This window comes from Heptranchias perlo, chromosome 4 (genome assembly GCF_035084215.1).
Source record: "Heptranchias perlo isolate sHepPer1 chromosome 4, sHepPer1.hap1, whole genome shotgun sequence".
Taxonomy (NCBI): Eukaryota; Metazoa; Chordata; class Chondrichthyes; order Hexanchiformes; family Hexanchidae; genus Heptranchias; species Heptranchias perlo.
The window spans coordinates 38,779,240-38,851,328 of NC_090328.1; positions in this window are offsets into that span (position 1 = coordinate 38,779,240).

The following is a 72,089-nucleotide window of genomic DNA, read 5'->3' on the forward strand; positions in this document are numbered from 1 at the left end:
AGGTGTGGGCCACCACCCTATGTAAATGACGCCATTCCCAAAATTGGGATAGGTCTAATGGCAGAGCAAAGTGTTAGGCAGAAGTTCTGACCAGCTGCACTTCTGTTCCCATAACTAGGGTCCACAGAACTTCAGGACCAGATTAAGCAAAGAAGATAGGACAAGAGGACTTACATTTAAGTGAGTAAAAAGTAAATTTAAAACAGGTAATAGGAAGAACTTCCATACTAAAAGGAATGAGAAATGTTCAGAATAATCTGCCAGGCAGAGTAGTTGTCATGTTTCAGGATCGCTGACTATGCAACTATGGGGGGTGGGGGCTTGGTGTAACATATGTTAATAATTCACTGGAAAGCAGGGCTGGGAGATATGAATTAAGATTCAGACAGAATGTCTGAACCAGTGTGTTTGAACCAATAAAAGTTAGTTTGGGCATCTCATGATCATTCACATCTATTTTGATTGAGCTGACTTGATTCATTTGAACTCATCAGTGATAGTTGCCAGGGTAGTCTGGTGAAGTTCCACTTCCTGGGGTCAGAATTAAAATAAAGGAGAGAAAAACCCATGGTCAGGGTCAGCCTGTGAGAAGGCAGGTTTTGGCCTAATCTTGGAACTAAGTTAGAGCAGATTGGTTTTCCCAGCTACAAGCTGACTCAAAAGGGGAAAAAAATGAAAAAGTGTAATCGTCCATCTGCTATTTGGGATAGCGTAGTGTGCTTTAGTTGTTTTGAGTTATTATGGGAAGTGGTGTAGGAGAGATTTTAAAAGTCTGGAATTGTTACTTTCGTTCAGCCATGTGTATTCTGCAAAATAAACCAGATTCATCAACCTCATCTTACCAGACTGTCCATCAGTTCTACTTATCAAAAGATTGGAGAAGTACACATGGGAGCTGTGCAAGTTTACTGTATCCAGTTTGTATGTTAAGGGGACGCACTGTTACAACCCGAGTTATACTATTGTATAAGTAGATATTGGGTAGTGGGGTTTGTTAACTCTGGTGCAAGAAATGATGGATCCACTGACACCTCTAAACCCAAGAAGATATCTATAGCAGAGCCCAAATTTGTAACTGTAGCAGAGACAAAAAATGTGAATTGTTCAAAATCCAGTTGGATGCTGAAATGGGAAAGTTAGAGAACTGGAAGGATGAGCAATGATGGGCTAAATAGCCTTTTATTGACTTTGACTTTTCTTGTATTCTTATGTTCTCTGTAAGTCTGTCTTCATAACGTAAACCCCTAAGTCCCAACATCATCATGTTGCTCTTCTCTAAACTTTTTCCAACATATCAATATACATTTGAGGGTAGGGTGTCCAAAACAAATTGGGAAAGAATTGCTCTGGTTGCTGTGTCGTGAGGTTATGAAGATGTTCTTTTTCATTGCATTTATAATACTGTTACACATAACAACTAGAGCAGATCTTATGCTAATATTCCAAATATGGCTTTACCAATAATCTGCGTAGTACCAGGACAACTTGTTTTAATCAAAAATAGATACATCCCAACACATAATTTCAATTGTTGATGTGCATCTATCTTTCTGCAGGGGCTCCTTGGAAAAATCAGCCAATGTTCCTGTTCAAGCTTTGCAGTGAAAGGAAATCCCTTAATAATGGCCATTAGTCACATCTGAATCCTCTTTCTCTTCTCCCTTTGCAAATAGACACCCTTTCATCATTTTTCCTGTTTCACTGTGGATAACATTAAAATCTACCTGCTATTTCTTAGCCCATTTCTTAGCCCATGGTTCAAATTCCTTTGAATGTTCTGAAAACACACTTATACTTGTTATTTAACTTAGTGTCATCAGCAAATATTCGAATTTTATTGGAAGTACCCTCCTCCAGACAATTTTTCTTTTAAAATTTTCTCTCTTTTTCCTGCTAATTCTTGGCCCTTTTCTCCTCTGCTTTTTAAGGCACTAGTTCCTTGTTTCCTCAGATGCTAGGCGACTCTGCTACCTCATTCAAATGGCCATTCATCATGTGTGAGACTTGAAAGTGATTGTAGGGGACATTACAATTGAGCTTGTAGGAAATTTTGGGTCTTTTCCAGAGATTCGTAGACCTGGATAATAGTTCAGACAAAGAAAGCCACCCTAATGTGGTAGTTTCATGAATCAAAGTGATTCTTTATTTAATGAGTCAAAAAGAGCACATAGCAAGCATGAAGCAATTCAATCTATACATGGACTACTTTATTCAATAATACAATTGGTGGATTGCAACGTACTTAACTAATGATTTAAAAAGGAGTACATAAGCAGGCATGAAGTAAAGCGAGCGGGTGGCATATACAACCTTATGCATCAAAGCAGCCGTCTAGGTCTAGAAGTAGGGTGTTGATATCTGTGGTAACAGGTGATGTGTTGAATAATATGTCGGGTGGTATGTCGAGGTTCTTTGTCTCATCAGAGTTCCAGTTCAGTAGAAGAGTTTTGAAGTTCTGTGTCTTCTCATCAAGGTTTGTCATGTTGTCAAAATGCAGAAGTAAAGGGCCCGATGTTAGCAGGCCTGCGGGTTCCCGGTGGGGGGGCTATCGGGCGTGTGGGTAACGCGCCTGGTGAAATGAGTGCGTCCCCCACGTGATCACAGGATAATTGAAGTCATTTACCTGTGGTTACGGGTTTTCCGCGGCTCAGCTGCGCGCTGGTGGCCTGCGCATGCGCAGTGACGTCTGAGTGATGGTGGAGCTCTATTTAAAGGGGCAGTCCACCAATACTCCTCCTGCTGCAAACAAGAAGTAGCACACCATGGAGCACCCCAGGGGTAAGGCTGCCCCACGATTTTCTGACGACTCACTCCAGCTGCTGCTGGACGGGGTAAGGAGGAGGAGGGAGACGTTGTTCCCCAGCGATGGAAGGAAGTGCCCTGCCTCCACCACCAGGAAGGCATGGGCGGAGGTGGCCGCGGAGGTTAGCAGCAGGGGCAACACCACAAGAACATGGATCCAGTGTCGCAAGAGATTCAATGATCTCACTAGGCCCGGCAAAGTGAGTACACTAACGCATTCTCCCACACTCCGTCTTCCACACCACCTCAAACAGCTCACAACCCCTTCTGCACTGCCACCACAGCGCTCCCGCATCAATCCTCACAGCCACTCAACTATCATCCTCACCGTGCCTGCACGTACCCACCGTCCCTGTCCCCATTCGAACACTACCACACACCCCAATCCCCATACAATGGGATGGGCATGTGGCACACGCATCCTCCCATCCATCTCCCACATGCTCAACCCACCCACACCAATGCTTGAAGCGTCTCACAATGCAATCATCACTCAATCACGCATCTGTGTTTTGCCTTGATAGGAGAAGAGATGCAAGAACGCCCGGGAAAGGGCATGCACCGGAGGGGGCCCGCCACACGAGGTGGTTCTAACGCACGCGGAGCTGGACGCCTTGGAGATCAGCCACATGCTGCATTGCCTGTCCGTGGCGGATGGCGAGGCTGGGGCTGCAGAAACGTCCGGTATCGGAAAGCTGACACTCAGCACTCATGATCGCGAATGATCTTAGCATCACTTGGCATCTGCCGCACCTCAACATTTGTCCACATACCTGATATTGTCCTTTGTTCTCTTGCAGGGCCGTCTGTGAGCGCCGTGTCTGTGGAGGGCGATTCCTCAGAGGACATGCCGGTCTCTGAGGGTCCATCGTCACATATGAGCCAAGCATCCACCAGCGCAGATACACACACCTCGGTGGGTCCCCCTCCTCAATTAGTTGAGATTGCACATGGTGAGTCACCGCGCACATGTGAGCATGAGCAGACCCTGGTGGCAGGGGCAGCCACGGAGTGTCCGCGTCGGTGGGAGCACTCTTCTCCAGGCTCTGCTCAGCCGGACCCAGATGCTGAACCCAGGGGGCCACCAGTCAAAAGGAGAGTCGTCGAGGGGCACCAGCACATTGCCGAGCTACTGGGAGAGGTGCCACGCGCACTCTCCACAATCGCGCAGGTGATGGAGGAGTCCAACTCCTGCATGAGGGCAATGGTGGCACAAGTACAGGAGGGTATCCGCGAGATAGTGCTGCGGGTAGGTGCGGGAACATCTGCGGTGGAGGAAAGGCTCGCCTCCCTCGAGCGTCACGCACAGCTCAACATTGAGTCCATCCAGGCCCTGACAACGGCTGTTCGGATTCAGGGTGAGCAACATTCTGCCGCCATAAACAGGCTGACAGATACATTAGAGGTGGCCTTGCAAGGTCTCACACAGGTCATCCAAACTGCTGTCCAGCAGGGTGGAAGGAGTGATGTGGGCCTAGGTCATGAGAGGGAAGATGGTGAACGGGGACATGGAAGTGGGGACGCTACTCAAAGTGCCCCCACATCTCACCCGTTGCCCCCCTCTCAACCAGTACCCGCAATGGTGCCTCCTCTCCAGGTGGCCGAGTCTGCCCCTGCACAGGTGCAGGAGGAGCAGTCTGTGGAGGTGCCCTCACGGGCACCAAAACCCAGGGGGCGTTGGCCCAAAGAATCTACCAGGTCAGGGCACGAACAAGAGCAACCTGCCACTACCTCTACTGGAGCCACAGGGGTAGCACCACGTAGGGGTTCCCGCAAACGTAAGGCTAGGGTGTTATGAACACAAAGGGAATGCACCAGGGTGTATGACAATTTGTTATGTTTTTATTTATAGTCGTTTACTGCACATACACAATAAACACAATTGTTCTCACCACTACTGCCACCTCTTCTCCATTCTTGAGCGGCTTGTGCAATAGGTCCCTTTCGTGGGGCTCATCATGATGATGAACACCTGGTCCCACCCATTGGGTCACACTACAGCGGGTGCAGGAGTACTGGCACCACTCTTCTGTGGAGGGGGCTGGTATGGCCGCTCCTCTGTGCACGTAATGAGATCTGGACGCCTCAGACAGTCTGATGTTAGGAGAACCGTTGACATATGAGTGCCTCCCTGGCCTGACGAGCATCCAGGTGAGCCGGTGTTCGGCCCATGGGTCCTTCCTCCTCCTCTTGCTCCTCCTCCTCTTCCTCCTCCTCATCGTCGTCCTCAATATCTGGCCTCCTCCAGCGGCACCCCTCTCTGTTGTGCCATGTTGTGCAGGGCACAGCAGACAACTATAATTCGTCCCACTCTGAGTGGCGCATATTGGAGCACTCCCCCAGAACGATCAAGGCACCTGAAGCACATCTTGAGCACCCCTATAGCCTGCTCAATTCTAGACCTGGTAGCAATGTGGCTGTCATTATATCAACGCTGCGGCTCGGTGATGGGGTTCCTCAGAGGTGTCATAAGCCACGTGTGCAGGGGATATCCCTTGTCGCCGAGGAGCCAGCCGTTGCCGGTGTTGGGTGAGTGGAAGAGGGGCGGGATGGTGGACTCCCTGAGGACGAAGGCATCGTGGCAGCTGCCAGGGTATCTGGCGCACACGTGTAGGAATCTCTGGCGGTGGTCACAGATGAGCTGGGCGTTCATGGAGTGATGCCCCTTCCTGTTGATGAACAGCCCTGGCTCATGTGGAGGTGCCCGTATTGCTATGTGGGTGCAATCGATTACACCCTGCACCCGTGGGAAGCCAGCCACAGCATGGAATCCAACCGCCCTCTCCATCTGGCTGCGGTCATCCATGGCGAAGTTGATGTAGTGCGAGGCCCTGTGGAACAACCCATCGGTAACCTGCCTTATGCACTTGTGTGCAGACGACTGACAGACCCCGGTGATGTCCCCGGTGGCACCCTGGAAGGATCCGGAGGCGAAGAATTTGAGGGCGGTGGTGACTTTGACGGCGACGACTTTGACGGCGACGGGTAAGAAGATGCTGCTTGGTCCATCCGGGAGCAGCTCGTCATTAAGGAGGCTGCAGATGTCGGCGACTACCTGGCGACTGATTCTGAGCCTCCGTATGCACTGCTCCTCAGAGAGGTCCAGGAAGCTGAGCCTCGGTCTGTAGACCATGTGCCGAGGATAGTGCCTCCTGCGACGCATCTCTCTCTGCGGTTGCCCTCCCTCCTGCTGTGCAGGTGGGTGTGCCACAGCACGGTGTTGTGGGGCTCCACGTGTCTGAGGCGGACGGCATGGCCTGCGAGGCTGCTGAGGCTGGTGATGCTGTTCGTCCTCCGAGGAGGTCAAGGCGGCCCCCATCTGGAAGGTGTAGGTCTGAGGGGTTCTGCAAGGTAGGTAAGTGTGTCCTCGCACTGGGGTTGCGGTTCCACGTTGGTGAATCTTCTTGCTAGGAGGAGGGTGGTGGAGGGCAAGCGTTGCCCTTTGTGACGGAGTGGCCTCCTGCGTTGGTGAAGGGTCTCCCCCCCCACCTGTGGAATGAACCTTGGTAGCTGCCACAGGCTGCTGGCTGCAACATGTCCGTTTGAAGTGAGAGTGTTTCCCCCAGTATGGGAAACAGTCTCAATTCAAGGTAAAATCCCACCCTTCCTAATAAAACAGCTCAATCAGGCCTGTTAACGACCTGAACAAGCAAGATAAATACTTACAAGTGGCATCCCGCTGGCTTTAATTGCCTGCGGGATTCCCACCTGCGGGGTCTGCGCGCGCATGCCGGCGCGTCCGTGGGGAACCCGGAAGTGGGCGGGTTCGAGACGGGATCCGGTCCCGCTCCGGGATTCCCCGATTTTCGGGGCCCCCCCGCCGAGAATGCACCCGATAGCGGGTGGTAAAATCAAGCCCTTTATGTCAGTTGTTGATTAATAGTCTGATCCTGGCTTAAAATGTAATAATTCCTTGCATGGACAATGATCAATTCAAAGTTTTGACAATAGTCAATCTTCCATATCCATTTTGGCAAATATAAATGCTTAACGAGACGTTTGAGTGGTTCGGAAGAATAGTTACTAACCAAATTTGGCTTTTATAATGGCTTTGTTGGAGAACAAGTTCTTAAAGTGGTTCTCTGGCAACAGCTTCCAGGCCTGCTACTGTAGAAACATAAGGAAAGTACTTATTTATTTTGGCAGTGAGACTAACTTTCAAAACAACTGTGATTATCGAGGCTTGCATGTGTGTAGTTGTTCTAAAGTCATATGTTTACTTCAATGTTGGTACTTTCCTTAGTGATTGGGAAAGGGAATGGCAGCAGTATCACTTTGTTACTTGTACGGACATGGGCAGAAGTGCTTCAGCTGCTCACCCCACCAGTGGCCGTGTTTTTTAGGTTTCTCTGCCTTTGATGACATATCAGTCTGCCATTTATGCCACAGGCTAAATTAGTGATACCTTCAAAGGCATTTTCTGCAAGTTGTCTCTAATGGTTGGAACATTACTTTGCTTATATTAGGAGTTTTCCATCTACAGCAGCCTTCCTTTGACAGCAAACTAATCTACAATCTTACAATTATAAAGAATTACAAAGAATGTACAGCACAGAAACAGGCCATTTGGCCCAATAGGACCATGCCAGCATTTATGCTCCACGTGAGCCTCCTCCCACCCTTCTTCATCTAACCCTATCAACATATCCTTCTATTCCCTTCTCCCTCATGTGTTTATCTAGCATCCCCTTAAATGCATCTATGCTAGTCGCCTTAACCACTCTTTGTGGAGTGAGTTCCACATTCTTAGCACTCTCTGGGTGAAGAAATTTCTCCCAAATTCCTTATTGGATTTGTTAGTGACTATCTTATATTTATGGCCTCTAGTTCTGGTTTCCTCCGCAAGTGTACATCTTCTCCATATCTACCCTATCAAACCCTTTTATAATCTTAAAGACCTCTATCAGGTCACACCTCAGTCTTCTCTTGTCTAGAGAAAAGAGCCCCAGCCTCTTTCCTGATAGGTATAACCTCTCAGTTCTGGTATCATTCTAGAAGTAAAGGGAATTAGGGGTTACGGGGAGCGGGCAGGAATTTGGACATGAATTTAAATTTGAGGTTAGGATCAGATCAGCCATGATCTTATTAAATGGCGGAGCAGGCTCGAGGGGCCGATTGGACTACTCCTGCTCCTATTTCTTATGTTCTTATGTTATCATCCTAGTAAATCTTTTTTGCACCTTCTCCTGTGCCTTGATATCCTTTTTATAGTGTGGAGAGCAGAACTGTTCGCAGTACTCCAATGGTGATGAGAGAGTGGTTTATGGGTTTTCACCTGCCAGCTACCTCCACTCGATTCATAATACATAACTGAATTTTCATCTCCACAATGGGTTGTATCCCTTTAACATTTAGTTGATATATTATTGGTAATTACTATTAATTTTGGTTTGATTATTAAATGTGAAATTAATTTTAAAAGAAAGGCTTAGTTTACATTGAGAATCAAAGTTAAATAAATAAACTTAAAGAACTGGTTTAACCCTAAACTATTCTGAGCCATGAGGTGTAAAGCAGATTAAATTAATTATAATAAGGGAGGAAGCACTCTTATTACATCAAGCTCATTTATTAAACTCAACATCTCTTTCAAGTAGGGATTATTACACTGATTATAATTAATGTACTCCTCCTACACTTCTCCATGCCTAATTAAAAAGTACTTAAATAGTCTATATCCATTTCCACCCACTTAACACATTTTTTTTCCCAAAATCCAATGATTACTCACTCACGCATGCCAAAAGAAGATATATATTTTTCTTTAGCGCATCATTATTTTTAAAATGCTGTCACAGCTCAGTAGCTTTGTTTTACAGTGCCATGTTTGATTAGGATCACAGTACTACAGTGTTAAAATGGGGAAATTATCTTAGCCAATATTTGGCAAATTAGGTGTTTCTTGTTTTGTATATTTGTCTTAAGAGGTGTACACAGCTAATATTTTTTCAAGTTGGCGGCGTAATAGAATTATACTTTTGAAGTATGCGGAGCAGTTTTTTTCTAAAAGTTCCAAGGCCTTAAATATCTATGTGATGCTGTATCTCCACTCAATTGGTAGATAGTTTAACAAGACTAGGGAATAGGGTTTTCAGCAAAACCTCTTTGTTTTTATTTTAGGGCACAGGCCTGTCACCTAGCACTGGTATCCAACAATTAGGAAAGGTGGAAAAGTGGGGAAGTTCTGCAGGTGTGCATAAATTCTCTGTCTGATTACTGCCAGGCAGAAAATTGGATTTTGATTGTAAAACAGCACTGAACTGTAAGTTCAGATCTCCCACTCTATGTTTATTTGGGTAGAAATTTTTCATAGGCAGTGTTGAAAAGTGCCAATCTAGCCAATTATTCAGGGGCAGATCCAGTGGAAACTGCGATGTGGAACACTGAGGGCAAGCGTGCCTCAACCAGAGTCCCATTCCCCGGCTCCAAGGTGAGTTGATGATTTGTACCACTAATCTCCAAGTTCACCCCTCCCATGGCCCCTACCCATCTAAAATTTTAGGAATTCAGCATGAACATCATCCACACCTGCCACCTTACCATGAGCTAGGTACAGAGTATGGACAATAAACCCTTGTAAGCAGCAACATTTATATCATTATATAAATTAGTGTAGTGTCACATTTAAAAAAGTGGCACTGGTTATGTAACTGTGAAACATTAATCTTGTGCTATATAAATAACACTGTGAAAGGCAGAATTCAATAACATTATTCCAGAATTTCTTTACATTCAGATTTCACACTTAACAGAGCTCTGGAATAAATACTCAGCAGAGCAGTGATTTCTTCCAGAGAAAGTAGCACATCAGCCAAAGTGTTGCTTTCCTGCAATTGCTCTTAAAATGACCTTCAGCCAACTCTATGCAGGTATGAATGGTAAGATCCCAGTGTGGTACAGAGGATGATCTCTGAATTCACACGTCTTGCAACAAATCAACTCAAAAGATTACCAATTGTGACAACCATGTGCTGAAGTATTGCAAGACCCATATGATTGTGATTGCTTCCAGAGTGCACAGCTTCTGCAAATTTATCCAGTTTCTGATATATGAGGCTCCCACCATGTATGCTGTGGGATTATGATGGGCAGATGAAGAAACACCACCGGCACACTCTATTTGATAGGACCCCTTATCTGTGCTGACCCTGTGGATGGTTTAATTTGCTCTGTTTGTTAGAGATCGTGCATACACTAATTGTGCACTAATAGGGTTAGTGATTTTATGAGTAGGCATCAACTGAACAATTGCTTATGGAGGTCCATTGGTTAGAGAAATAGCCTAGCAGCCCAGGGTTCAGGAGTGCAAATCCTAACATAGCATTGTTGTATAACATCAGGAAAAATTACCATAAAAGATGTTGGATTGTCATAAAAACCCAACTGTCCTTCAAAGACTGGTCTGGCCTATACTTGACTCCAGTTCCACAGTATGTGGTTGACTTTTAATGCCCTCTGAGGTAGTTCATTAAGCCATTCAATTGTAAGCCATCACTATGAAGTTCAGTAATAAGAAACAAAAATCACATGGACATATCTCAGCCCAGTCAACCCTGCAAAGTCCTGCTAACTTTTGGAGACTGGTGCCTAACTTGAGAGAACTGCATAAGGATAGTTAGTGAACAATTTTTCATAGTCAGTTTTCTAGTCTGTGGAAGTGTTTCTAAAATATCTTCATTATCTCACTTTTGTGCTCCACTTCCAGCAAGATACCAGCAGGATTTGGATTAACAATAGTCTTCTGTGAAACTATTTTGGAGAAGGTGGCTGATGCTTGTAACCTCCTTCGACTTTTCTACCAATTCACAATACAGTCTCCACCGCATGTAGCGAGCATGTCCGTGCTAACGCGATTTGCTGACAGTTTTACCGTCCACTGCATACAATCTGAATAAAGCTGTCTGAAGTCTCCACTTTCCTACTGCCTCCTGTAGTTGTTAACAGTGCGAATAGCTGATTAAAGCTGCCTGCAGTCTCCATGAGCTGTTCGCATTGTTAACTGTTAATATCACGGGAAGTAGTCGGAAAGTGGAGACTTCAGACAGCTTCAATCAGCTGTTCGCACTGCGTTTATTGAGAGACGTTCCTTGCCAGTTCTAGCCATTATAATTGCAGTTACTTAAATGAAGGAAGTTCCTTTGCGTTCCCGTTTTAAATGATTTTCAGCTAGAGGCAGGAGGCAGTCGGAAAGTGGAGACTTCAGGCTGCTTCAGTCAGGTCAGTACTGAACTGCATGGAACGGTCAGCCTGCTGACCATACGTTTTAAGCGGCGCCTTTGTAATTGCCTCGTATGATGATGACATGGTTAGCGCCATTTGTCCGATGTAGGAGACTGTCCGGGATAAGGGCGGATGGTGTAATTGGCGGGGCCTGTAATTGGTATTCATAGCCATGTATCGCAATGTAATTACCACCGCATCCATATATAGTAGAGACAATTGACAGTAATCCTCATTACTAACCTTTCTTTAATTTGGACACCTTCCACAAACATTTTCCAATGGGATGTGGAGACCACATTAGCCCTGTTTGTTTTCTCCAATGCCTGCTGGACCCAATGCCTAGCTGTTTTCCCTTCTGACCCATAGAGAGCATTTCTCCATTCTATGACACTGTCCAGAATAATCTGAAGGGCCGTATCAGTGAACTGCGTCTTTCTATGTGATTTAGACAAGTTGGGTGAGTGGGCAAGAACATGGCAGATGCAGTAAAACGTGGATAAATGTGAGGTTATCCACTTAGGTTGTAAAATCAGAAAGACATTATTATCTGAATGGTGATAGATTGGGAAAAGGGGAGGTGCAACAAGACCTGGGTGTCCTTGTACACCAGTTGCTGAAAGCGAGCATTCAGGTGCAGCAAGCAGTTAGGAAGGCGAATGGTATGTTGGCGTTCATTGCACGAGGATTTGAGTACAGGAACAGGGATGTCTTACTGCAGTTGTACAGGGCCTTGGTGAGACCACATCTGGAGTATTGTGTGCAGGTCTCCTTATCTGAGGAAGGATGTCCTTGCCATGGAGGGAGTGCAACGAAGGTTTACCAGACTGATTCCTGGGATGGCAGGACTGACGAATGTGGAGAGATTGGGTCGACTAGGCCTATATTCACTAGAGTTTAGAAGAATGAGAGGTGATCTCATTGAAACATGTAAAATTCTAACAGGACTAGACAGACTAGATGCAGGGAGAATGTTCCCGATGGATGGGGAATCCAGGACCAGGAGTCACAGTCTCAGGATACGGGGTATGCTATTTAGAACCAAGATGTGGAGAAATTTCTTCTCTCGGAGGGTGGTGAACCTGTGGAATTCTCTACCACAGAAGGCAGTGGAGGCCAAGTCATTAAATATATTCAAGACGGAGATAGATATATTTCTTAATGCTAAAGGGATCAAGGGATATGGGGGAAAAGCAGGAACAGGGTACTGAGTTAGACGATCAGCCATGATCATTTTGAATGGTGGAGCAGGGCCGAATGGCCTATTTTCTTAAAAAAGAGGAAAAAAAATTTATTTAATACACAACCAGTGCACTAACAGTACATTAAACTTATAAGAATTGTCCCTCTTTTGTATTCATTCATGGGATGTGGGCTTTGCTGGCAAGGCCAGCATTTATTGCCCATCCCTAACTGCTCTTGAGAAGGTGAGTCACCGCCTTAAACTGCTGCAGTCCGTGTGATGAAGGTACTGGAGGTCTTTTACTCCTCAGTGACTGTGATTTTGATCATGAAGATATGGATGTGGCAGAATCATCTGTAGAAATGTGAGGCTAGATTTTACTTAATTTATATTGAACTATAATAACATTTTGCCAAACTTATTCACTTCAAACATGACTGGGTTGAACTCATGATTATGAAACAAGAACATTTGTACTATTGCAATGCATATTATACAATGTGTAACGATAATAGTAGAGATGTTGGAAGTAATAGAATATGGGGATAAACTTTTGTCTTTACTGCTCCGGCACAAAGTTTCGAGTGCTAAAGTTGAAAATTTGCTCCATGGTTTTATAAATCAATGTAACATTCAGCAGAATAAATAAAGTCACGGGGTAGCAGGTCCCTTCTTGAATATTAAACTGATCCCCATCAATCTGTTTTTGGCCAAATGGTATCGGAATTTTAAAAAAAATTATAAGCTGTTTTTTGCCTAGGCATAGTTATTTTCACTTCTGTCTGCAGAATGTAGGTGTGAGGGTATCCTCTGCTCCTTCCAAAAAAAGCAGAGACACTAGAGAATTCCAATTGTAGTACAGTGGCAGTTGGAAAGAGGGGGAAGGTTACCTGATAGCAAATGCCACAAAGCCAGATGAATACCTAAGTGGCAAGAGAGGAAATATCAGAAGAGAATGTAAAACAAAAAAGGTTCAGATATGATTTTAAAATGTGAGAAACAATCTTCTTATTGGGCTCTTCAAACTGACCCACATTCAACTCCGTGCCTAGCAACACTGGACATTCAATATTCATAGGCGTCAACAGGATTGAGGACCTGCATACATGAACATCGGGAAATTACATACAGGACATTCCCACCCTTATTTAAGTATTTTTATGATGCTCCTTCCTGCATCAGGGGCTACTTCCTGCCCCCACAAATCTGGGAAAAACACAGTGAGCACAGATCCGATCGGATTTACACCAGCAAATTAGCTAAACCCAATAGGAAAATCTCTCCCCCACCCCCCCCCCCCCGCCCCCCGACTTCCCTTTGTTTCGTGGTGGATCAGACACATATGGCGACATCAAGGAGATGTGGGAATTCTGACATGTCTTGTCTCGGTGCCATTTTCTACCGCATACTACCTGTGCAGAGTGGGGAAAACAGCCAGTTGCACAGAAAAAAAAGGCTTTTTTTGGTAGTTAAGGTAGCAAATTGGAATGAATACATCTGAATGCTGATCGGATAGTTCTCTGCCAGAAGGTTTTTTTTTACTATTGTGGTGGATGATACCACTGGAAAATGTTGGCCTATTTTGTTCCTCCAAAAGTAACGAATGTTGTCTTTTATATTACATCACTGCCATTGGTGACATCCCTGCTTTCAACTAGAAATAGTTCTGCAATATATACTGGCCACGAAAAATACCCCAAGTTTCTTTTCTGCCTGCCATCTCGAGAACAGACTTTGAAGTCTTTAGACGTACTTTAATCTGATTTATTTGTAACCTATTAAGTAAATGCAATCCATTTATAATATATTAGTTATGCATAGTAAAAATATACATTTCTAAAATACTGATAATCCTGCAAAGTCTAAAATGCTTATAGCTCTTGAATATTGAAAATGAGGAGGTTGAATAATTTCAAAATTATACCCCAATTAAGCTTAGAAAATGAGGCAATTGTCCTAATTTCCTGATTTATTCCAAATCTGCCTATCAAATGCATAACCTTCCACTTCTTATAATTCATGAGCTAGAAGCTGCATTTGAACTTTGATTTACTTACAGAATAAACCCTAACCATGTAACTAACTGAGCAATTCATGATCAACCTTCATGAGATGAGATGATATTTAACAGCTCATCTTATTTTGTTCACTGTTTTCATATCTACTTCTCTATTAACGTGTGCTTCCAGAACACTGGATGAGTGCAAATTAACTGCACCTTTGGAGTTTCTCTTCTGTTTGAGTGTGGGGTTTGTTACTAGCCCTAATTCACTGATCTAGGACATAATTAGCTGCAGGTAGTAACCTCTGGCTGAGGTTTTCACTTTGCATTCATATCCTTTCATTAGCATTCCTCTATAAAGCATCTGATGAGAAGCAGGGTTTCAGGTTAGTTTGGATGAGGGGGTAGTTACTGTCTTTGAAAGCTTGTGACAAAAAAAGCATTCCCTTTAATGAAACAACAACAAAAAGTGCTGGTACTGCACAGATAGTTGGTCAGTAACTGAAAGAGAAAGATAGATTAATATTTCAGGTGGGACGCGTCATCGGAGTTCTGATGATGGAGCCCACCTAAAACTTTAACCCATCTTTCTCGTTCAGATGCCGATTGGGCTACCATGCAATTCCTGTTTTATTTAAGATTCCCAAAATTTGTGTGTTTGCTTTTTACTGTGTTTCTTTTTATTGATTCTTTCATCTGTTTGATAATAGATTTTAAAAAAAATTTCAATGTTTTTCCTTTAAATCTTAAGAATGACTTAGTTTTGCTCTTTTATTCCAATGTTAACTGAAACTATTATCTCACTTCTTACCTTGGTGATATTACTGCTTATATACAGCTAATGTTAACGTTTCTGCTGTGGAACAGGATACTTTTTGGTGAAATTCAACTAGTTCAGAGTCTAGATTGTGATGCAAATTGGTATTGATTTCTCTTTTTTTTGAAAGGAGAGATGGTTTCATGCACTATCCACAAGTATTGAGTGTATGCTAGTATTTAGTCATTACTTATTGATTACTGTAAGCCAAACAAGCTATGTGCTCAAGGCATAATTGTTCAGTCTTCAACCCTGTGCCTCTTGCTAAGCAGACAAGCTGTGATCAATTGGGAAATTATATTACCAGTGGCACTTTCCTTTTATCATGCAGCTAAATGGAAAAGCTCTAAGAAAATAGCAGAGATAAACCCTTATCTGCTTAAAGCATGTGGAAACCATTACTTTAATATTTCACTTGAGGTGTTTTAGAGATTTTGTTTATGTCAACAGCATTTTTAAATGCACCCAATGACAAGAAGACTATGCAGTTAAAAGGGTTTTCACATATATAAGGCTAAAAAGCAAGCTTTAATATAATACTCACAGTGGTATACTTTTCTTGTATCTGAGGTAAATTTCTGTGCAGTGGCCTGGTAATGCATTTCTAGTAGATAATGTGCTAAGAAACCTGGTTAGTCAATACTGCTCTAAATGGACTTGCCAGTCCTCATTTTAGCTATGTGTTATAAACTCGTGTATACATAATTTGAAATACGTTAAGTATGGCTAAAAGATGAAAGCTTTTTTTTAAAAAGGCTCTCACTGTAGTTATAATCTTCCATCTGAGAGCAGGTTCAGCAGAGTGTTGCTCTTTTCCACAGATCTAGATTGGGGTTATATGTAGATATATGTAAACTGAAACAGCAGTCAGATTGCTAGGTTCTCCCCACTGGGATGTCCTGTTATGCAACATAATTAGAAAGAAAATGTAGCCTATTTAACAGAAGGCAGGTTAGAACTCAAAGGCAGTTCATATACTTTCAGATAAAGAGCATATGTTTTTGCACTGAATTTATCTACACTTTTCATCGTTGTGCTACATTCTTGCAAAGCAGGGTACATACTGTGTCACAAATTATATTTTACAATTAACCTTACAAGTAGATGACCTAGACCTAGCTTTTTTTCATCAAAAGACTAATTTGAGCAAAGTAACTTCCATATCTGAAAAATTAAGTCTTAAATTACATTCAAAATATTAAATATAATCTTTCATAAGAGCAAGAGCATAAGCATAAGAGCATAAGAGATAGGAGCAGGCCATCCGGCCCCTCAAGCCTGCTCCGCCATTTAATGAAATCATGGCTGATCTGATTTTTACCTCAGCTCCACTTTCCTGCCTTTTCCCCATATCCTTTGCCTCCCTTGCTGATCAAGAATTTGTCCAACTCAGCCTTGAATGTATTCATGATGTGGAGATGCCGGTGATGGACTGGGGTTGACAATTGTAAACAATTTTACAACACCAAGTTATATTGTGAATTTAAAATAAAATTGCTGGACTATAACTTGGTGTTGTAAAATTGTTTACAATTGAATGTATTCAGTGACTCAGCCTCCACAACTTTTTGGGGTAAAGAATTCCAAAGATTCACGATCCTCTGGGAGAAGAAATTCCTCCTCATTTCCATCTTAAACAGGCGACCCCTTATTCTGAGACTATGCCCCCTAGTTTTAGATTCCCCCATGAGGGGTAACATCCTCTCAGCATCTACCCTATCGAGTCTCCTCAGAATCTTGTATGTTTCAATAAGATATCCTCTCATTCTTCTAAACTCCAACGAGTATAGACCCAACCTGTTCAATCTTTCCTCATAAGACAACCCTTCCATACCCGGAATCAACCTAGTGAACCTTCTCTGAACTGCCTCCAATGCAAGTATGTCCTTCCTTAAATAAGGGCACCAGAACTGTACGCAGTACTCCAGGTGTGGTCTCACCAGCACCCTGTACAGTTGTAGCATGACTTCCCTGCTTTTATACTCCATCCCCCTAGAAATAAAGGCCAATATTCCGTTTGCCTTCCGGATTACCTGCTGCACCTGTATGTTGACTTTTTGTGTCTCATGTACAAGGACACCCAGATCCCTCTGTACCGCAGCATTTTGTAGTATTTCTCCATTCAAATAATATTTTGCTTTTTTATTTTTCCTCCCAAAGTGGATGACTTCACATTTTCCCACATTATATTCCATCTGCCAAATTTTTGCCCATTCGCTTAACGTATCAATATCCCTTTGCAGACATTTTGTGTCCTCCTTGCAACTTGCTTTTCCACCTATCTTACTATCATCAGCAAATTTGGCCACAAGACACTCTGTTCCTTCATCCAAGTAATTGATATATATTGTAAATATTGAGTTGAGGCCCCAGCATTGATCCCTGCAGCACCCCTCTAGTTACAGATTGCCATTTATAAATGACCCTTTTATCCTGACTCTTTGTTTTCTGTTAGGTGGCCAATTCCGTATCCATGCCCGTTTTTTTCCCTCAACACCATGAGCTCTTATCTTGTGCAGTAATCTTTTATGTGGCACCTTATCAATTACCTTTTGGAAATCCAAATATACTGCATCCATTGGTTTCCCTTTATCCTCCCTGCCCATTACTTCCTCAAAGAACTCTAATAAATTTGTCAGACATGATTTCCCCTTCATAAAACCACCTTGATTTTATTATGAGTCTCCAAATGTCCTGCTACTACTTCCTTAATAATGGATTCTAGCATTTTCCCAATGTCAGATATTTGGCTAACTGGTCTATAGTTACCTGCTTTCTGTCTCACTCCCTTCTTGAATAGGGGTGTTACGTTTGCAGTTTTCCAATCCGCTGGGACCTTTCCAGAATCTAGTGAATTCTGGAAGATTACAACCAATGCATCCACTATCTCTGTAGCCACTTCCTTTAAGACCCTCGGATGCAAGCCATCAGGTCCAGGGGACTTGTAGTCTTTAGACCCATTACTTTACCTAGTACTTTTCCTCTAGTGATAGTGATTGTTTTTAGTTCCTCCCTCCCCTTTGCCCCTTGATTTTCTACTATTATTGGTATGTTATTAGTGTCTTCTACGAAGACAGATACAAAATATCTGATCAATTCCTCTGCCATTTCCTTGTTTTCCATTATTATTTCCCCAGTCTCATCCTCTAAGGGACCAATGTTTACATTAGCTACCCTCTTCCTTTTTATATACTTCTAGAACCATTTACTGTCAGTTTTTATATTTCTTGCTAGTTTACTCTCATAATTTATTTTCTCCCTCTTTATTATTCATTTAGTCATCCTTTGCTGGTTTTTAAAGTTTTCCCAATCTTCAGGCTTACCAGTAATCTTTGCCATGTTGTATGCTTTTTCTTTTAACCTGATACTTTCCTTGAGTTCCTTAGTTAGCCATGGTTGGATCACCCCTTTTGTGGAGTCTTTCCTTCTCACAGGGATATATTTTTGTTGCGAGTCTTAAAATATCTTTTTAATGTATGCCACTGAGCCCAGGAATGAATGGAAGGATGCAAAGCACTGCACACTCTTTTTCTCCTTTACAGTGCCAAGGACAGGATAGGCCTATAACCATCCCAAAGCTTTCTTTCTTTCACAATATTCGACTATTAATACCTTAATATATGTATCATAGTTGTAAAGTCTCCTACTGCTCTCTCTTTAAGAGAATGGGGTAGAAGTTGGATCTCATTGCGGCTGTTTGACAGGTGTTAAATGGGTGCAATAAGGCCCAATTTTAGGGACCAATGTCCTGCGCCCCAAGGACGCCTGAAAATAGTCCAAACTGAAATTGGGCCTCTGGCAGCCACCTAAAACAATTATTAGATCCCTTATATATGCAAAGAAGAGGCCTGACACCTGTTTTAGGCGCCCACACCAAAATTGGTCTGTGATGAGTGGGGGAGCAGTCAAACCTGCTCCCATTCAGGAATCTTCAGCTGCTGCAACAGTAGTTGCCAATGAAAGGTGAGGTTTTTTTTAAAAAAAATTATAAATCATTCTTTTGCAGCAGGAGGAACAGGAGCTCTACTCCCGGTTTCACAGCCCTTCTGAGGGCTGTTGACGGCCCCCTTTCTCGTTCTTCTTTTCCCGCCCCCGGCACTTACCTGAGGGCCACTGCCGGCGAGGCAGGTGGCCCGAAATTTGAACTAGCAGAAGGCTGAGTTGCCTGTGGAGGTTGGGCAGGCGTTGGCAGCTCACTCACCTTATTTAGATAAGGCCAAAATCGGGTGCCAACAACTTTCCACCCCATGAGTACTGGATAGATGAACATTGCTATGAAGTCATGTACACCTCCATAAGTGTCTTCTGGGAATCCCATAGGCATAACATTAGCATAAGACTACATTACTAGATTTAAGATCAACATATAGCCACAATAATGCCATATACACTTTTACCCAATAAACTTTGGAACTAAAATCAAAAAATAATTTTAAGCCACGTACCTTTGTCACATTATTTCCAACCCCTAACACCTAACACAATGGCAATGAAACGGAATAGTGGTAGAAATTGGTGCCACAATGGTGTCACAGTGCATAATATGGTGTTGTTCCTTCAAATGCAAAGGTGACGACCCATGTTGGAAACAGGATCCATGCTGATGAGCGTATAGGTAATAATTAAGGACAATAAGAGTAAAGCTGGTTCTTCCACGTGTTTCACAGATTTAAACCACCCATCTGAGGTCAACAGGCTGCTGCTGTTCACATTCCTGCTCAATGTGCTGATCTTCATCATGCATCGCTGCTTGTCAACTCGTGCGATTAGCGATGAGATTTTCCCAGCTGTGAAAATTGATATTACATAGCTTGAGGTTATGCTAGAGCCTGGCCTTAAGTTCTTTTTGTTGCCCGTCCTACTTCTGCTGGGTCTATTTCAACTCGCTGTACAGGATACTGTTAGACATGTTGTCGTCTTCCATATGGACAATATGGAAGACTGCAACATATTGGAAGATTGCAACTCCCCCCATAGGGGTAGTTTTAACCCCCAAGAATGGGTGGGTTGGTGTTAGGTGGGGGGTGAAAATTCCAGTTTTTGCAATCGCGACTGCAACCCGGCTCTAACGCGCTCGCTTCCGGGTTTAACTTTGGCACGTTTGGATGCGTGCGTGCAGCTGATTCTCAGTGGTCACGTCCCCAATTACTGCCGGCGGGCAGATCGTTAGAAGGGCAATTTACGTGGTTGAGATACTTGAGGTAGATTTTTTTTTTAATTGACTCTGAAACTGATTCCAATTTAATGTCCCCAGCACTGGTTTCCTGGGGCTTCTGAATCTCATTAGTGAAACGGATTCCAGATTCAGCCGAAGTTAATTTGGGTTTTTAAACCTGATTGACCCATCTCAACAAAAGCTCAGGTATTGCAACTGGTCTCAATTCTCTCAGGCAAACATTTGGCTGAGAGTTCTTGTGTTGAGACATCGTTAGCAAATCTTTGGAACCTCAAACTGACAAGATCACGATGGGGGGGTGTAATGGATATATTCGAGAGGACATCCTGAGGAGGAGGAAAATGACCATCCATGTCAGCCACATTGTGCTCTGTTGGGATCTACGGGTGCACAAGAGAGAGAGGTGCCCAACAAAAATCTGGAAAACAGCAGAGAGGGGAGCAACAGAGGGGCCAACGTCACAGGAGGCACAACTCACATGACATGGTATAGAGGCAGAGGCTGAGCTTCCTGGAACTCTCTGAGGAGCTGTGCCTACGTACAGGCTCAGATTAAGCAGTAGGTGGTCGCAGACATCTTCAGCCTCCTTGAGGAAAAGCTGCTTCCTGCTAGACCTGGTGGCCACGCGTTGCCTGTCGCAGTAAAAGTTACCACTGCCTTCAATTTCTTTGCCTCTGGATCTTTCCAGGGCGCCACCGGTGACATCTCCAGGGTGTGCCAGTCGTCTGTACATAGAATCATAGAATGGTTACAGCACAGAAGGAGGCCATTCGGCCCATTGAACCCATGCCGGATATACTCATACTCTCTCTTTGTCCCATATTTCCTTTTACACTTCTCCTCTGTACTTTCTATATTCATCCTAGTTCTCACTTGTATTATCAACCTGACATCTGCCAATGCCCCCTTTTTCTGCTTCATCTTTCTATCTCTTTCGTCATCCAGGGAGCTCTGGCTTTGGTTACCCTACTTTTCCCCCTCATGGGAATGTACCGAGACTGCACCCGAACCATCTCCTCTTTAAAGGCCGCCCATTGTTCGATTACAGTTTTGCCTGCCAATCTTTGATTCCAATTTACCCGGGCCAGATCCGTTCTCGACCCAATGAAATTGGCCGCCCTCCAATTAAGTATTTTTACGTTCAATTACTTTTCCATAACTAATCTAAACCTTATGATACTATGATCATTGTTCCCTAAATGTTCTCCCATTGATACTTTCTCTACTCGACTGAAGTGTATAAGGCAGCTGACAGATGAGTTGTTTGCAAGGGTGACCGCTTATGTGAACTTCCCCTGCAAAGGCAATAACCAGAATGAGCGGGCAGTGTGTTTCGCCTCTCTGGCTGGCTTCCCACGGCTGCAGGGTGCAATCGATTTGCACACACATGGCAATCCGAGGAGCACCACATGCGCCAGAAGTCTTTATAAACTGAAAGGGCTATCACTCCATCAACACACAGCTGGTGTGCAACCGCAAGAAACAATTTCTGCAGGTGTGCGCCAAATTCTCTGACAGTTGTCATGATGCGTTCATTCTGCGCCAGTCCAACATTACAAACCTCTTCCAAACAGGAGACAGACTTAAGGGCTGGCTCGTTGGAGTCGAGGGATTCCCCCTGCAAACATGGCTCATAACACCTTTGAGGAACTCCACCAACCAGGCACAAGAGTGATACAACCAGAGCAACATGACCACCAGGTGTGTCGTTGAACAAGCCATATGCTTGTAAAGATGCGGTTCAGATATCTGGATAGCTCTGGAGGAGCCCTTCAGTACTCGTCAGCGAGTCTCCAGAATAATCATGGTGTGCTGCATCCTGCATAACATAGCGCAGCAAAGAGGTTTAGAGGTGGAGGATGAAGGCACTCGTCAATCATCCTTTGTTGGCAAGAACATTGAAGAAGATGAGGAAGTGGAATATGAAGATGGGGCACCCATCACCATACCAGCCACGCACATTGATGAGGGGGATGCCCTCATCTCTCACAGGCCCTCTTAATAACCTTGAGATACTCAGGCTGGCTGGCACAATCACCCCCACCCCACTCCACCCTTGGCACGAAACAATCCCTCAACCACACATACACTCTTTTCACTTTCCGGCCAATGGGTATCGTCCTGTATTAGCATTCATCATGAAAGAAATGAAAGGGCGACTTAACGCTCATGATGCAATAATGGGCAAGACATGGAAGTGGTGCTAATCAATACATTTAATGTGCCAGTGTTAAAAAAAAAGGAAACTTAACAACATAACATTTCTTTAAACACCTTTGTGCATACCATTGCATACAATTGCTTGAACTCACGCTTCCTATTGCTTCTACGTGGTGCATCACCTGTGGCTTCAGCAGAGGTAGAGGCAGGTTGCTCAGATCTCTGCCTGACTCCTGAGATGCTTCTGGCCCACGACCTCTGGGTTTTGGAGCCTATGTGGGCCCCATCAAAGACTGCTCCACCTGCACCTGTGCAGAGACAAACTCAGCCATCGGGAGCAGAGGCAGCATGTCGGGTTCTGGTTGAGGGGGGGGGGGGGGGGTAACGGGTGAGACATGGAAGTGCTTTGAGTGGAGTTCCCACTTCCATGTCCCCTTTTGCCGTCATCCCTCTCCCGGGCCAGCGCAACATCATTCCCACCACTCTGCTGAACAGCAGCTTGGTGAACATATGTGCCACATTGTAAGGCCATGGATAAGGTCTGTCATCCTGTTGAAGGCGGCAGACAGCTCCTGCACGGCCGTGGCCGTGGCATGCATAGGCTCATTGGAGAGCCGTGCTTGAACCTTGGAGGTGACTACTCTCTCCATGGCAGACATTCTCGCAATTACCTGCGACATCAATCCACTAATGCTGGAGCTGGCAATTGCAAGAAATCGCTCCAGACAAGTGCCAGGCAATGATCATCTCCAACAAGAGAGAGTCTAACCACATCCCCTTGACATTCAATGGCATTACCATCGCCAAATCCCCCACCATCAACACCTTGGGGGTTACCATTGACCAGAAACTAAACTGGACCAGCCACATAAATACTGTGGCTACAAGAGCAGGTCAGAGGCTGGGTATTCTGTGGCGAGTGACTCACCTCCTGGCTCCCCAAAGCCTTTCCACCATCAACAAGGCACAAGTCAGGAGTGTGATGGAATACTCTCCACTTGCCTGGATGAGTGCAGCTCCAACAACACTCAAGAAGCTTGACACCATCCAGAACAAAGCAGCCCACTTGATTGGCACCCCATCCACCACCCTAAACATTTACTCCCTTCACCACCGGCGTACCGTGGCTGCAGTGTGTACCATCCACAAGGTGCACTGCAGCAACTCGCCAAGGTTTCTTTGACAGCACCTCCCAAACCCACGACCTCTACCACCTAGAAGGACAAGGGCAGCAGGCACATGGGAACACCACCACCTGCACGATCGTCTCCAAGTCACACACCATCCCAACTTGGAAATATATCGCCGTTCCTTCATCGGTGCTGGGTCAAAATCCTGGAACTCCCTACCTAACAGCATTGTGGGAGAACCTTCACCACACGGACTGATGGGTTCAAGAAGGCGGCTCACCACCACCTTCTCGAGGGCAATTAGATTTGGGCAATAAATGCCGGCCTTGTCAGCAATGCCCACATCCCATGAAAGAATTTTTTAGAAAAAGGACTTCTCCACTCTCCGCTATTGTGGAGAGTGTGCGTGGCATGTCTGCCAGTACCTCGTAACATTGCTGCTGCACCTCTATCATTCTCATTCTCAACAATAGCCCCCCAGGGTTCAGCATCTGTGTCCAGCTGAGCAGATCTTGGAGAGGAGTCTGTCCTCTGACACGGACTCTCTACAGCTGCTCCTGCCACCAGTGTCTGCTTGTGCTCACTTGTGAATTGTGAATCACCAGGTGACAACCCAACTAACTGGCTAACAGGATCCACTGAAGTGCCAGTATCTGCGCTGGTGCATGGCTGTATGTCCTGTGACAGTGCACCCTAGAAAATGATGTCTTCCCTCTCGCCATATTCTTCTTCCACGCGTGAAGGCCCTGGAAGACAACAGAAAGCGAAATGAATTAGTCCTGGCAAAGAACAATCTTGCCAATCACCATATTCAGGTTTCTCATAGTTCAGTCATTGATGATATAAAATCATCATGTGTGAAAGATGTTTAAGTTCTTTCCCCAGGCATCTGCGAGTTCCCAGTCTCTCCATCTCTAATTGAGAGGGATGCTGTTGTCCTACTTATCTCCATGGCCACCTCCTCTGCATCCATGAGCTACACTATCTTTGGCGGGCCACCTCCAGTCCTCTCCCTCTCCCTCGTGTTTTGTACTTTCTTTCCCTTCAAGAGGCGAAAGAACAGACCTGTGAGTGACTGAAGGTGCTGTATTCACCCGATGGATGCAGTGCATTGGGTGAAGCTGTCTATCAGACAGATGCAGCACATTGCATCAGGATTGGGGTGAGTGGCTGTGGTGGGTGAATAAATGGAGAGGTGAGGAAGTGCATAGAAAGTGAAGAAAGGTTTCAGCAGTAACCAAAGTGGGTGTGAGGAGTGATGTGATGGAGTTGGCTTGCCAAGACAGAGTGAGAAGGGGGTGCCATACACAGGATGTGGGTGAATCAGCAACTGTACTCACTTTTCCTGATCTGGATAGGTCATTAAAGTACTTCCTGCAATGTAATCAAGACCTGGGCACTGCGGTCCTGCTGCTCACCTCTTCTGTCACCTCCAGCCACGCCTTCTTGGTGGCAGAACCAAGTTTCTTCTTCCCATCACTTGGGTAAATTAGCTCCCTCCTGGTTCTCACTGCACCCAGCAGTACTTCAAGCGATGCATCCGTGAACCTGGGTGCTGCCCTTGCTCTCTTTGAATCCATAGCTTTATTTCCTCCTTTCTCCTCCTCCTCAAATCCATTTTTGCGTTGGCCCCTTAAATGGTGGACTTCAGATTGCATCATGCGGGTGCGCAGTACACCCACTGCGCAGCTTGGAGACGTGAAACCCGGAAGCAAAAATAATTACTTTCAATTGAGTTGCGATCGCAGATTCTGATGCACTCACTTCACTTCTGGGGTTTCCCGCATGGAAATCTAACCCACCCTCTTCCGCCCCCCCCCCCCCCCGCCCCGCCACCCCCCAATCCCCCTCTCTTCCCAGCTCCAGGTAAAAATCATGCCGAATGTATCTGCAGTTACTGCAGCAGGAAACAACTGTAGCCTTATCATAAGCCTGAAGAAAACACAGTTCATGGCTTACAATTTTGATCGCACCTGATAACAGGCACACGGGGCAGAGCGGGGTTTGTACTGCACCCCAGACAGCATGTTAAATTTAGTATAATGAGTCAGGCATGGAGCCAGTGCTGCCTGCGCTATTCATTGGCTGCATGCCTGTTTGGGATGGTCCAGAAATCTGGTGTCTGACGCGATTTAAAGGCAGTCAACATCTCTTAAGGAATCTTACAACACCAGGTTATAGTCCAACAAATTTATTTTAAAATCACAAGCTTTCGGAGATTATCCCCTTCGTCAGGTGAATGAGTGAAAAGGTTCTCAAATCACATATCTTATACTAGGCTGGGACAGCATCACACCAATCAAAAGGTGTTGTTGTTGTTCAAACAGGCCAGTCACGGAGAACAGCACGTCCCAGTACACTGGATATACATTGTGTCAATTACACAGACAGACAGAAAGAAACCCAAATGGCAGAGAGAGAGAGAGAGAGAGAGAGAATATTAAAAACATAACTTTTTTTCCCTTTTTGCTGGTGGGGTTACGTGTAGCGTGACATGAACCCAAGATCCCGGTTGAGGCCGTCCTCATGGGTGCGGAACTTGGCTATCGACTTCTGCTCGACGATTTTGCGTTGTCGTGTGTCTCGAAGGCCGCCTTGGAGAACGCTTACCCGAAGATCGGTGGCTGAATGTCCTTGACTGCTAAAGTGTTCCCCGACTGGGAGGGAACCCTCCTGTCTGGCGATTGTTGCGCGGTGTCCGTTCATCCGTTGTCGCAGTGTCTGCATGGTCTCGCCAATGTACCATGCTCCGGGGCATCCTTTCCTGCAACGTATGAGGTAGACTTTGATTGGTGTGATGCTGTCCCAGCCTAGTATAAGATATGCGATTTGAGAACCTTTTCACTCATTCACCTGACGAAGGGGATAATCTCCGAAAGCTTGTGATTTTAAAATAAATTTGTTGGACTATAACCTGGTGTTGTAAGATTCCTTACATTTGTCCACCCCAGTCCATCGCTGGCATCTTCACATCATAACATCTCTTAAAGGGGAGGTGCACTCTGGCTGCAGACAGGAAGGTACACTTCTGAAGAAAGAAGGGGCTGGAACAAGCATTGAGAGGGTACCCAGATTCTCCAATACTGCTTTGAAGGCCCTGGTCTAGGTGGTGGAGAGGAGGGATATCCTCTTTCTGCCCCCATGGGCTGAAAACCCTCCAGGCAACAACTCTGCTGCCATTGGGAAGACATCGCAGAGGAAGTAAATGCCAGGAGCTTAGCACCCAAGACTTGGCTGCAATGCCAAAAGAAGTTCAATGACCTCACAAGGGTTTTCAAGGTAACAATAATGCTCTCATTTTAACTGCCCATGTGCCCGGTTTCCGCCTATATCTTCCTTATGCTTTAGTTGTTTTATCTGCCAAATATATATCCAGTTCACTCTTGAATTTGCCAACATGCCACAGGCAGATTGCTCTGCAGGCAGTTTACTCCATATAGTCACAAACCCTCTGTGTATATTAGTTAAATCTAAACTGGCTGTGCATTTTTCCTCTTCTTTGCTTGAATTATTTACAAAGCTCCTCAGCTGAACAAGACAAGGAAGCCATTATTTTCAATTTGGCCATGCAGCCAGTTTCCTGAGTTTTTTTACTCCATGCTGTTTCCCTTGATAGAATTCTAAAGCATCAATATTATAGGAACAGGAATAGGCCATTCAGCCCCTCGAGCCTGTTCTGCCATTCAATGAGATCATGGCCGATCTGTATCCTAAACCATCCACCCTCCTTGGCTCCATATACCTTAATACCCCTGGTTGGAAAAAAAAAATCTATCGATCTCAGATTTTAAATTATTAATTGAGCTAGCATCTACTGCTTTTTGTGGGAGAGATTTCCACACTTCTACCACCTATTGTGTGAGGAAGTGTTTCCAAACTTCTCTCCTGAATGGCCTGGCTCTGATTTTAAGGTTATGTTCCCTTGTCCTAGACTCCCCCACCAGCGGGAAAAGTTTCTCTCTATCTACCATATCAATTCTTTCAAAATCTTTAAAACCTCAATCAAATTACCCTTTAATCTTTTATATTCCAGGGAATACAAACCTAGTTTATGTACCTCTCATAATTTAAACCTTGGAGCCTGGTAAAATGCTGGTGAATCTACGCTGCACTCCTTCCAAGGCCAATATATCCTTTCTAAGGTGCAGTTCCCAGAAGTGTACACAGTACTCCAGATGTGATAAGAACATAACAAATAGGAGCAGGGGGAGGCCATATGGCCCCTCGAGTCTGCTCCACTATTCAATAAGATGATGACTGATCTTCAACCTCAACTCCACTTTCTTGCCCGATCCCCATATTCCTTGATTCCACTAGAGTCCAACAATCTATCCATCTCTGCCTTGAATATATTCAACGACTCAGCATCCATAGTCCTCTGGAGTAGAGAATTCCAAAGATTCACAACCCTCTGTGTGAAGAAATTCCTCCTATTCTCAGTCTTAAATGGCTGACCTCTTATCCTGAGACTATGCCCCCTAGTTCTAGACGCTTCAGCCAGGGGAAACAACCTCTCAGCATCTACCCTGTCAAGCCCCCTTAGAATCTTGTGTTTCAATGAGATCACCTCTCATTCTTCTAAACTCCAGAAAGTATAGGCCCATTCTACTTAATCTTTCCTCATAGGACAACCCTCTCATCCCAGGAATTAATCTAGTAAACCATTGTTGCACAGTCTCTAAGGCAAATATATCCTTCCTTAGATAAGGAGACCAAAACTGTACACAGTACTCCAGGTGAGGTCTCACCAATGCCCTGGAGAATTGTAGTAAGACTTCCTTACTCTTGTACTCCAACCCCCTTGCAATAAAGCCAACATGCCATTTGCCTTCCTAATTGCTTGCTGTACCTGCATACTAACTTTTTGTGTTTCTTGTATGAGGACACTCACATCTCTCTGAACACCAACATTTAATAGTTTCTCACCATTTAAAAAATATTCTGCTTTTCTATTCTTCCTACCAAAGTGAATAACCTCACATTTCCCCACATTATACTCCATCTGCCACCTTCTTGCCCACTCACCTAACCTGTCTATATTCCTTTGCAGACTCTTTTGTGTCCCCCTCACAGCTTACTTCCCCTCCTAACCTTGTATTGTCAGCAAACTTGGATACATTACACGTGGTCCCTTTATCTAAGTCATTAATATAGATTGTAAACAGCTGAGGCCCAAGCACTGATTCTTGCGGCACTTGCGGCAAGGTTAGCCTGCCAACCTGAAAATTATCCGTTTATCCTAAACAGTTTATTCCGAACAGTAGCCACACTGTAGGACAGGCTATACAGGAAGAAATAATGGGGGCTTGTGAGAAAGGAACAGCGATAATCATGGGTGATTTTAATCTACATGTAGATGTGAAGAATCTGATTGGCAAAGGTAGCCTGGAAGATGAGTTCATAGAGTGCTTTCAGGACAGTTTCTTAGAGCAACACGTTCTAGAGCCAACCAGAGAGCAGGCTATTCTTGATCTGGTAATGTGTAATGAGACAGGATTAATTAATGATCTCATTGTAAAGGAGCCTCTAGGTAGCAATGATCATAATATGATTGAATTTCGCATTCAGTTTGAGGGAGAGAAGAGTAAGTCTAAGACTAGTGTTTTAAACTTAAATAAGGGCAATTATGAGGGCATGAAGACAGAGCTGGCTAAAGTGAACTGGGAAATTAGGTTAAGGGATAGGTCAGTAGAGATGTAGAGACAGATATTTAATGAGATATTTCATAACACTCAGGAAAGATACATTCCAGTGAGAAAGAAAGACTCTAGGGGAAGGATGTACCATCCATGGCTAACTAAGGAAGTTAAAGATAGCTTCAAATTGAAAGAAAAAGCATACAATTCCGCAAAGATTAGTGGCAGTTCAGAAGATTGGACAGAATATAAAAAACAGCAAAAAATGACTAAAAGAATATTAAGGAGGGAGAAATTAAGAGTTTCTACAGGTATTTAAAAAGGAAAAGAGTAAGTAAAGTGAGCGTTGGTCCTCTAGAGAGTAAATCTGGGGAATTACTAATGGAGAATAAGGAAATGGCAGATGAATTGAACAGATATTTTGTGTCCGTCTTCACTGTAGAGGATACAAATAACATGCCAGAAATAATTGTGAATCAAGAGGTGAAAGGAAGGGAGGAACTTAAAATATTTACAATCACCAGGGAAAGGGTTCTGAAAAAAAATATTAGAACTAAAAGCTGACAAGTCCCCAGGTCCTGACGGACTTCATCCTAGGGTCTTAAAAGAAGTGGCTGCAGAGATAATAGATGCATTGGTATTAATTTTCCAAAATTCCCTAGATTCTGGAAGGGTCCCATCAGATTGGAAAATAGCAAATGTAACTCCTCTATTCAAGAAAGGAGGAAGACAGAAAGCAGGAAACTCCAGGCCAGTTAGCTTAACAACTGTCATAGGGAAAATGTTGTAATCTATTATTAAGGAGGTTAGAGCAGGGCACTTAGAAAATCTCAATGCAATCAGACAGAGTCAACACGGCTTTGTGAAAGGGAAATCGTGCTTGACTAATTTATTAGAATTCTTTGAGGAAGTAACAAGCAACGTGGATAAAGGGGATCCTGTGGATGTGGTGTACTTGAATTTCCAGAATGCTTTTGACAAGGTGCCACATCAAAGGCTATTACACACAATAAAAGCTCATGGCGTAGGGGGTCACATATTAGCATGGATAAAGGATTGGTTAGCTAACAGGAAACAGAGAGTAGGCATAAATGGGTCATTTTCAGGTTGGCAAGATGTAACAAGTGGAGTGCCACAGGGATCAATGCTTGGGCCTCAACTATTTACAATCTATATTGTAATGAAGGAATGGAATGTATGGTTGCTAAATTTGCTGATGACACAAAGGTAGGTAGGAAAGTAAGTTGTGAAGAGGACATAAGGAGTCTGCAAAGGGGTATAGTTAGGTTAAGTGAATGGGCAAAAATTTGGCAGATGGAGTATAATGTGGGAAAATGTGAACTTGTCCACTTTGGCAGGAGGAATTGAAAAGCAGTATATTATTTAAATGGAGAGAGACTGCAGAACTCTCTGGTACAGAGGGATCTGGGTATCCTAGTACATGAATCAAAAAAAGTTAGTATATAGGTATAGCAAGTGATTAGGAAGGCAAATGGAATGTTACATAGGAACATAGGAACAGGAGTAGGCCATTCAGCCCCTTGTGCCTGCTTCAGCATTTGATAAGATCATGGCTGATCTGTGATCTAACTCCATATGCCTGCCTTTGGCCCATATCCCTTAATACCTTAGGTTGCCAAAAAGCTATCTATCTCGGATTTAAATTTAGCAATTGAGCTAGTATCAATTGCCATTTGCGGAAGAGAGTTCCAAACTTCTACAACCCTTTGTGTGTAGAAATGTTTTCTAATCTTGCTCCTGAAAGGTCTGGCTCTAATTTTCAGACTGTGTCCCCAACTCCTAAAATCCCCAACCAGCGGAAATAGTTTCTCTCCATCCACCCTATCCGTTCCCCTTAATATCTTATAAACTTTGATCAGATCACCCCTTAACCTTCGAAACTCTAGAGAATACAACCCCAATTTGTGTAATCTCTCCTCGTAACTTAACCCTTGAAGTCCGGGTATCATTCTAGTAAACCTACGTTGCACTCCCTCCAAGGCCAATATGTCCTTCCGAAGGTGCGGTGCCCAGAACTGCTTACAGTACTCCAGGTGCGGTCCAACCAGGGTTTTGTATAGCTGCAGCATAACTTCTGCACCCTTGTACTCTAGTCCTCTAGATATAAAGGCCAACATTCCATTTGTCTTCTTGATTATTTTCTGCACCTGTTCATGACACTTCAATGATCTATGTACCTGAACCCCTAAGTCCCTTTGGACATCCACTGTTTTTAACTTTTTACCATTTAGAAAGTACCCAGTTCTATCCTTTTTTGATCCAAAGTGGATGACCTCACATTTGTCTACATTGAATTCCATTTGCCACAGTTTTGCCCATTCACCTAATCAATGATCTATGTACCTGAACCCCTAAGTCCCTTTGGACATCCACTGTTTTTAACTTTTTACCATTTAGAAAGTACCCTGTTCTATCCTTTTTTGATCCAAAGTGGATGACCTCACATTTGTCTACATTGAATTCCATTTGCCACAGTTTTGCCCATTCACCTAATCTATCAATATGGCTTTGTAACTTTATGTTTTCATCTACACTGCTTACAATGCCACCAATCTTTGTGTCATCGGCAAACTGAGATATGAGACTTTCTATGCCTTCATCTAAGTCGTTAATAAATATTGTGAATAATCGAGGCCCCAAGACAGATCCCTGCGGGACTCCAATAGTCACATCCTGCCAATGTGAGTACCTACCCATTATCCCTACTCTCTGTCGCCTTTCGCTCAGCCAACTTCCTAACCAAGTCCATACTTTTCCCTCGATTCCATAGGCTTCTATCTTAGCTAACAGTCTCTGATGTGGGACCTTATCAAATGCCTTCTGGAAGTCCATATAAATAACATCCATTGACATTCCCCTGTCCACTACTTTTGTCACCTCTTCAAAAAATTCAATCAGGTTTGTCAGGCACGACCTACCTTTCACAAATCCATGCTGGCTCTCTCTGATTAACTGAAAATTCTCGAGGTGTTCAGTCACGCTATCCTTAATTATCGACTCCAGCATTTTCCCCACAACAGATGTTAGACTAACTGGTCTATAATTCCCCGGTTTCCCTCTCTCTCCTTTCTTAAAAAGCGGAGTGATATGTGCAATTTTCCAATCTAGAGGGACAGTTCCTGAATCTAGAGAACTTTGAAAGATTATAGTTAGGGCATGTTATCATTTATTGCAAGGGATATAGAATATAAAAGTAGAGATGTTTTGCTACAGTTGTACAGGGCATTGGTGAGATCACATCTAGAATACTGGTCTCCTTATTTAAGAATGAACATAATTGCTTTAGCGACGTTCAGAGAAGGTTCACTCGACTGATTCCTGGGATGACGGGGTTATCTTATGAGGACAGATTGGACAAGTTGGGCCTGCATATACTGGAGTTTAGAAAAGAGAGGTGATCTGATTGAAAGATATAAGATCCTGAGGGGACTAGAAGGGGTAGATGCTTAGAGGATGTTTCCTCTTGTGGGAGAGGCTAGAACTAGGGGCCATAGTTTAAAAATAAAGGGTCTCCCATTTAAGACAGAGATGAAGAGAATTTTTTTCTCAGAGGGTCATGATTCTGTGGAACTCCCTTCCCCATGGAGCAGTGGAGGCAGGGTCATTGAATATTTTTAAGGCTGAGTTAGATAGACTCCTGATTAACAAGGGAGTCAAAGGTTATAGTAGGTAGACAGGAAAGTAGGGTTGAGGTCACAATCAGATCAGCCATGATCTTATCAAATGGGAGAGCAGGCTTGGGGTGCCTAATGGCCTACTCCTGCTCTTAATTCGGATGTTCGTATCCCTACGCTCTGTTTTCTATCTGTTAACCAATCCTCTATCAATGCTTATATATTACCCCCAACCCTATGAGCCCTTATTTTGCGTAACAATCTTTTATGTGGCACCTTATCGAATGCCTTTTGAAAATCCAAATATAATACATCCACTGATTCCCCTTTACCTACCCTGCTAGTTAAATCCTTAAAAAACTCTAATAAATTTGTCAAGCATGATTTCCCTTTCATAAAACTGTGTTGACTCTGCTTAATCATATTATGATTTTCTAAGTGCCCTGTTACCACTTCCTTAATGACTGATTCCAGCATTTACCCAATGACTGATATCAGGCTACCTGGTCTGTAGTTCTCTGTTTTCTCCCTCCCTCCTTTCTTTTTTAAAATTCGTTCATGGGATGTGGGCGTCGCTGGCGAGGCCAGCATTTATTGCCCATCCCTAATTGCCCTCGAGAAGGTGGTGGTGAGCCGCCTTCTTGAACCGCTGCAGTCCGTGTGGTGACGGTTCTCCCACAGTGCTGTTAGGAAGGGAGTTCCAGGATTTTGACCCAGCGACAATGAAGGAACGGCGATATATTTCCAAGTTGGGATGGTGTGTGACTTGGAGGGGAACGTGCAGGTGGTGTTGTTCCCATGTGCCTGCTGCTCTTGTCCTTCTAGGTGGTAGAGGTCGCGGGTTTGGGAGGTGCTGTCGAAGAAGCCTTGGCGAGTTGCTGCTGTGCATCCTGTGGATGGTACACACTGCAGCCACAGTGCGCCGGTGGTGAAGGGAGTGAATGTTTAGGGTGGTGGATGGGGTGCCAATCAAGCGGGCTGCTTTATCTTGGATGGTGTCGAGCTTCTTGAGTGTTGTTGGAGCTGCACTCATCCAGGCAAGTGGAGAGTATTCCATCACACTCTTGACTTGTGCCTTGTAGATGGTGGAAAGGCTTTGGGGAGTCAGGAGGTGAGTCACTTGCCGCAGAATACCCAGCCTCTGACCTGCTCTCGTAGCCACAGTATTTATATGGCTGGTCCAGTTAAGTTTCTGGTCAATGGTAACCCCCAGGATGTTGATGGTGGGGGATTCGGCGATGGTAATGCTGTTGAATGTCAAGGGGAGATGGTTAGACTCTCTCTTGTTGGAGATTGTCATTTCCTGGCACTTATCTGGCGCGAATGTTACTTGCCACTTATAAGCCCAATTCTGGATGTTGTCCAGGTCTTGCTGCATGCGGGCTCGGACTGCTTCATTATTTGAGGGGTTGCGAATGGAACTGAATACTGTGCAGTCATCAGCAAACATCCCCATTTCTGACCTTATGATGGAGGGAAGGTCATTGATGAAGCAGCTGAAGATGGTTGTGCCTAGGACACTGCCCTGAGGAACTCCTGCAGCAATGTCCTGGGGCTGAGATGATTGGCTCCAACAACCACTACCATCTTCCTTTGTGCTAGGTATGACTCCAGCCACTGGAGAGTTTTTCCCCTGATTCCCATTGACTTCAATTTTATTAGGGCTACTTGGTGCCACACTCGGTCAAATGCTGCCTTGATGTCAAGGGCAGTCACTCTCATCTCACCTCTGGAATTCAGCTCTTTTGTGCATGTCTGGACCAAGGCTGTAATGAGGTCTGGAGCCGAGTGGTCCTGGCGGAACCCAAACTGAGCATCGCTGACTAGGTTATTGGTGAGTAAGTGCCGCTTGATAGCACTGTCGACGACACCTTCCATCACTTTGCTGATGATTGAGAGTAGACTGATGGGGCGGTAATTGGCCGGATTGGATTTGTCCTGCTTTTTGTGGACAGGACATACCTGGGCAATTTTCCACATTGTCGGGTAGATGCCAATGTGGTAGCTGTACTGGAACAGCTTGGCTAGAGGCGCAGCTCGTTCTGGAGCACAAGTCTTCAGCACTACAGCTGGGATGTTGTCGGGGCCCATAGCCTTTGCTGTATCCAGTGCACTCAGCCGTTTCTTGATATCACGTGGAGTGAATCGAATTGGCCGAAGACTGGCTTCCGTCATGGTGGGAATATCAGGAGGAGGCAGAGATGGATCATCCACTCGGCACTTCTGGCTGAAGATGGTTGCAAACGCTTCAGCCTTGTCTTTTGCACTCACATGCTGGACTCCGCCATCATTGAGGATGGGGATGTTTGCAGAGCCTCCTCCTCCCGTTAGTTGTTTAATTGTCCACCACCATTCACGACTTGATGTGGCAGGACTGCAGAGCTTTGATCTGGATCCGTTGGTTGTGGAATCGCTTTGCTCTGTCTATAGCATGTTGCTTTCTCTGTTTAGCATGCATGTAGTCCTGAGTTGTAGCTTCACCAGGTTGGTACCTCATTTTTAGGTACGCCTGGTGCTGCTCCTGGCATGCTCTTCTACACTCCTCATTGAACCAGGGTTGATCCCCTGGCTTGTTGGTAATGGTAGAGTGAGGAATATGCCGGGCCATTAGGTTACAGATTATGCTGGAATACAATTCTGCTGCTGCTGACCCACAGCGCCTCATGGATGCCCAGTTTTGAGCTGCTAGATCTGTTCTGAATCTATCCCATTTAGCACGATGGTAGTGCCACACAACACGTTGGATGGTGTCCTCAGTGCAAAGACTGTGCGGTGGTCACTCCTACCAATACTGTCGTGGACAGATGCATTTGCGACAGGTAGATTGGTGAGGACGAGGTCAAGTAAGTTTTTCCCCTCGTGTTGGTTCGCTCACCACCTGCCGCAGCCCCAGTCTAGCAGCTATGTCCTTCAGGACTCGGCCAGCAGTGGTGCTACCGAGCCACTCTTGGTGATGGACATTGAAGTCCCCCACCCAGCGTACATTTTGTGCCATTGCTACCCTCAGTGCTTCCTCCAAGTGGTGCTCAACATGGAGGAGGACTGTCGGTGGTAATCAGCAGGAGGTTTCCTTGCCCATGTTTGACCTGATGCCATGCGATTTCATGGGGTCCAGAGTCAATGTTGAGGACTCCCAGGGCCACTCCCTCCTGACTGTATATCACTGCACTGTACTGCCACCTCTGGTGGGTCTGTTCTGCTGGTGGGTCAGAACATACCCAGGGATGGTGACGGAAGAGTCTGGGACGTCGGCTGAAAGGTATGATTCTGTGAGTATGGCTATGTCAGGCTGTTGCTTGACTAGTCTGTGGGACAGCTCTCCCAATTTTGGCTCAAGTCCCCAGATGTTTGTAAGGAGGACCTTGCAGGGTCGACTGGGCTTGGTTTGCCGTTGCCGTGTCCAGTGCCTAGTGGTCCGTCCGGTTTTATTCTTATTATGACTTTTCGTAACGAGATTTTACAACTGAGTGGCTTGCTAGGCCATTTCAGAGGGCAATTAAGAATCAACCACATTGCTGTGGGTCTGGAATCACATATCGGCCAGACCAGGTAAGGACGGCAGGTTTCCTTCCCTCAAGGGCATTAGTGAACCAGATGGGTTTTTACGACAATCCGGTAGTTTCATGGCCATCGTTACTGATACTAGTATTTTAATTCCAGATTTTTATTTAATTAATTTATGACTCTTGAACTCATGATTCTGGATTTTAGTCTAGGCCTCTGGATTACTAGTCCAGTAACATAACCACTATGCTACCGTACCCTTGAACAGTGGTGTTACATTTACTACCTTCCAATCTACTGGGACCGTTTTAGAATCTCGGGAATTTTGGAAGATCATAACCAATGCATCCACTATCTCTGCAGCCACCTCTTTTATCGGCTTTTAGTCCCATTAGTTTCTCCAGTATTTTTTCTCTACTGATATTAATTGTTTTTAGTTCCTCACTCTTATTAGCTCCTTGGTTTCTCCATTATTTCTGGTATGCTTTTTGTGTCTTCTACTGTGAAGACAGATACAAAATATTTGTTTAACATCTCTGCCATTTCCTTATTTCCCATTATAATTTCTCCTGTCTGAGCCTCTAAGGGATCAATGTTTACTTTTGCTAGTCTCTTCCTTTTTACATACTTGTAAAAGCTCTTACAATACGTTTTTATATTTCTTGCAAGCTTACTTTCATATTCTATTTTCTCCCTTTTTTGATTTCTAAAACTCTCCCAATCCTCAGGCTCACGCCTCTTCTTTCAATCTAATACTCTCCTTAACTTCTTTAGTTAGCCACGGATGAACCACTTTTCCCGTGTTGTTTTTATTTCTCAGTGGAATGTATATTCGTTAAGAATATTGAACTATTTCTATAAATGTTTGCCATTGCTTAATAACTGTCATACCTTTTAATCTAATTTCCCAATCTACCTGAGCCAACTTGCCCCTCATACCGATGTAATTGGGGTATGGTAGCATAGATGGGGTATGGTAGCATAGTGGTTATGTTACTGGACTAGTCATCTAGAGGCCCCGGACTAATATCCAGAGTCATGTGTTCATAATCCCATGATTGCAGCTGGGAGTTTAAATTCAATTAATTAAATAAAATCTGGTATAAAAAGCTAGTATCAGTAATTGTGGCCCTGAAACTACTGGATTGTTGTAAAAACCCATCTGGTTCACTAATGCCCTTTAGGGAAGGAAACCTGCATCCTTACCTGGTCTGTGACCCTATATGTGACTCCAGACCCACAGCAATGTGGTTGATTCTTAATCGCCCACTGAAATGGCCTAGCAAGCCACTCAGTTGTACAATATTGCTATGCACGGACTGCAGCAGTTCAAGAAGGTGGCTCACCATCACCTTCTCAAGGGCAATTAGGGATGGGCAATAAATGCTGGCCTTGCCAGTGACACCCACATCCCATGAATGAATTTTTAAAAAATTGGCTTTATTTAAGTTTAAGACTCTAGTTCCGGTCTTAAGTATGTCACTTTCAAACTCAATGTGAAATTCGATTATATTGTGATCGCTCTTCCCTAGAGGATTTTTTACTATGAGATTACTAATTAACCCTGTCTCTTTACACAATAAAGGGCCATTGCACCAATGTATTAGAAAGAGTGATGGTAATTTTGACTTTGGATGATTGTGTGAAATGGGCGATATTGATTCAGCCGCCAGTTACACATCTCTTCCAATTTTCATTTCCATAAGTCAAAATTGCCCCCAATATTAGAATATTCTACATTTTGAGTTTTTGCAGCCAGGATAGGATCACATTTGTTCTTATCCAGCACTATCCTTCTCTGAATATACTGCCTTTAGGGGTGGGAATATATTAGTCGCAATAGCAATCCTACTTTTGAGTATGGCCAAGCATGGAGGAGCCTTATTTGAACTGTAGGATTTTATGCACTCAATTGTAATGGAGATGGGTGACAGCAGTAAATACATTGCAGTACTTTTGTGGATTAATATTTGACTTGTATTTGCGGACAGTGATAGTCATCTTTATCTCTTATCCAGCTTTCACCTAAGACCACATCTTTTGAGGTCTCGTGATAGCCAACAGACTCATCTCTCTCCTGTCCAGTCTATAATTTTAGTTGTTTTCAATTCATAGTTTTTGTGACAAAATCAATCTGTTGCTGTATCTTCTGGTCCCACAGACACAATGGACATGATTTTAGCTAGGAACCAGGAACCCAGCCTGTCTTTAGATATTCGCGTGGAGAACCCGGAAACCAAATGAGTTGCAACCACAGATTGCGACACACTCAGTTGAAGGTAAGTATTTGTGCTTCTGGTTTCCCACATGCCAGGCAGACAGATAAACAGGCTGGCTTCTTGTCAGGAGGGAAAGGAACTTCGAGTCGGAGAGGGGGGAGGGAGGGAGAGATCGATCATGGGCCCTGGAAGAAATCGGAGGGGTGGGGGGATGTGGACGAGATCGGGGAAGGGTCCAGCATCAGCGGGTTAGGGGAGGGATCGGCTGATCGCGGGGTCATGTTGCCCCAGGTGAGCTTGTTGGGCCTGGATGAAGCATTCCTGCTTCTCCTAGCCCACAAGCAATGCAGTAAAGGCACTCACCTCACGGATCCGGCCCTTCCCACCTGCTTTTACCTGGTCAGAAGCAATGGGAAACCCGAACAGGTAAGGTTAAATTTGTTTTACTTTTGTAATACGCAAAATATGAAATACCTCAACTATTGCAATGAGGTACATTGGCACATTAAGTATCGGCCTGCTGGCTTTACGTTGGTGTGGGACTTCTGGGTGTCTGTTGCACGTGCGCATCCAAATGTGTTTGGGTCAAACCCGGAAGTGGGCATGTTGGAGCTGGGATGCAGTCCCACTTCAAAAATCAGCTATTTTTACTGCCAACCCACCCCCAACCCACCTGTTCTTGGGGGATAAAATGACCCCCAACCTATGTGTTGCCATTTGTTGATTAAACCCAGAGTAGTGTAACTGCCTTGGCTAAATTCGTTCAACCAGATTTATTTCCATATTTATTTGTTGTCTGATGTCCTTATTCCATCATCGTTGAAATCTATTTGAGAATCTTCTTCTTATTTTCCAAGTTTAATGTCCATGCCAACTGCCATAAAAAATAACTGGGATTTTGAGATAGTAATAAAGTTTGACTTTCATTGCCTGATGTTATCACATTTGATTTCCAGATGGTACCCAGCTTTTTCAAATGCCCTGACACAATTGAAAATTCTCCACTTGATATCTTCCAATTATCCACCAGGCTCAGTTGTTATTTGGCGTTGGAATGGAAACAAATCTCTCATCAAGATTTTCTTCTCTTTCCAGCACTTGTGGCACTTAGCGATAGGGCTCAAGTGAAAATTATTTTCCCTAATGATATTGAGGCTTATAACAATGATATTTATCTCATCATCAGTGGCCTGTGATGGTTCAGCTGCACAAACATTTGCCCTCATCTCTTCATCTTTTTCTTAGATGGATAGAAACCAACTCCCAACCCCTCGCTTTCCATACCATCCTTCTTGATAGTTCCGCTAAAATTAAGGGGTTAAGGATTTACTATTTGTAACAACTATAAGCAAAACTGAAATAAAGCACAGGTCAGAATGCAAAGTCTTCAACAAGTCAGGAGATTGATTTGATAGCAGTTTCAACAAGTCAGGAGATGGACTCTGTAGCAGTTTTTACACAGTTTTAAAACTTTACCAGGGGGGGGACACAAATGAATGGCTGGTGTTCCTGAAAGCATATCTCATTTTTTATACCCTCTAGAAAAAACAAACTGTACTTTATCTAGTTACTTAGACCAATGATGAGAGATACTTCTGCCTTTGAAGATGGTGCAATGAATGGGACAACTATTGATTATGATACATGTAAAAACGTTATGATTCTGTTATGTCCCCTTGGTCAGCATAGAAAGCGTGTAAACCATCAATCTGTTGGGCAGGCACGCAGGACAACAAGTTATGGTTGGGAATTCTGTAATGATTGCTATGGCAAACTATCTCATGAGGGCATATAGAACAATGATTGATAAATGAGAAGAATTGCATTAAATCGTAGCTCCTTTATTTGAATAGAGCATGTAGTTCAGTTATAATGGTTATGTTATTATTACAAGAGCACCCCAGAGGAGAATGTAGTCTCCATTTGTTCTGTATTTCAAAGTAGTTATTTGTTTCCTAAAGTGAAAAAAACGTAGACTTCAGAAGCACTTGTTGAGGCCTTAGCTATAGTGTAAAGAAAACTATTAGTTTACGATTGCATTCTTTCTATTTTAGCCTGCAGAATCCATTGTGCAAATTAAAGGATTTGCCTACATTATACTGTGTGTAATGCATGGAATAATGTTGTTTATTTACTATTGATGCTTAGTGCTAGTGGTTGTAGGCAGTTAATAGTTCATTGATGATGTAATGGAGAGGGTTGATGCAGGTATTTTGGAAAACTGTTTCCAGCTCAACCAGGAAGGAAGCAGTGCTGGATCTAATTCTAGGGAATTAAGTGGGGCAGGTGGAGCATGTTTCAGTGGGGGAGCATTTGGGGAACAGTGATCATAATATCATTTAGGTTTAGAATAGTTATGAAAAAGAACAAGGAACAATCAAATGTGAAAATGCTTAACTGGAGGAGGGCTATTTTCAGTGAGTTAAAAAGAGATCTTGCCCAAGTGGATTGGAATCAAAAATTGGCAGGCAAAACAGTAAGGAGGAGTTGGCTCAGGTACAGAGTAGACACATCCCTATAAGGAGCGAAGGAAGGGCATCCAAAGCTAGAGCTCCCTGGATGACTAAAGATATAGATATTAAAATGAAACAGAAAAAGGAGGCTTATGATGAATGTAAGGTTCATAATACAGTAGAGAACCAGGCTGACTACAGAAAGTACAGCGGAGATCTAAAAAAGGGAATGAGAGGGGCAAAGAGAGAGTATGAGAATAGATTAGCGACTAAGGTAAAAGGAAATCCAAAAGTCTTTTATAAACATATAAATATTAAAAGGATTGTCAACGGAAGCGTGGGACCAATTAGGAATAAAAAAGATGATCTTCTGGAGGAAGAAGGCATGGCTGAGGTATTAAATGAAAACTTCGCATCCGTTTTCACTAGAAAAGAGGATGCTGCCATGGTAGCAGTAAAGGAGAAGGTAGTAATGATATTGGATTGGATAAAAATAGATAAAGAGGAGGTACTTAAAAAGATTGGCAGTACTCAAAGTAGAAAAGTCACCCAGTCCAGATGGGATGCATCCGAGGTTACTGAGGGAAGTAATGGCGGAAATTGCCGAGGCTCTGGCCACAATAGTCCAATTCTCCTTAGATATGGGGATGGTGCTGGAGGACTGAAAGATTGCAAATGTTACACCCCTGTTCAAAAAAGGGGAGAGGGATAAACCTGACAATTACAGGCCAGTCAGCCTAACGTCGGTGGTGGGGAAACTTTTAGAGACAATAGTCCAGGACAAAATAAATTGGCACTTGGAAAAGTTTGGGCTAATAAATGAAAGTCAGCATGGATTTGTTAAAGGAAAATCGTGTTTGACTAACTTGATTGAGTTCTTTGATGAAGTAACGGAGAGGGCTGATGAGGGTAATGCGGTTGATGTTGTGTATATGAACGTTCAAAAGGCATTTGATAAAGTACCACATAATAGAATTGTTAACAAAATTCAAGCCCATGGGATTAAAGGGACAGCGGCAGCATGGATACAAATTTGGCTAAGGGACAGAAAGCAGTGGTGAATGGTTGGTTGTTTTTCAGACTGGAGGTAGGTATACAGTGGTATCCCCCCAGGGGTCAGTATTAGGACCACTGATCTTTTTGATATATATTAATGACCTGGACTTGTGTATAATTTCAAAGTTTGCAGATGGCACGAAACTCAGAAATGTAGTAAACATTGTGGAGGATAGTAACAGACTTCAGGAGGACATAGACAGACTGGTGAAATGGGCAGACACATGGCAGATGAAATTTAACGCAGAGATGTGTGAAGTGATGCATTTTAGTAGGAAGAATGAGGAGAGGCAATATAAACTAAATGGTGCAATTTTAAATGGGATGCAGGAACAGAGAGAACTGGGGGTGCACATACACAAAAATCTTTGAAGGCTGTTAAAAAAGCATATGTGATCCTGGGCTTTATTAATAGAGGCACAGAGTATAAAAGCAAGGAAGTTATGCTAAACCTTTATAAAACACTGGTTAGGCCTCAGCTGGAGTATTGTGTTCAATTGTAGGCACCACACTTTAGAAAGATGTGAAGAGAGGGTGAAGAGGGTGCAGAAGAGATTTACTAGAATGGTGTCAGGGATGAGGGACTTCAGTTATGTGGAGAGACTGGAGAAGCTGGGGTGGTTCCCCTTAGAACAGAGAAGGTTAAGGGGATATCTGATAAAGGTGTGCAAAATCATGAATGGTTTTGACAGAATAAACAAGGAGAAACTGCAGAAGGATCGGGAGCCAAAAGACATATTTAAGATGAACGGCAAAAGAGCCAAAAGAAAACTTTGCAGATTCTTTCCTTTCGAAGATCAATGAGTAAATTTTTGGCTTAAGGAATAAACTAGGGTTCCAGGTGCAGAAATTTAAATGCCAGAGCACATATTGGGAATTCAGATGTGGGCTCACCATAGTTTTTGGTCCATTAAAATTAATGGATAGAAAATCGTAGGTGGTGCATGCCTGATTTCTTTATATGGCTCCAGGCACGCAAGGCTATGTGACGGCACCGCTAAAGATGAAATAGCTCTACTACAAAGCTGCGATAGAGACTAGATTTTACAGTCTATGAAAGGATTGGGTTTAATTGTCCAAATGATCTTGTCTTGTTCTAAATTTCATAATGTTCTTGGTCGGTACAAAAAACCATAATATATCATGTATAAATTTAGTGTTTTTACTGTAGATGATATAATTATCTACCTTTTTAAGCCAGAAAAAGAAGGGATGACTCAGAAATAAGTGTGACTTATAATCTGATTATGGTAATATTCATATTTATACATTTATGCATGAAAGTAAACTTTTCATTGAGCATAAATTGTTGATAAACAAATATGGTCAGAGGACAAAAACATGCTTTAAGGGAATAGGTAATTGAATCCTGATAATAGTCGGGATGCCTGAGCCATTTCAGGTTTGGCCCTCATTTAGATTTCACCAGCAAGCTGCAGACATCAAATGGACGTCTCTCTGCAGCTCGCAGTGGAAAATCAGCTGGCTTTAGCACGGAGCTGATCAGCAGGTAGGACCTGTGGGGCAGGAGTAGATCCCGGGGGGTGTGGGGGCTGAGAATGAGCTGGCTGCAGGCTGCAAGATTTTTGTGCATCCAGGAGGGACATGAATCTTGGCCCCCAAAAACCTTTTTTAATAAAAAAAATGCAAAGCCTCACACCTGTTTGAGACTCTCTTTTGCAAAATTGGACTGCTTTGAACTCAGCTGGGTGTTGGGCTAATTGCCATCAGGAAAACATGGTCTGCATGTGGCATAACTAAAGGTCCTTAAAGGGACCGCTGGTGGCTGCCACCAAAAAGGTACATTTTTAAAAAAATACCTGAATGTGGAGGTGGGATGAACAGGAGTTCTCCTCCCAGCTCCACTGCAGTGCTGAAGACCATTGCCAAAAGAACCTTTTCCCTTGCCCACCAAACCTTACCCCAGACTAGCTGATATTATAAACGGTTCCCTCTCTCAGATGCTATCCCCCTCCCTTTCAAAATCACCATCTTCACCTCCCTCCTCAAGAAATACACCTTCGATTCTGCTGTCCTTGCAAACTGCCACCCATTTCAACCTCCTTTTCCTCTCAAGTCCTTGAATGTGTTATCGCTTCCTAAATCTATACCCCTCTTTCCTGCACCTCTCTCTTTGAATCTCCCCAATCAGATTTGTGCTCCTGCCACATCAATGAAACAGTCCTAACCAAAGTCACAAATGACATCCTCTGCGACTGTGACCGTGGTGCATTATCCGTCCTCATTCTACTCGACCTCTCCACAGCTTTGACACGATCAACCACACCATCCTCCTCCAATGCCTCTCCTGCATTGTCCTGTTCTATGGGACTGCCTTTGTTTGCATCTATGGCAATGGCTTCTCATTTTGCCCCGGCACCATTACCTCCAGAATCCCCCAAGGATCCACCCTTGATCCCGCCTCTTCCTCAAATACATGCACCCCTTTGGTAACATCATTCGCAGACATGGGGTCAGCTTTTACATGCGTGCTGACAATGTGTGAAAGCTGACCCTCATGTCTGGAAATAACGGCACCAAGTACCACTTACCCGTCAGTAGAACCCCATCTATGGATATTGAGCCCCGCTGCAAAAATGTTAATACCTAGACTGTCAAAAGAGAAAATGAGGACTGATACTTTTCACAGATGCTGCTATGGTCTCTTTTTTAAAAAAAAAATTTTCTTGCTTACTTTTTCCTCCCTGCAAGTTATTTTCCTATTTTCCTAAACTTCTATATCGGCTTCCTTGCTATGCGCCATCTCTGTCTGGAGAGGGAGGTGGGGCAGTGAAATAGAATGACTGGTCCTCCAATTTTCCTTCTCTCCTTGTGCAGAAGAATCTGATCTCCATGGTTCTTGTTTGGCACTGTGTGGTTAGGGACTCACTGCAGGCTAAACCAATATCCTGTCACTCTCTGATACAGCATAGTAGGATAATATACCTGAAGTTCCAGGGAAAATAATAATAAATTAAGGACTGGAACTCACTAAAGTCAACGTAGGTAAGAAAACAGTTTTGGAAAAAATAATGGCAATAAAGACTGATAAATCCCCAGACCTGATGGTTCCACCACAGGGTTTTAAAGGATGTAGGTGAGGAATTTTCCCTTTAAATTGGAAAATTGCAAATGTACCTCCATTATTTAAGAAGAGAGAGAGAGCGAGAAACCAAGAAATTATAGACCAGTTAGTCTAACATCTGTTGTGGGGAAGTTATTGGAATCCATAATTAAGGATAGGATGACGGAGCACTTAGAGAAACTTGAGCTGATTAGAGAGACCCGACGTGGATTTGCAGAGGGTAGGGCATGTCTAATGAACCTAAGTGAATTTTTAAAGTAACTAAAGTAGGAGACAGGGGAATGCCTATGGATATAGTTTATATGGACTTCGAGAAGATTCCACGAGGGACTATTAGCTAAAATTAAAGCTCAAGGAATTGAAGGCAAATTATTGACCTGGCTAGAAGATTGGTTAGGTGATAGAAGACAGAGAGAAGGGTTAATGGTTATGTACTCGAATCGGAAGGAAGTGACTAGTGGTGTCCCACAAGGATCTGTGCTGTGGCCTCAACTATTCACTGTATTTATTAATAACTTAGATAACACAATGGAGAGCCATGTATCCAAGTTTGCCAATGACACAAAGGTTGGTGGCATAGTAAGTAGTGTAAGCAGGAGCATAAAATTACAAAAAGATGATGATAGATTAAGTGAGTGGGCAAAGCTGTGGCAGATGGATTTCAATGTAGGTAATTATGAGGTCATCCATTTTGGACCAAAAAAAGATAGATTTGAGTATTTTTTAAATGGTGAAAAGCTAGGAACAGTGGAGGTCCAAAGAGATTTAGGGGTCTATGTACACAGATCACTAAAATGTAGTGGTCAGGTACAAAAAATAATCAAAAAGCCTTTACAACTCGAGGGCTAGAATATAGAATCATAGAAGTTACAACATGGAAACAGGCCCTTCGGCCCAACATGTCCATGTCGCCCAGTTTATACCACTAAGCTAGTCCCAATTGCCTGCACTTGGCCCATATCCCTCGATACCCATCTTCCCCATGTAACTGTCCAAATGCTTTTTAAAAGACAAAATTGTACCCGCCTCTACTACTGCCTCTGGCAGCTCGTTCCAGACACTCACCACCCTTTGAGTGAAAAAATTGCCCCTCTGGATCCTTTTGTATCTCTCCCCTCTCACCTTAAATCTGTGCCCCCTCGTTATAGACTCCCCTACCTTTGGGAAAAGATTTTGACTATCGACCTTATCTATGCCCCTCATTATTTTATAGACTTCTATAAGATCACCCCTTAACCTCCTACTCTCCAGGGAATAAAGTCCCAGTCTGTCTAACCTCTCCCTGTAAGTCAAACCATCAAGTCCCGGTAGCATCCTAGTAAATCTTTTCTGCACTCTTTCTAGTTTAATAATATCCTTTCTATAATAGGGTGACCAGAACTGTACACAGTACTCCAAGTGTGGCCTCACCAATGCCCTGTACAACTTCAACAAGACATCCCAACTCCTGCATTCAATGTTCTGACCAATGAAACCAAGCATGCTGAATGCCTTCTTCACCACCCTATCCACCTGTGACTCCACTTTCAAGGAGCTATGAATCTGTACTCCTAGATCTCTTTGTTCGATAACTCTCCCCAACGCCCTACCATTAACGGAGTAGGTCCTGGCCCGATTCGATCTACCAAAATGCATCACCTCACATTTATCTAAATTAAACTCCATCTGCCATTCATCGGCCCACTGGCCCAATTTATCAAGATCCCGTTGCAATCCTAGATAACCTTCTTCACTGTCCACAATGCCACCAATCTTGGTGTCATCTGCAAACTTACTAACCATGCCTCCTAAATTCTCATCCAAATCATTAATATAAATAACAAATAACAGCGGACCCAGCACCGATCCCTGAGGCACACCGCTGGACACAGGCATCCAGTTTGAAAAACAACCCTCGACAACCACCCTCTGTCTTCTGTCGTCAAGCCAATTTTGTATCCAATTGGCTACCTCACCTTGGATCCCATGAGATTTAACCTTATGTAACAACCTACCATGCGGTACCTTGTCAAATGCTTTGCTGAAGTCCATGTAGACCACGTCTACTGCACAGCCCTCATCTATCTTCTTGGTTACCCCTTCAAAAAACTCAATCAAATTCGTGAGACATGATTTTCCTCTCACAAAACCATGCTGACTGTTCCTAATTAGTCCCTGCCTCTCCAAATGCCTGTAGATCCTGTCCCTCAGAATACCCTCTAACAACTTACCCACTACAGATGTCAGGCTCACTGGTCTGTAGTTCCCAGGCTTTTCCCTGCCACCCTTCTTAAACAAAGGCACAACATTTGCTACCCTCCAATCTTCAGGCACCTCACCTGTAGCGGTGGATGATTCAAATATCTCTGCTAGGGGACCCGCAATTTCCTCCCTAACCTCCCATAACGTCCTGGGATACATTTCATCAGGTCCCGGAGATTTATCTACCTTGATGCGCGTTAAGACTTCCAGCACCTCCCTCTCTGTAATATGTACACTCCTCAAGACATCACTATTTATTTCCCCAAGTTCCCTAACATCCATGCCTTTCTCAACCGTAAATACCGATGTGAAATATTCATTCAGGATCTCACCCATCTCTTGTGGTTCCGCACATAGATGACCTTGTTGATCCTTAAGAGGCCCTACTCTCTCCCTAGTTACCCTTTTGCCCTTTATGTATTTGTAGAAGCTCTTTGGATTCACCTTTGCCTGATCTGCCAAAGCAATCTCATATCCCCTTTTTGCCCTCCTGATTTCTCTCTTAACTCTACTCCGGCAATCTCTATACTCTTCAAGGGATCCACTTGATCCCAGCTGCCTATGCATGTCATATGCCTCCTTCTTATTTTTGACTAGTGCCTCAATCTCCCGAGTCATCCAAGGTTCCCTACTTCTACCAGCCTTGCCCTTCACTTTATAAGGAATGTGCTTACCCTGAACCCTGGTTAACACACTTTTGAAAGCCTCCCACTTACCAGACGTCCCTTTGCCTGCCAACAGACTCTCCCAATCAACTTCTGAAAGTTCCTGTCTAATACCATCAAAATTGGCCTTTCCCCAATTTAGAATTTTAACTTTTGGGCCAGACCTATCCTTCTCCATAGCTATCTTAAAACTAATGGAATTATGATCACTGGTCCCAAAGTGATCCCTCACTAACACTTCTGTCACCTGCCCTTCCTTATTTCCCAAGAGGAGGTCAAGTTTTGCCCCCTCTCTAGTCGGGCCATCCACATACTGAATGAGAAATTCCTCCTGAATACACTCAACAAATTTCTCTCCATCCAAGCCCCTAATGCTATGGCTGTCCCAGTCAATGTTGGGAAAGTTAAAGTCCCCTACTATTACCACCCTATTTTTCTTGCATATATATAAAGGGGAGAAATTCTTGCTGCAGCTATACAAAGCCCTGGTTAGACCACATCTGGAGTACTGTGTACAGTTCTGGGCACTGCACCTTAGAAAGGCTATATTGGCCTTGGAAGGAGTGCAGCGCAGATTCATCAGAATGTTACCAGGCTTCAAGGGTTAAATTATGATGAGAGATTACATAAACTAGGCTAGTATTCCCTGGAATGTAAAAGGTTACGGGGCGATTGATTGAAGTTTTTAGGATTTTGAAAAAAATTGATAGGGTAGATAGAGAGAAACTTTTTCTGCTGGTCGGGGAGTCTAGGACAACAGAACACAACCTTAAAATCAGAGCAAGGCCACTCAGGAGAGAAGTTAGGAAACACTTCTTCACACAAAGGGTTGTAGAAATGTGGAACTCTCTCCCACAAAAAGCAGTAGATGCTAGCTCAATTAATAATTTTAAATCTGAGATCGATAGATTTTTTTGCTAGCCAAGATTATTAAGGGATATGGAACCAAAGCGGGTAAATGGAGTTAGGATACAGATCAGCCGTGATCTCATTGAATGGCGGAACAGGCTCGAGGGGCTGAATGGCCTATTCCTGTTCCTATAGTTGTTTGAATATTTTGGATGCTACATTTTCCTTCAGTGTTGGGAAGGTCCATGCAGATGAGTGATCGCTCAGCACCCAACAGTCGAAATAATGGCAGCTGATGCCTATGCAGATCGTGTTTATACTTTCCACTATAGAGAAGGGAGCAACGGAGAGTGAAGCAACATCAGAAAGAATGAGGCTAACCCACTATTATCCCCAAGCCTGTAGGTCCTGCTGGTCTGATGGAAGGATTAAGTGAGGAGCTCTGCCTTTGGCAACTTTAATTCATTAAGGTAACCCTGGATAAATGATGCCACCTTCTGCATGATGACCTGCAGCATTAATCAAGTAATTGAACAGCTCTTTCAGTGCCTGTCAAAGTCAGCAAAGCTTTCAGCTTTTGAGCCACTGGCTCCTTTTCAAGCTGCAACTGGGGATTTATACAGCATCACCCAGAGAACAGTCTGAGCATGCATATACCAGGTCACTAATGCATCTTCTAGTCAGCTCAGGAATTCATTCACTTTGGATTGATTCCTAGGCAACAGCATGAAAGCGCTATTCAATTTTATGTTGTTGCTGGATTCCCCAAAGTTCAGCAGGGCAATAGATGGCGACCACATTGTGCTACAGGTTCCTACTGTGGATCCAATTAATTTTCTGAATTTTCTTATCCATGCTTTTGTTACCTCTAGACTCGACTATTCCAGTGCTCTCCTGGCTGGCCTCCCACTTTGCATTCTCAGTAAACATGAGCTCATCCAAAATCCTGCTGCCCGTATCCTAACTCGCATCAAGTCTCGTTCATCCATCAACCCTGTGCTTGCTGACCTACATTGGCTCCCGGTCTGGCAACACCTCAATTTTAAAATTCTCGTCCTTGTTTTCAAATCCCTCCCTATCTCTGTAACCTGCTTCAACCCTCCGAGATTTCTGCGCTCCTACATTTCTGGCGTCTACACTACCCCGATTCTTATCGTTCTACCATTGGCGCTGTGCCTTCAACTGCCTAGGCCTTAAGCTCTGCAATTTCTCCCCTAAACCTCTCCACCTCTCTACCTCTCTCCTTTTAAGACGCTCCTCAAAATCTAGCTCTTTGATCAAGCTTTTGGTCACCTGTTCTTATGTCTCACATTGCCTTATGTGGCTCGGTGTCAAATTTTGCTTAATAATGCTTCTACGAAGCATCTTGGGACATCCTACTACGTTGAAGGCACTATATAAATGCAAATTGATGTTGAAAAGACAGTCAGCACCATCCTCCATATGGCTCTGGTAACAGCCTTCGATAGCCTCCTTCCCTGTGAGCCTAGTAGGTGGTCCCTTCTCTGGCAGATCTCATCCATGTAGATTGGCATCTGTAAAATTCAGGGCTCACCACCTTCTGCCACTATTTGCCAAAGCCTTCCTTGCAAGCCAGAGTGTGAAATTGGGTTTTGGGCCTCATTAATAAGCGAGCACAGGAAACAAAGGGTAAAAGTCGATGGATGTCTTTGCGAATGGAAATCCGTTTCCAGTAGTGTGCCACAGGGCTCTGTGTTGGGCCTCTTGCTGTTTGTGGTATATATAAATGATTTGGACTTGAATGTAGGGGGCATGATTGGCAAATTTGCAGGCGTCGCAAAAATTGGCCGTGTAGTTGATAGTGAAGAGGATAGCTGTAGACTCCGAGAAGATATCAATGGGTTGGTGGAGTGGGCGGAAAAGTGACAAATGGAGTTCAACCCGGAGAAGTGTGAGGTAATGTACTTGGGGAGGGAAAGCAGTAAAAGGAAATATGCAGTAAACGGGAATATATTGAGAGGGGTAGAGGAAGTGAGAGACCTCGGAGTGCATGTACACAGGTCCCTGAAGGTGGCAGTACAGGTAGATAAGGTTGTGAAGAAGGCATATGGAATGCTCTCCGTTATTAGCCGAGGTATAGAATACAAAAGCAGGGATGTAATGATGGAACTGTATAAAATGCTGGTAAGGCTACAGCTGGAGCATTGTGCGCAGTTCTGGTCACCACATTACAGGAAGGACGTAATTGCTCTGAAGAGAGTACAGAGAAAATTTTCAAGAATGTTGCCAGGGCTGCAATTTTCAAGACCTGGCAACATTCTTGAAAATTGCAGCTACGAGGAGAGATTGGATAGGCTGGGGTTGTTTTCTTTGGAGCAAAGGAGGCTGAGGGGAGGCTTGATTGAGGTGTACAAAATTATGAGGGGCCCAGATAGAGTAGACAGGAAGTACCTGTTTCCCCTAGTGGAGAGTTCAAGAACTAGAGGACATAGATTTAAGCTGATTGGCAGAAGGATTAGAGGGGACATGAGAAAAAACTTTTTTACCCAGAGGGTGGTGGGTGTATGGAATTCGCTGCCCAAATTGGTGGTAAAGGCAGGGACCCTCAACTCTTTTAAAAAGTAGCTGGACCTACACCTAAAGTGCTGTAAGCTGCAGGGCTACGGACCGGGCGCTGGAAGGTGGGATTAGAATGGGCACCTGGTTTTTCTTTGAACCAGTGCGGACACGATGGGCCGAATGGCCCCCTTCTCTGCTGTATCTTTTCTATGGTTCTATGAGAAATAAGCTTTCTGTAAATCCTTAAATAAAAATTATTAAGTGTGTCCTCGGCTCTTCAAATCCATTCCACCTTTTTTCTAGCACCTAACAGCTATGAATGCCAATTTTATACGTGCAATGAATGGTAGTGAAGCAAAATGGGATAACATCACCTCAGTATTGCTGAATTTGAATACAGCTGCCCAATTCAGTGGGTGCTTCTACCATCCACTGGAAAAGATGATGGAAAGTAGAGAGAACTCAAAACTGGACATGGATCTAACAGAAAGAATTGGTCCATCTTCTCACCTCCATTTATTTATTGTCATTTGCTACATATATGCCTACTGCCCATGTCCTTCTAGGTGTGGGGTAGAGGTCACGCATCTGGGAGGTGCTGTCGAAGAAGCCTTGGTGCGAGTTGCTGCAGTGCATCCTGTAGATGGTACACACTGCAGCCACGGTGCACCAGTGGTGAAGGGAGTGAATGTTTCGGGTGGTGGATGGGGTGCCAATCAAGCGGGCTGCTTTGTCCTGGATGGTGTCGAGCTTCTTGAGTGTTGTTGGAGCTGCACTCATCCAGGCAAGTGGAGAGTATTCCATCACACTCCTGACTTGTGCCTTGTAGATGGTGGAAAGGCTTTGGGGAGTCAGAAGGTGAGTCATTTGCCGCAAAATACCCAGCCTCTGACCTGCTCTTGTAGCCACAGTATTTATGTGGCTGGTCCAGTTAAGTTTCTGGTTATTGGTGAGTAAGTGCCGCTTGATGGAAGATGTCGTTGACAACTTCCATCACTTTGCTGATGTTTGAGAGTAGATTGATGAGGCAGCAATTGGCTGAATTGGATTTGTCCTGCTTTTTATGGACAGTACATAGCTGGACAATTTTCCACTTTGTCGGGTAGATGCCAGTGTTATGGCTGTACTGGAACAGCTTGGCTAGAGGCACATCTAGTGCTGGAACACAAGTCTTCAGTATTACTGTGGGATGTTGTCAGGGCACATAGCCTTTGCTATATTCAGTGCACTCATGTGTATCACGTGGAGTGAATTGAATTGGCTGAAGACTGGCTTCTGTGATGGTGGGGATATCAGGAGGAGGCCGAGATGGATCATCTACTCGGCACTTCTGGCTGAAGATGGTTGCAAACGCTTCAGTCTTGTCTTTTGCACTCATGTGCTGGGCTCTGCCATCATTGAGGCTGGGGATGTCCACGGAGCCTCCTCCTCCCGTTAGTTGTTTAATTGTCCACCACCATTCACGACTGAATGTGGCAGGACTGCAGAGCTTTGATCTGATGCGTTGGTTGTGGAATCGCTTAGCTCTGTCTATAGCATGCTGCTTCCACTGTTTAGCATTCATGTAGTCCTGTGTTGTAGCTTCACCAGTTTGGCACCTCATTTTTAGGTACACCTGGTGCAGCTCCTGGCATGCTCTTCTACACTCCTCATTGAACCAGGGTTGATCCCGTGACTTGGTGGTAATGGTAGAGTGAGGAATATGCCGGGCCATGGGGTTACAGATTGTGGTGGATTACAAGTGTGCTGCTGATGATGGCCCACAGCGCCTCATGGATGCCCAGTTTTGAGCTGCTAGATCTGTTCTGAATCTGTCCCATTTAGCACGGTGATAGTGCCACACAACACGATGGACGATGTCCTCAGTATGAAGATGGGACTTTGTCTCCACAAGGATTGTGTGGTGGTCACTCCTACCAATACTGTCATGGACAGATGCATCTGTGACAGGTAGATTGGTGAGGACGAGGTCAAGTACGTTTTTCCCTCGTGTTGGTTCTCTCACCACCTGCCGCAGGCCCAGTCTGGCAGCTATGTCCTTCAGGACTCGGCCAGCTCGGTCAGTAGTGGTGCTACTGAGCCACTCTTAGTGATGGACATTGAAGTCCCACACCCAGATTACATCTGTGCTCTTGCTACCTTCAGTGCTTTCGCCAATTGGTGCTCAACATGGAGGAGAACTGATTCATTAGCTGAGGAAGGGCGGTAGGTGGTAATCAGCAGGAGGTTTCCTTGCCCATGTTTGACCTGATACCATGAGACTTATTGGGGTCCGTAGTCAATGTTAAGGACTCCCAGGATCCCTCCCTCCTGACTGTATACTACTGTGCCACCACCTCTGGTAGGTCTGTCCTGCCGGTGGGACAGGACTTACCCAGGGATGGTGATGGAGGAGTCTGGAACTTTGGCTGAAAAGTATGATTCTGTGAGTATGGCTATGTCAGGCTGTTGCTTGACTAGTCTGTGGGCCAACTCTCCCAATTTTGGCAAAAGTCCGCAGATGCTGGTGAGGAGGACTTTGCAGGGTTGATTTGGGTTGGTTTGTTTTTGTCGTGTCCGGTGCATAGTGGTCTGTCTGATTTTATTCTTATTATGTCTTTTTGTAGCTGGATTATACAACTGAGTGGCTTGCTAGGCCATTTCAGAGGGCAGTTAAGAATCAATCACATGACTGTGGGTCTGGAGTCAAATAAAGGCCAGACTGGGTAAGGACGACAGGTTTCCTTCCCTAAAGGACGTGAGTGAACCATGTGGGTTTTTATGACAATCCAGTAGTTTCATGGTCACCATTGCTGATGCTAGCTTTTTATTCCAGATTTTATTTATTTAACTGAATTTAAATTCCCAAGCTGCCGTGGCGAGATTTGAACTTATATCTCCGGATTATTAGTCCAGGCCTCTAGATTACTAGTCCAGTAATATAACCACTATGTTACCGTGCCATTGATGCTACAAAAATTGGCCATGTGGTTGATAGTGAGGAGGAAAGCTGTAGACTGCAGGAAGATATCAATGGACTGGTCAGGTGGGCAAAAAAGTGGCAAATGGAATTCAATCAGAGAAGTGTGAGGTAATGCATTTGGGGAGGGCAAACAAGGCAAGGGAATACACAATAAATGGGAGGATACTGAAAGGTGTCGAGGAATAGAGGGACCCTGGAGTGCATGTCCACAGATCCCTGAAGGTAGCAGGAGAGGTAGATAAGGTGGTTAAATAGGCATATGGAATACTTTCCTTTATTAGCCGAGGCATAGAATATAACAGCAGGGAGGTTATGCTAGAACTGTATAAAACACTAGTTAGGCCACAGCTTGAGCACAACATACAGTTCTGGTCACCACATTACAGGAAAGATGTGATTGCACTAGAGAGGGTACAGAGGAGATTTATGAGGATGTTGCCAGGACTGGAAAGACTGGAAGGGACTGAGGAAAGATTGGATAGGCTGGGGTTGTTTTCTTTGGAATAAAGGAGGCTGAGGGGAGGGTTAATTGAGGTATATAAAATTATGAGGGGCCTAGATAGAGTGGATAGGAAAGACCTATTTCCCATAGCAGAGATGTTAATAACCAGGGGGCATAGATTTAGAATAACTGGTCGAAGGATTGGAGGGGAACTGAGGAGAATTTTTTTTACCCAGAGGGTGGTGGGGTCTGAAACTCACTGCCTGAAAGGGTGTAGAGGCAGAAACCCTCATTGTATTTAAGAAGTAGTTGGATAGGCACTTGAAGTGCCATAACCTACAAGGCTACAGACCAAGTGCTGGAATGTGGGATTAGGCTGGATAGCTCTTTTTCAGCTGGCACAGACATGATGGGCTGAATGGCCTCCTTCTGTGCCGTAAATTTCCATGATTTTATGACCCTAGCAAGATCCAGCTTAGAGATTGACATAACATGTACTTTAGAGGATAGGCTAGGGGAGGGGTCTTCACGTGATGAATCACTGGCCACAAGTGTGCAGGAGCTAGGGCAGGGGGATAGGTCACCACTGTCTATGTTTTCCTGAAGTCTTTTACAGTCTATCTCACATTTTGCCAAGCCACCTACTTTTGTTTCATCAGCAAATACCAGTATCGTGCTCTCTGTGCCGAAGGCCAAATCACTCATATATATCAAAAACAAGAGTGCACCTGTATTGACCCCCAAGCTACACCACTTTCATCCCTTCTCCAATCCAAACAACACCTATTAACCCTAATCCTTTGTTTCCTATCAAGCAATTAACTTTCTACCCATGCTGCTACATTTCCTGTAATACCATATAACTGAATTTTTGTAACAACCTCCAGTGAGACATCTTATTGAAACCTCTTTACACCACACAGCCGATTATTCTTTCCCCGCTGTGGCCCACCTGAATCAGCCTTTGTATCCAGTTTCAGGTCATTGTCCGACTATTCCCTGGTGCAGGCCTGCCCACGGGCAGGGGCCTGTGCCCAAAAGAGGGGGTGGCAACTTAGTTGCCTGAGACGCTTGCAGATTTAATGGCCGGCAGATTTTCTTGAGCAACCTGCAAAAGAAGGTGGGCTTTCTCAGGAACCACAAGCTGCCAGGAGTGGGGCTGAACAGCCCAAGATTACACTGGACTGTAAAATTGATCCTAAGCGTGTGCTTTCTGTCTCTCTCATGCTCTCGAGCTCGCCATAGAAGTTCAGCATGTGTTTGTTAAACCTATAGTGCTCATTTCTTGGCCCCTCCGGTTGGGCATAGTGCATCTGAAGTACACCATCTATCCAGGCCAACCTGAATCGATTTTGTTGGGTTGGGCCATTGACATGGCTTGGTTGCATTTCCAATGCAGGCCCATCTCCCAGCAAAGCCTTGCGCTGGGAACCAGGGCAGCAAAGAGAAGCAGACCTGCTAGAGAACAGCAGCGAGAGGGCCTCTGGGCCTGAGTCAACCTGAAATTTAAAAAGGCCCACTCACTTTTGGGCCTATCTTTGCTTTGCTTGCTGCTAGACCTCCTTCGACCCTCCCATCTGAGGAGGGTCCTAGCATAAGGCTCTACTGCTAGTATTGTTGGGTGCTTCTGTGTCTGGGTGCTGCTACACTGTGCACACAGGAAAATGAGGTGGGAGGGCCAGGAATTCCCCCTCTGCTTCATTTACACGGATTTGTTAGATCTGCACTTATTGCTCCACCCCCCAGGGAATCTTGGGGCAACATAAAGGCAGTAGAGATGCGCCAAAACAGCTCTATGACCATTTTTCCCGACCTTTGCATCAAAGAATGGGCATTCTCTCGGGGAAAAGATCAAGAAAATTGACCCATGTATCTGTGATGATTATTGAATAACTTGATGCCAGATTACGGTTTCAGTGTGGGGAAGGGGTGGAAGGATGCTGACAAGTCTCATTTTAAGTGTGATAAATGGACAGAATGGTGATCAATAACAATAAAGTGCAGACCTCACAGTTCAGTGTAGGAAAATAATAGATGTAATTCCTGCTATCCAAATCACTCTATATTGGAAATTTTCAGATCAGGGAAGCTTAGTGAATACCTCTGAATAGCAATTTTCATGTGCATGTATCCATTTGAATTTTATGCAGCAGTATTCAGCAAATGTATCCAGCTGGGAATCATTGCTACAATCCATAAATCACGACTACCCCAGATCTGCAGAAAAAAATTAACATCAGTATTTATTCACTAAAGGATAGCTGAAAAGAATTTTGAAAACAAAAACAATGCTGAAATTTAAAGAAAGGCTCATTTTTATGGATCCCCAAAGCTTTGTCATTAAGGGCCTAATTGTTTGAAGCTTCAGTTTGTCATCTATTGTACTGACACATAGGTCACATACACCCACCAAGGTATAAGGAATGTGCAAGTCTCTGATTAGTTGACTGTTGATGACGGCTGGTCCAACTGATATTCTTATAGGGGTGCTGTAAGAAAGATTTTCCACTCTTGTTACAGCACATCCAGAATGCATGAGCATATCTTGCACACTGGGCATTTTTTTTTCTCTCGGAGATTCCCCTATTTTAACAATTATTGAATGCTCCAGGCACAGATTTTCCCAACGGGACATCCTATGCCGCAGCTGTGGTTTAAAATTTCTTTGTTTGGAAATTGGTTTTGTGGCATATTAGAGATGGCTCAGGAGAGTGAAAGAGCCCAGGGAGGAGGGAGAACAGCTCTTTTTAGAAAGAGAGCACGTGGGGTAAAATTCCAAGAACTGAAGCGAAGGAAGGTTGACATTTTTTGTTTGGAAAGGCACTCTCTTCAGAAGGGAGCCGTCTGGGCTGTGTGGGAAGAGGTAGCATAGTTTCGACGTGAGGAGATCCTTAGATCTGGAGAAAGATTAACACATTGTAGAAATTTACCACGGTAAACATCCACTGAATGTACCTATTTCTGGTGCTATAATATAGCATGACAACACATGCTCTCACCCCAACCAGCTACATTCAGCTCATTGGACTCATGCTGATCATTTGGGAACCCTTTCACCTACTTTGAACAATCACAAGGCTGTCTGTATTCATGCATGCCATATCTTTCAAATTTACGCAATCTTTTCAATTGTGGTGCTAAGTTATCAGAAACATTTTTCACCCATACCCACTCGTGTGCTACATGTTCTTGCCCTAGCTTGATTCCACTCTTGCCTATTTGATCATAGCCACAGCATCTCTAGCAATGGCTTCTCTTCCTGCCCCTGCACTTTTATCTCTGAAGTTCTCCAAGGATCCTTGGCCCTTTTGTCTTCCTCATCTACAAACTGCCCTTTGGAGACATCATCTACAGAAGTACGCTGACGACACCCAGCTGAACCTCTGCAACACCTCTGTCGACCCCTTCACTGCTTCTGTGTTATCACCAATCTTAGATAAGCTGCAATTTCGTCCAATTAAACATTGGGAAGACCGAAACAATTGTCATCAGCCCTGCCACAAACCTCATACATTTGCCACTGATACCAACCCCCTCCCTGGCCATTGTCTCAGTTTGAAGCAGACTGTTTGCAACATTGGCATCAGATTTGAGCCGAACTGAGCCTTCCGACCCCCTCTCCTCTCCATCATAAGGACCACCTACTTCCACCTCCATAACACCGCCCAGCTCCACTATTGCCTCAGCCCAGCTGCTGCTGAAATACTCACCTATGCCTATGTCACCTCCAAACTCGAATACCCCAATAGTCTCCTGGCCAGCCTTCCATCTTCCAGCCCCTATAAACTTCAGCTCATCCAAAACTCTGCTGCCCACATCCTATACTAAATCCCACTCATCCATCAGCTCTGTCCTCGCTAACCTATATTGGATCCTTGTTCCCTCGATGATTCCTATTTAAAATTTTATTTAAATCTCTTGATTGGCCTTGTCCCTTCCAGTTCTAACCTCCTCCAGCCCTACAATCATTCCAGAACTCCCTGTACCACCAACTCTGGCCTTTTGTGCAACCTTCTTGTGTTCTGCTGAGACAGTTTGAGGAGCTAGGGTCTAAATTAATAAGCAGAACCTCAAAGCTAATAATCTCTGGATTGCTACCTGAGCCACATGCAAATTGGCATCGGGACAAACAGATCAGAGAGCTGAATGCATGGCTCAAAGAGTGGTGTGGGAGGAAGGGGTTTTGATTCATGGGGCACTGGCACCAGTATGGGGAAAGAGAGAGCTGTTCTGTTGGGACGGGCTCCACTTAAACCAGGCTGGGAGCAGTGTCCCGGCAAATTGAATAACTAGGGCTGTAAATAGGGCTTTAAACTAAACGGGAGGGGGGGGGAGTCAGGTGAGGGGAAATATAGAAATTTAATCAGGAAATTCAAGGCAACAGAGCAGTGTAGTGATTTGGGTAAAGATAAGCAGAGTGTGGCAGGAAGGGATAGAGAGTTTACCAATAATAGTGCATTAGTAAATAATGTCAAAGCAGGAAAAAATGGTAAAAAGTCAAAATTAAAGGCTCTTTATCTGAATGCATGGAGCATTCATAACAAGATAGATGAATTGGTTGCACAAGTCGAGATAAATGGGTTTGATCTAATAGCCATTACAGAGACATGGTTGCAAAGTGACCAAGGTTAGGAACTAAATATTCCAGGGTATATGACGTTTAGAAAAGACAGGCAGAAAGGAAAAGGGAGGGAATTTAGCCCTAATAATAAAGGATGATATAAGGACAGTGGTGAGAAAGAATCTTGGCTTGGAAGATCAGGAAGTAGAATCAGTATGGGGGGAAAAAAGAAATAACAAGGGGCAGAAAACACTGGTGGGAGTAGTTTATAGACCCCCTAATAGTAGCAATATCGTTGGACAGAGTATTAATCATGAAAGAATGGGAGCTTGTAATAAAGGTAATGTAGTAATTGTGGGGGAACTTTAATCTTCATATAGACTGGGCCAATCAAATTGGCAAGGGTAATTTGGAGGACAAGTTCATGGAATGCATTCGAGACAGTTTCCTTGAGCAATACGCATGGAACCAACCAGGGAACAGGCTATTTTAGATCTTGTATTATGTAATGAGACAGGGTTAATTAGTAATCTCACAGTAAGAGATCCTCTAGGGAAAAGTGATCATAATATGATAGAATTTCACATTGAGTTTGAGAGTGACATACTTAAATCAGAAACTAGAGTCTTAGACTTAAATAAAGCCAATTACAAAGGCATGAGGGGCGAGTTGGCTAAGGTAGATTGAGAAACCAAATTAAAGGGTATGATGGTTGAAAAGCAATGGCAAACATTTAAAGAAATATTTCAATATTCTCAACAAATATACATTCCATTGAGAAATAAAAACTCCCTGGGAAGTGATCCACTCATGGCTAACTAAAGAAGTTAAGGATAGTATTAGATTAAAACAAGAGGCCTGTAATGTTGCCAAGAAGACTAGTAAGCCTGAGGATTGGGAGAGTTTAAGAAACCAGCAAAGGACCACCAAAAAATTGATAAAAGAGAGAAACTAGAATATGAAAGTAAACTAGCAAGAAATATAAAGGAAGAGAGTAGCAAAAGTAAACGTTGGTCCCTTAGAAGCTGAGACAGGAGAAATTATAATGGGGAATCAGGAAATAGCAGAGGCGTGAAACAAATATTTTGTATCTGTCTTCACAGTAGAAGACACAAAAAACATATCAGAAAAAGTGGGGAACCAAGGGTCTAATGAGAATGAGGAACTTAGAGTAATTAATATCAGTATAGAAAAAGTACGTGAGAAACTTATGGGACTAAAAGCTAATAAATCCCCTGGACCTGATGGTCTACATTCGAGGGTTCTAATAGAGGTGGCTGCAGAGTTGTGGATAGATTGGTTATGATCTTCCAAAATTCCCTAGATCCTAGAATGGTCCCAGTGGATTGGAAGATAGCAAATGTGACCCCGTTATTCAAGAAAGGAGGGAGAGAGAAAACAGGGAACTACAGGCCAGTTAGCCTGACATCAATTGTCAGGAAAATACTGAAATGCATTATTAACCAAGTGATAATGGGACACGTAGAAAATCATAATATGATTAGCCAGAGTCAGCATAGTTTTACGAAAGGGAAATTGTGTTTGACAAGCCTATTAGAGTTTTTTGAGGATGTAACTAGCAGGGTAGATAAAGGGGAACCAGTGGATGTATTATATTTGGATTTTCAAAAGGCATTCGATAAGGTGCTACATAAAAGGTTGCTACACAATATAAGGGCTCATAGGGTTGGGGGTAACGTATTAGCATGGATAGAGGATTGGTTAATGGACAGAAAACAGAGAGTAGGGATAAATGAGTCATTTTCAGGCTGGCAGACTGTAACTAGTGGGGTGCGGCAAGGATCAGTGCTTGGGCCTCAGCTATTTACAATCTGTATTAATGACTTGGATGAAGGGACTGAGTGTAATATATCCAAGTTTGCTGCTGATACAAAGCTAGATGGGAAAGTAAGCTGTGTGGAGGACACAAAGAGTTTGCAAAGGGTTATAGACAGGTTGAGTGAGTGGGCAAGAAGGTGGCAGATGGAGTATAATGTGGGGAAATATGAGTTTATTCACTTCGGTAGGAAGAATAGGAAAACAGAATATTTTTTAAATGGTGAGAAACTATTAAATGTTGGTGTCCAGAGAGACTTGGGTGTCCTTGTACAAGAAACACAAAAAGTTAGCATGCAGTTACAAAAGCAATTAGGAAGGCAAATGGAATTTTGGCCTTTATTGCAAGTGTGTTGGAGTACAAAAGTAAGGAAGTCTTACTACAATTGTACAGGGCTTTAGTGAGACCTCACCTGGAGAACTGTGCACGTTTTTTTTTCTCCTTATCTAAGGAAGGATACACTTGCCTTAGAGGCAGTGCAGCAAAGGTTCACTAGATTAATTCCTGGGAAGAGAGGGCTATCCTATGAGACGAGCTTGAGTAGAAGGTGCCTATACTCTCTGGAGTTTAGAAGAATGGGAGGTAATCTAATTAAAACATATAAGATTATGAGGGGGCTTGACAGGGTAGATGCTGAGAGGCTGTTTCCCATGGCTGGAGAGTCTAGAACTAGGGCTCATAGTTGCAGGATAAGGGGTGGGCTATTTAAGACTGAGATGAGGAGGAATTTCTTCATTCAGAGGGTTGTGAATCTTTGGAATTCTCTACCCCAGAGGGCCGTGGATGCTGAATCGTTAAATATATTCAAGGCTGAGAGAGACAGATTTCTGGACTCTAGGGGAATCAAGGGATATGGGGACCGGGCAGGAAAGTGGAGTTGAGGTCGAAGATCGACCATGATTTGATTGAATGGCGGAGCAGGCTTGAGGGTCCATGTTGCCTACTCCTGCTCCTGTTTCTTATGTCCTTATGTGCTCCCCTCCTTTTGCCTCACCTTTGGCGACCATGTCTTCAGCCATGTAGGCCAACTTCTTCTCCTTAAACCCCACTACCTCTCCACCTTTAAAACCCACCTCTTTGACCAAGCTTCTGGTCAACCCTCCTAATGTGTCCTTCTCCGGCTTGGCATCCATTTATTTCTGATTACTCCTCTGTCAAGTGCCCTAGGGTGTTTTATGTTAAAAGTGCTATACAAATGCATGATCTTAGGAACATAGGAACAGGAGTAGGCCATTCAGCCCCTCGTGCCTGCTCTGCCATTTAATAAGATCATGGCTGATTTGTGATCTAACTCCATATACCCGCCTTTGGCCCATGTCCCTTAATACCTTAGATTGCCAAAAAGCTATCTATCTCAGATTTAAATTTAGCAATTGAGCTAGTATCAATTGCTGTTTGTGGAAGAGAGTTACAAACTTCTACCACCCTTTGTGTGTAGAAATGTTTTCTAATCTCATTCCTGAAAGGTCTGGCTCTAATTTTTAGACTGTGCCCCCTATTCCTAGAATCCCCAACCAGCAGAAATAGTTTCTCTCTATCCATCCTATCTGTTCCCCTTAATATCTTATAAACTTTGATCAGATCACCCCTTAACCTTCTAAACTCTAGAGAATACAACCCCAATTTGTGTAATCTCTCCTCGTAACTTAATCCTTGAAGTCCGGGTATCATTCTCGTAAACCTACGCTGCACTCCCTCCAAGGCCAATATGTCCTTCCGAAGGTGCGGTGCCCAGAACTGCTCACAGTACTCCAGGTGCGGTCTAACCAGGGTTTTGTATAGCTGCAGCATAACTTCTGCCCCCTTGTACTCTAATCCTCTAGATATAAAGTCCAGCATTCCATTATCCTTTTTGATTATTTTCTGCACCTGTTCATGACACTTCAGTGATCTATGTACCTGAACCCCTAGGTCCCTTTGGACATCCACTGTTTTTAACTTATCCTATTCTTCTTTTACCTCTCCAATTTTGTTTTGAATGCTTTGTACATTCATATACATACCATGCAATCCTGACTCAATTTTTTTGGAACCTTGACCCTTGTTCTTTTACCTGGTTTTCTCCTTTAATTTCCCTTTCCCCTTCTGCAACAGTGTTTTTATCTCTCAATACTTGAAAACATATTTCTTTCCCATTTTTCTCTCATAGAATTTTCTCAATATTTCATTTACCTAAGTCTTATTCTTCTATTCCTATAACTTTCACAATCCTCCTCTCTCTAATCTCAACCCTTGACTTCCCCCACTGCCTACTAATACATCTTTGGCATTAAATTCAGACTTTGCACTGAGAGTTAATTTGTCCTGGGCAAAACTTCTACAGCAGGAGATGAATGGATGTGCACACATGGTTAATGAAGTGAACAGTAGAGTCATGAGGTCATTTGGGTTTGGTGTGTGATTGGCAACATGGTGCAGGAATACTTGTACTGGAAGGATTTCAAAGTTTAAGTGAAATGGTTCTGCAATAAATGTCCAAAGATTTACCTTCGTTGCTACTGCTCCAGTGCAATTCCTCAGCTTTGAGCTCATTCTCACGGTCTTCTTCTGGCCCTTCTGGACCCTCTTCTTTGCATTTGCTGCATGATGACTCCTGTCTTGATAGCACAATTGAACAACATATAGCAACACATTTTGGACATCTTTTTGGGCTGTACATCTCTGAACCTATTCACAAATGCCATTGAATGAATGAAAACAGCCTACATGGCTGCATAGGTTCTGTCGGTGAGGTCCTGCACTCTTGGGAACCTATCCACTCTGAAAAAGTGAAGGGACCTCTCTTGCTGCTGCTCACTTTGCTTTGGAAAAGTGATGAGTCCTTTGCCCTGGCGAAGAGTGCATCAGCGACCTGATATTTGCAGCAGTACATTGCAGACTGGTTAATCTGGCAGGTATCACCCAATACAGTTTGAAAGACACGTCAAGGCAGTTATGACTTTTAATACCACAGGCAGAGTTGTCTCAAGCGTGGATGAGGTTTGCAGGTCTGACAGCAGGAGACACAAAGCTGTCTCCAGACTGCCTCCCTGGTGAAGTGGAAGCAGCAAATTCAAAGATTTTCATACATACCCAGGGAACTGTACTGTTCTCTTGGGTAGGTTTGATTCACGTAGCATGCTTCTGCAGCAGGCATATCTTCCTCTGCTCCTCCCTATAACTCTCCTCCTCATGAGGGCAAGAGCAATTCCCATCAATGTCCATCCTATGCAGTGGGGGCTGTTTCCATTTAGAGGACAATGTCTCTTAGCTACTGACAAAAAAAGGAAATAAAATATCCTTAGCAAAAGTGCAGCTAAAAAAGGGGAATAAAATTAAATCAAAAAGGATTTTTAAAAAAAACAACTTTAAAGTCACTCACAAAACCATGAGATGTATACCTTTAAGAAGCTACATTTTGAAAACCAGGAAGTCAATTTGAAAGTGTGCCCCCATTTTCTACAGGCTCACAGCAATGACAATCCATTTTGGGTGCAGCCATTGGAATATATGGTGGTTATTGTACTCATGTTGCACCAGTACATCAGAGCAGAAAACTGCCCCAAGTCAGAGGCAGTCATGTTAACTTTCACAAAGTTATCAGCAGAAGCTATCATGCTGTAAACATATATTAATCAATTCTATTATACTGTGTGACACCAGAGTAGCAACACACAGACTCAACAGTTAATATAAGCCAAACAAACCATTACGCTTAGTCATCTGTGCTGAGAAATACATATTTACAGCTATTCACATCCTCAGCTTGAAGCCAAATTAGCTTCGGGCTAACTCAATCTTGGGTCCTGTTTTATTTAAGGATGGGCCCGAGAACTTTGTGGCTATTGTTTAGACTAGCTGTTATGCTTTCTGGATTTTGCTTATCATTTTTTACTTTACCCTTTTTTCTAGATTTTTCTACCAGCAGATTTACCTCACTACAGTCAGCCCTTCCCCTCTATTGCATCAAATTCCTGTCCCCCTCCTCAATATCAGTGGGTCTGTCTTAAGAAATGTAAGCTTTCTCTGAACATAATGGAAAAGACTAGTGCACATTTGTTAACTCTACAGGATGTAGGTTATATTTATTGCACAAGCATTGTCAAGAGAGAGTACTGTGTTGTGCTAAAAAATGTGCTTGATTAGTCATAGGATTGTTGCAGACTGACATTAAGTTTTCCAAATGTTGTGAAGCTACTCATATTATAAATTTACTTTAACATTCAAGTCATGAAGCTTTATGCAACTGGAATTATATGGTTTTATTTTGCACAAGAAATGTGTGATCCTGATTAGCACAAAGTAATTACATCATTCAAAATGATTCTTCATTTATATAATATAATTGATAGGTCTAAAAGCCAATTAATTCAGTAATCACTAGAAGCGGAATATGTTCTAGTTCCTGACAGGACTGAGCAGATCAGCCATTTATTATTTTCATACATAACTATATATTTAAAATCAGGGATTTAAATCTGCTGAATCTGTTGTATACCTTCATAGTGAACTGTCCATTATTGTTAACCCAGATACCTCCAGCGTACACTTGTTATTTATCTGACAGTTACTTGGTTCTTAAACCCAGTCAATATACCTTTGTGTTCTGTTCCTCTAAATGGCCCAGGCAAGCACTATTAATTAGAGGCATGATACATTGATAGTTAATAAAAAGCAGTTCATAATAAATTCAACTATAATTTTAGAATTTTTGAGACATATAATAAAATGTGTTAAAAAAACCTTAGGGAGTCATTGCTAAGCAGAATTCATTCATTATGCATGCATACTCTTTACATAAATTTAGCTAATACTGTTTATGTTATAAATCATGACTGGCATTATTGTTATGAGTACTGTTAACTTCAACCACATCATTTTATTGAAATTACATGTTTGTTAGTTCCAGGCTAGTTGTTCAATTGATTCTTCCTTCTGTATTGTGTCATAGGGATGGCCTCCTGCTCCCACCAGCTGCACGTATACCTGTCACTATTTGATGATATGCACAGCCATCTTCTCTGACAGTTGCCTCACAAGGTTCTCTAGGAATGTAACATCCCCTCTAATTTTTATGAATATGTGACACTGCCTATTGATGTTTCAATACTTAAAGGGTTGGAAATCTAGCTTTAGTAACACAAACACTGAGCAAAGCATCATGCTGCAGCAGACCCTCTCAATCTGTGCTATTTGTTTGCAGCACAAATAAATATAACAATGATACCTATTTAGCTTCAAATGAAGATAAAATGAATAAACAGCATATTACATTATTAATAAGATAACTTGGTCCTAAGAAACTAAAATATATATGACCAGTAGGATACTTTCATTTAGTGAATCTTTCTGACTGGATCTTCTTTTCAAAAATGCGTATATAGTTAATACTAGTACAGTATAAATGAAGTATGCAACAGTAAGTTTAGATAAGTAAAATATTCAGCAAGGTTGAAAGCATTGAATAAAGCAGCCTTTTGAGAAAGGATGTTTCACAGACCATTAAAGGTCATTTATGTATCAAAATATGGGTCCACTACCTGAAGTGTTTAAAGTGATTGAGATCAAGCCTGCTCCTGATGACAGAATGTGGACCTGGGATAAATAAAAGCAAAGATCAATAAGAATCTGATATCTGTAGAGCCTGGCAGGAAATCCATAAAAGTTTCCATTATGTTAAGAAAAGAAGTAAGCAAAAGCTGGCATTTGGAGTGCATTCACGCACCTCATTCTTAGTGTTGCTGAGAAACAGGATGTGCAAAGCATCAAGGCTAAAGATAGGCCGGGAATTTCCTTGGAGCTGCTTCTGCTCCACTGCTGTAACTTCACCTTAGTGTGTAAACAGGGTCAATGGCAGATTGAATCAGCTGTCAGATCCAACTGTGGAACCCCCAGCACCTGGCGGTTTCAGACTTCAACTACAGATCTCAAACCACAGTGCAAAAACTATTTCCAGTGGCAGAAAGGTTGGTAACCAAAGGACACAGATTTAAAGTAATTGGCAAAACAACCAGAGGGGACATGAGGAAACATTTTGTTATGCAGCAAGTTGTAATGATCTGGAATGCACTGCCTGAGAGGGTGGTGCAAGCAGATTCAATAGTAACTTACAAAAGGGAAAATACTTGAAGGGAAAAAATTTACCTGAAGAGCAGGGGAGTGGGATTAATTGGAAAGCTCTTTCAAAGAGCCGGCACAGGCATGATGGGCCGAATGGCCTACTCCTGTGCTGTACCTACTATGATACTACGATACTATGATAATCCTCTATTCAGGAGGGCTACACAATTCATATGTTTCCAAATGGAAGCAAAGAAACAAAGAGCGAACTATCCAGTTCTACAGACTGAGAGTTCCCACAGATGCAAAGAGATGGAACTCATATGCCACTCAAACCCCTGCATGCCAACCCCTTTAATTTTATGAAAATCAAAGGCCTTCATTCTACTAATGCATAGCTAGTGTGTGATGCCAATCACCTTATCCTGCATATCAGTGCCAGGTATCCAGAAAGCTGCCATGATGCTTTTATCATGTGACAATCCACTTTGCCAGCCCACATGACTCGGTGCCATGTATCCAGGTGGTTGATTGGTGATCAGGGCAATCATAGCTCATGTCACCATTAAGACAGAGGGGGACAACAGATACAATGAGGCCCACACCAGTACGAGAAGTGTCACAGTGCTGGTCATTCTCCAGTCCCATTTTAGGTGACTAGATAAAGCTGGTGAAGTTCTGCAATATAGCCCAATGAGAGTCTCAAGTTTCTTATTGTACCTTGCTATATTCTGCATAATATTGCAACGAAAGAAAGGAATTGCATTTATTCAGTGCCTTTCATGACCACAGGACATCCCAAAGAGCTTCACAGTTAATGAAGTAGTTTTGAAGTGCAAACGCTGTTGTAATGTAGAGAAATGCAGCAGCCAATTTGCACGCAGCAAGGTCCACAAACAGTAATGAGACTAATAAAGCCCAATTTAAAGGACCAACACCCTGCACCTCAAGGACACCCGAAAGCTGTTCTTCCCAGAATTAGGCCAGATGATTTATTAGGTGCCGCCTAAAAAAATGTTAGGTCCCTTATGTATAAGGGACCTAACACCTGTTTTAGGACTCCTCAAGAAATTGATGTCCACTCAGCTTCACCTGGCACGGATGATACCTAGGAACTGGCTGCCACTGAAAAGGTAAGTTTCTTGATTATTAAAAAAAATCATGTGAAGCCAGGAGGAGGACTCCTGCTGGCCGCTGCCAGTTGCGATCAGTCCCCCTTACTGTCCTCCCTTCCTCCGGCACTTACCTGAAAGCCACTGCTGACAAGCTGCTTATGAAGGCATGCCAAGCACAGGCAGTTCACCCAGATTATTTAGATGAGGCCCGAAGCCCAATTTCTGGATGGCCTTGGGCCTCCCAGTTTGGGCGCGTGTTGAGACCACTTTGTCACCTTTGTGCCAGAAACCAGGCTACCGACGAATTTCTACCCCATTCTGTCTATTTCATGAAGTCACATGGTACTTGCAGAAGTATACATTGGTGTATCGATATAGTAAACACGTTGTGTACATGTTGGGAACAGTGACCTGTTGTGGGTCTATATAATTTGACAGTGGTCCTTGAGGGTCTTAAAAATATGATGATGGGCCTTGTCATATTTGAGCATTGTCCTTTGTGGCACACTTGGAGGCGTTTGTGGCTTCCCTCTGACTTTCTTGGGTGACGGTCTAGGTCTGTGTCATCAGTATCAGGGCCATGTAGGCGAGCAGGAATGGGTTCCTGAGTTCCATGTGCGGTCCGTACATTATTCTTTCTGACTGACATATGTCCCACAGATGTTCCACCCACTTGTCAGTTGTGCACAGGGTGGTGCACTGACACAGTGGAGAGATGCACAGCCTTGCAGCTAGCAGCAACAGTTACGGTAGCCTGTGTATTGCAGGGAGATTCACTCTCTATAATAGGCTTGCATCTGCAGGGATTGTGAAGCCTTTCATGTGGTCTTGTAGATTGCTGCTCAAGAAGGCTGAACGTGTGCAGCAGTGTGCCCCTCTGGCCACAGCCACGACAGCATTGATCCCCTAGGGAAGGGTGGAAATGGTGGATCAGAGGCAGAGAATTATCCTGAGCTGACCTTCACACATTCTGCTGTGGGTGGATGTTGTGAGGCTTTGCTTCCATACTTCTCTGCATTCCTTCTGTAATCTGTTGGCCTGGGCCTCACTCCCAGACCTCTCTAAGACTTTCTGTGTTGTGGTTCGATGTAGAAGCAAACCTGTTTCAGAGGGCACAGATGTGTTTTCAATAATACCCCGAGGGAGTGGAGGTAAAATTATTGGGGAGAGGGGGAGGGGTGGGATTGGCTCGCATTAATGCCCAGTATTGAGCCTGCTTCATCTTTGGGGAGCTGCAGGTGTGTGAGACATTTGTGTCCAATATGTAAAGCCCTATGCTGAAGAACGAATGAGTGAGGAATCTAGAAAGACCTAAATTGTTCAACTCATTTCGCAAACAACTTTGATACATGCAATTGAAAGAATAAGAGAAATGATTTTGAAATTAGCCCATATTTTATGAACAGCAGGGTCTTGCAATTTCTGCCCTTGAATCACAGATTTGCATCAATATCAATCAATCTGTTGTTTTGTACACTTAAAGGGATATAGTGAGCCTTGTCTTTGTATGGCTAATGTAGATGTTAATGTTCTGAAGCAAATATTTACTTTCCACCTGACCTTTATAGAAAATCTGCTGAATTGATAAAGCTTTGTGCAGCTGCATGCCTTTTTGATTGAAAGTTAAAGTAATTTGTAAAGCCAAATGTCACCAAATAAAGCAAAACTCGATTAAGGAAACTTTCATTTCTTTGCAGTAAAGATATCTTATGAATGTTCCATAATTTGTTTCCTTCCATCTTCAAGTACATCGTGGACTAAAATACACGAGGAAATCTCCAAAATTTATATAAACACAGGAAAAGACAAACAAAGTGTGAACTGTTTTGCTACAAAATAACATGGCCTTATAATTTAAACAAATATATCCATGTAAAATAGTTGGAATTTCTACTCAAGATGGAAAAGAAGGAGGTAGCCGTTATTGTCCTTATATTTTCATGCCAAATTTACCCTGGTAGCAGTATAATTTCAGTGTAAAATCCAAACATAAAGCAGCCATAGAATACTTGGATTTGGCTGCCCTCTCTCTGGCAGAACCAGTTATGTGGATGGTTTTAGTGGATTGGTGGCTCTGGTATATCATCTGGACCCAGTGCAACGGTCTCAAAACCAATGCATTTCATGAGATTTGAGGCTGTATACTGAAAGTGGATTACTATCTTCCTCGTATATATCATACGAGGACTTGAGCTGTTAAGTCGATTTAAATATTTGCAGCTGGAAAAAATGGGCTACACATCTGGAGCACACTAGTTCCTCTGAAGTTTGGAGTGCTGCTGACTAGTACACTGAGTCATGGTAATTCCGTCTGTGAATCAGCAGAGTTGGTTAACACCCTCACTCATTCTAGCACGCTGAATGTCACAAGGGCACAAAAGACACACAACAGAGACACTTCATTGCAGTAAAGTTATAACTTCTAATACAACAGGAACATAGGAATTGATCAACAAAAAAAATACTTTTTTATCACGCCTGTTTAACATAAAATGAAGTCTTTTCCTGCCCATCTGCCCATCTGCCTCATCCATCTCTGGATAGTGATATTGTGCAGGATGCAGCAGGCCATTATTTAGTTGAAGACTCTCGCATATTGCTGGGAGTGCCCGAACCTAGCTAGGGACCTAAACCATTGCTTTAGGAGCCCATTGATCAGTTCGATGATCCTCCTTGTGGTTCCATGGCTCTTGTTATACCTGCCCTTTTAAGGTCCCTTGGTGGATTTTCTGGTGCTGCAGCTATGGGCTCCCTCTTGATGCTGGGATCCCGCCAGGAGCCCACGGTGCATATTTAATGAGCCCCAACTCAGAAAAATAGGTTGGGACTGGAACGGATATAGAGAGGCGGGTGAAAGTTTCGGTTCAATGTCTTAGCTGAAAGATGTCACTCTAACTGTCACTCCAACAATGCCGAACTCTCAGTGCTACATTGAAGTGACAGCCTAAATTATGTGCTTAAACCCACAAACCCTTGATTCCGAGGGAAGAGAGCAATCAACTGAGCCAAGCTGACACTTGAGAGTCACCTGTTTAGTAATCACTGTATAATGAAATTGGGTGTTTGCAACATAAAAGGGGGTGGATCTTGACTTTGTGCGATAGTGTAAAATGGATGATAGCAAATTGGCAGCCCGTTTTACATCTCTCCTGATTTTTATTTCCATTGAATATAAATAAAAATTGGGAAATTTGTAAAATGGGCTGCCGACTCACAAAGTCAAAATCTACCCCAAGGAGCCTACAGGGATAGAGGTCATCAGGAAGCAAGTTATTTGGACTGGTTAATAACAATGCAGAGCAGTTGATTTGGAGGCTACATGCTAATTAGAGAAGAGCACCATGATGGTTTACAAAAAAGATCTATTAAGTATGGTAGTGAGCCTTAGTTTAGTGGTTAGCAAGCATCATATGTTGCACACATGGGCACAGGCAATGAAATGATTAGTGTGCACGTGTTCAGTTAATAGCTCTGTTAATGGACTTTCCATCGATCTTGAATCTCGAGGGCTGGGTCTGATTCTCATCCCTATGGATAAGTAGTTATGCAATTCACAAAAGCGGCCAAAGCTTTTATACTCAACTGTCCAACATTTGTTTACTCCAACAGATCAAAAAAAGGAAGCATTTTCACGATATAATACTGCATTTATTGTACAGTATAAACTTAAATAGTTGATAATTTTGTTCTCATAGCAAATAGTTATTATGTTTGTGTTACTTGTGATTATTATTTTTGTCACTGAGCTCGGCACAAGCTGATAGTCAGACACTGCATGAG